A 71,570-nucleotide genomic window follows, 5' to 3' on the forward strand; every position below is an offset into this window, starting at 1 on the left:
ACCTTTACTGCCCTTTTTCAGCTCCAGACACCTTTGTGGTCAAGACTCTGGTGGTCCTAGCTGAAGCTGACCCTGCATCTCTTCTGACTCGTTCCCCCTCTCCCCATTTTTATGTTGTGGGAATGGGCTGGGGCGAACGGTCACGCAATTTCATATGCCTATGTTTCTTCTTGCTGCAGTTTTATTCCCCCGGACACATAAAGCAGGCAAAGCAGCTCCCATCTTGAGATGGTATATTCTCTCTCACAGGGAATGGTGCAGGGCACTTGAGATTCCCTGCACCTATTTATATTTTTTAAAATACATATGTTATATTAACTGAAAGCAGAGAGGAAATCGCGAGGAAGTCATTTTTACAGTAACTTAAATGGACTTGCCAATGTCTCTGAGATGCTGGTAGGAGCCCAGCTTTGAGTGTGTGCTCTGTATTCAATGGGGAATGGGGAAAATCTCGGGGGCAGGGCAAAAAAAAAAAAAAAAACATCAAGGAAAAGAGCCCCAGATTTTTTTTTTCCTTCTTTTAAAGTCCTGTGCACAAAAAAGCAACTCTGGAATGGAAAAGAGCCAAGCCTATTGTTGTTAGTGCTGTGGTGAATCCTGTACAATAAAAATTGTTGTAATTTATCCTGGCTGAGGTGCTATTTGCATGCACTTGGGGAGGAGGGAGGTGCACCTGGATGCATGAATGTATTTGATTATCGGGCTACGTGCAGCGCTTGTGGGTACTGTAGGGTCATGTCCAAAAAGGGGGGGACAGCTAAGACCCCATAGCTCAGAAGACCCACAAGGAGGAGATGGTGACAGGGCCTTCAAAAGATACACCTAACATCAGTCTTGAAGAGTTGACAGTGCTGGCAGAAGAGTTGACATTGCTGGCTGAAGCATCCTCCTATGTTGTACGTCCTTTTATGGTGGTTTGTTAACATTTACAAACGCTCGTCCCATTGTGCTTGCTTACTTTCCTTATAGTCACGTGGTTCTTATCCTCAAATCATTCTTTTTTCTCTTTAACAGCAGGGTGGTAGAAAGCTCCATTTTATAGTTCTGAAATCGTAACAGTGCTAGCATCCAAGTAGATGGGAAGAAGGTAGCCGAGGGCTTTATGACCAAGCTATTAGGAATCCTTGGTGCTCTCTGAGCTTACTTGTTTTCTTGCAGACGTTTCATTACCCAAACTAGGTAACATCATCAGTGCTAGGAGGAGGAGGAGGAGGAGGAGGAGGAGGATGGGGACGAGGAGGACGGGGAGGAGGACAACTGTGGGGATCCTTGGTGCTCTCTGAGCTTGCTTGTTTTCTTGCAGACGTTTCATTACCCAAACTAGGTAACATCATCAGCGCTAGAAGGTGGTGGAGGAGGAGGTGGTGGTGGAGGAGGTGGTGATGGAGGAGGAAGAGGAGGAGGACTGTGGGGGTCCTTAGTGCTCTCCAAGCTTGCTTGTTTTCTTGCAGACATTTCATTACCCAAACTAGGTAACATCATCAGTGCTAGAAGGTAGAGGACTTGGAGGAGGAGGAAGAGGAGGAGGAAGAGGGGGAGGAGGGGAGGAGGACTGTGGGGGTCCTTAGTGCTCTCCAAGTTTGCTTGTTTCCTTACCCAAACTAGGTAACATCATCAGTACTAATGATAACATCAGATAACATCATCAGGCTAGCACCGATGATGGTAGCTAGTTAGGGTAATGAAACACCTGCAAGAAAACAACCAAGCTGCAAGAGCACCAAGAACCCCTCATTCCAACTCTGGGCTACAAATATGCTCCTTTGTTGGTACAAAGCTATTAGGAAAGTAAGCAGGAAAGAGATGAAGACACACTTCTCCATCAGACCCTGTGCTGTCCTACACACAGCAAAGGGGTCAACACCATCTGAGCCCAAAACGTGGTAACGTCCCCCTGTAGTCTTAATCTGACTTTAACTGTAAGACCAGTAGAGCAACCTCTGCAAACAATTTAGACTCTTCACGTGAAGACGGAGTTTAATTTGATTTCAATGTTTAGGCAGAGAGTTTCAATCTGTGCTCTAAACAACAGAGACCTTTCATTAGTCATTATGAATGTAGCTCATTCAAAGCCCCTTCCATCAGCCTTCCAGTTTTCCCGTTGGCCCCTCTCGTCTCCCCCACCACGTTTCCTTCCCACCCCTCCACCCAAGGCATCTCACTTTTCAACACTTTCATGCCATCCTGCTCCAAAATGCTCCGAATTAAACTTGTTATCCCACTACCCACCTCGGTGCTATTTCTGTTCCAGTAGAATTGGGTAGAAGAAAAAAAAAACTTCTGGAGAAATTGAGGATTGGTTGATGGGCAGCTTCTGTAATCAGGATGGAGCATGCAATTGATCTCCCAAGTTACTTTTTTGGGTGGTTTCTTCCCAGTTTTATTAGCAGACATCCCAGAGACCCCCATCTTTAGACCCCACAAGACAATGTTCAAGTCACATTTGACAATACAAAAGGTAAGGAAGCAATTGGTCCATTAACGGACTTTCGCTTGTTCTGCGAAAAAAAGTGACACAACAACATGGCTCAGTGAGATGTGTTAATCCAGGCCCATATTTGCCTGCCCTTATAGTAAGCTGAACATCAGATTGTAAAATGATTCTTTGTTTTCTCCTCAAACCGGTCTAACTCTAAATTAGAGGAGGTTTATGTGTATGGCTGTACAAAGATAGAAACCTTGATTCAGACATTACTCCAAGCCATCGTTTAACTATGGTTTACTGAATGGTTGAGGTTGCACAACTATCGACGCCAACCCCAAACAAAATACAAGACAGCACAGCCTATTGTGCTAACTCCGTCCAGCCATTCCACTTTCTTGTCACTTTATAAAAAGATGAGAGGAGGGGATGAATTCGTGACATAACAGGCGCTGCTCAATATGGATCTAGGTCCATTTCATCATTTATCGGAAGGAATCACATTTTCCACAGTTCATACTGACGTCCTGAAGAACTGGAGAAAAGATATCGAGAAACAGCCTCTTCTGCATCCATTTTTGTCCGGAGATTCTTGCCAACCAGCCAGAAGACAAACGGATCTTATTTCTGATCCTTCAAGGCCTTTTAAGTAATAATGTAGTCACTTATCGTACAGTGTCCTGAGCTGTTAAAATGGCCACTTCGGTTTAAAAGTTGTAAATACTGGACCACTTGAGATCATATGCTCCTAAGAGTTGGGAATGTTGCACTGGAGCAGGAATTCCTTTCTCAAGAGAGTTGAGAGCTGCCTAACTGGTACTTCACATGGCTTCCTAATCTGACTGACAGCTGTTGTCAGGAGCCCATTGCAAAAGACATCATAAAAAGATGAACCTCTTCTCACTCGCACGTGCCCCGTCCCTAAGCTCAGGTTTTCCCACCACATGATTAAATGGGCAATGAAACTGGAAATTCCTCCAATCAGCACCAAGGCAGCTCAATTTCCATCTCACAGCTTGTACAGCATTTTTGGTTTCATTACAAAAGAAAACAGAAACTTGAAAACATACAGTTAAAACAGACCCCCTCCCCCAGAGACTGGCCCTTTAAATAATAAACTCTAGTGGTGATAAAAAGGACGCTGTCCACGGATGAAGGAAGCTTTTCCTTAGCTCATCTTGTAACAGTAGACTCCAAATTTCCCAGTTTGGGGAAAGCCAAAACTTCGGACGCCTGGTTCTGGTGGACCACAGTTGGGTCGGGGAGAAGCGATGGGATAGCGCACACTGCCATCTGCCAGCCAGCCAAAATCACAGCGATCCAAGCCCAGGAATTTCCAGGCTGAATAGACCTGACCCACCTTGGCAATTTCGGCTTGGTCATCTTGGCACGCCTGCTTGGCTTCTTCTAAGGTGAATTTCTTCTTGTGCCCAAGATAGTAGACAGTCCCTATTTGGGTGGTCAAAGAATATTTTACTGATATTCATGTATTTTTTTAAATATATATATATATAATAAAAAGTCAGAATTGCTAAATAGAAAAGAGAATGAATGTATGGCAGCTGCTTAGGTTTGCATCTACCAGTTGAGCTTATTATAATCAAACAAGCCAATTGTTGGCTAACATAGTTTATGCTAAACGTTATTTGTTAAACAAGTCAGAGGGGTAAAGATGACACAATACTAAGGCATAAACAGTGGTTTGCGAGACTCGTTGGATGAGTTTCTGCACTGCGCTAACCTAAAGTTTAAAGTGATAAGCAAGTGATATGTGAGTTGAACCACTGTAAAAAAAAAAAGGTGTCCTCTTATTTGTACACAATGACAGCTGTTAACAGAACATTGGCTAATGGTGTTGGGAATTGCAGTTCAATAAATATCAAGGGCACTCACTAGGTGATGGGAGATTAATGAGCCACCAAAACAGCAAAATTGTAGTTGAGGTTGATTTCAACTCAAGCTGAAAGCCAAACAAAATAAGTAAAATGATGCAACATTTAAAGTTTTCAAGACAGCAAGTGTCTCAAGGAGACACTTTCACAGCCTAGCTCCTGTGTTAGAGAAGAAGACTGTCTTATATATGTATCCAAAAGTGAAGTTCTATTATGTTGAGCTACAAAATACAACAAAATGCAAGAACGCTTTTTTTCCCATGAAAATGTTATTCCATCCTTGACCTCTTTAAGCTAAGAGGTCCAACAATGAATCCATAGTCTATCTTTGAAGATAGCTCCCTATGTTCCCATCAACTGGTCCAGTCCATAGTCTAGTCATTTGGTCCTTTTCATTTGATTAATTTCTGTTTCCAAAGCTCCTTCAAAGCAGACATGTGTACAGGACATGCTATCACTGGATCACAAATGATATCAGAACATGGACATCACCAAAAAGATGAAAGATCTCCAGCCTATCACTTCTTTCTCAATACATCTGCTTCTAAAAATAGTCGCTGTCCCTAAGATAACTGCACTCACCTTTCAGAGCAGAAGAGAAACAAAAGACATCAAAGAGATGGAGGTTCTTGTGACGTTCTCCATAGCTTCGGATACCTGGTTGTAAGTGAGGCCCACCACAAGGTTCCCGTGGTACCGTGATAGGGTACTGGACTGTGCCATCAATCAGCCAACCAGCATTGCACCAGTCTAAGCCGTCTAACCAGGATTTGAAGAGCTGGTCAAAGGAAGCTATTACTGCATCCTGATCTTCACAGATCTTCTTGGCTTCGTGGAAGTTAAGCTTATAGCGTCCATGGGGAGGCTGGTAAGGAAAGACCACTCCTGAATTGGGAAAAGTGAATGAATACACAGTAAATGAAAAGATTACTGAATCTATACATTTCATAACGGGATAATGCAACATTCAGAACAAAGTACACAATCACATTGATGTCCAGAATTTGGAGGAGTGAATCAAACCCAACTTAAATGATTTTAACTTGGGGGAAAAAAATGTGTAAAGCAGAGGTGGGCAACTTGTGGCAATCTAGACGTTCTTCCACTGGAACACACATAGCCTCCCTCACCGCTAGCCCTACTGATAGTAACAGCTGGAATTTTTAGTCAGCAAGAAATGGTTTTTAAATGGTTTTTAAAATATATCTCCAGATTGCAGAGGGCATATCTTTGCTTTAGATCTGGATTATGTCAAAGCAATCACACCATAGGCTGCTTACATCAAAATGATACCAATAAAGAAATGACAGGTTGCTAGTGACATCTGGTGGCCAAAAAGAAGAAACTCTAATGTTATCTGGTCACTTACCAAAATAAATATGATTGATTGAGCCATCCATCCATCCATCCATCTAGCTACCTAGCTATCATCTTTGTTGACCTTACTAAGTTTCTAAATAAAACAGCAAAATACCTTCTTGCTACTCAGAAGCTAATGCATCAAATTAAACGTCTTGTTTTTTGCATTTTGTATTCATATCTTCACTCCATACACATACTTTTAAAAGCCTCACACACATTTTTGTATCTCTTTCTCCAATACACATTTCTCCTTACTCTTTTGTCTAGGGTACATAGCTGTCCCATAAGTTATACCCTTTAATTTGTTTTTCAAGAATATATTCATCGTTATGCAACGTTCTCTTAATATAATTACGATTTGGAGACATTTCATTCTGTGGCTTGGTTGTACATTTTTAATATACTGTGTTTTTGCATCTGTCTGAAAGCTACCTGAAAACTCAAGAGAGCATATATGGAAATTGCCCTCTATTTTATTACTACAATAACCTAGTGAGGGAAATGTATCTTTAGAAGAGCAGGCAGAACCTGGGGGTGGGGTCAAGAGAGTAATCAGTCTAGAATCATTACGTTGTCCTAAGCATCCAAGTCCAGCCCCCTTGAATTCTTTTGATTCTTATCTAGTGCCATTTTAGTGCTGACCATTAGTTGCCTTGATTCTTGTGAAAAAGCTTGACCATCTTAACTGGATGATCAACAGAATCGTCTTAGATGGAACTTAATGTGCAGTCCTGATTCTTCCTGCCTGACAGCATCTGTCTCTCTCAACATCATCCTGAAGCTCTGAGGTCAACTGGGTCTCCCCAGTTCAAGGCCAACTTCTTCATCACATCATAAATACCTCAGGCTATTGGTCACATCAACCCCATCCTACCCACCTTGCAGTTCTAGATCCACGGTCCCACTTTCATCTTCTAGACCATCAATGACTTCACAGCGGTACTTCCCGGCATCGTCCAAGCGCAAGTCGTTGATCACCAGGGAAACTTCGTCAGGAGAATCTTGCTGCAGATGAGTCCGTCCACGGAACTCGCCAAAGCTGCGGTGATTTCGCCCAGATGCGACCAACACGTCTCGGTCTTTGGAGTTGTCTTCCCGAAGCTTGGACCATTTGATACGGATCCTACGAGGGGCATCCAGCTTAGGTGCGTAGTGATAATGGCAGGGCAGTGTAATGTTAGCACCACGCTGGGTAAAGATGGCATCTTCAGAGGTCTCCACCATCAATCGAACACCATTGAGCAGAGCTGAGGAAGGAAGAAGCCAAGGTCAGATGTCAGGCAAGACATTCAAAATGTCAGGTTAGGTCAGTGTTTCTCAACCGTGACAATTTTAAGGCATGTGGACTTCAACTCCCAGAATTCCACAGCCAGCAATGATGGCTGTGGAATTCTGGGAGTTGAAGTCCACATGCCTTAAAATTGTCAAGGTTGAGAAACACTGGGTTAGGTGAACAACAGTGGGAGAAGGTGTGTGTCAGGTGAACTACAGTGGGAGGTGTGTCCCAAGTGAGCAACAGTGAGAGAAGGTGCATCTCAGGTGAGCTACAGTGGGAGAAGGTGTGTCTCAGGTGAACTACAGTGGGAGAAGGTGCATCTCAGGTGAACTACAGTGGGAGAAGGTGTGTTTCCAGCTCCTGTTTGCAGACACCCTAAAGCAGGGCCAGGCAATAAATTTTCCCAAGGGGCCACATCAGAAACTGGACTATTGTGGAGGGAAGTGAAGGTACATGGCATGCACACACTCACATAGATAAATTGAAAAATAATAGCAGTTGCCTTCAAAATATAAGCAAACCCTGTGGGCCAGACAGGGACAACCAAAGGACCAGATGTGGCCCAAAGGCCATAAACTGCCCTGAAGGCAAACAAAAGGCTGGACTAAGATGGACCTGGGACTAACTCAGTAGAGCTATTTTTGCCACTTAATGTAATTTGCAACTAACTGCAGTGCTATAAAATGTGCACATTTCTTGTTAGGTCAAATAGTTCTCTGACCCAGTTGTCCATAAACCATATCAAAGTTAAATGGAAAATTGTGAAGGCCCAACTAACAGTTTTTATTCTTCTCCCGTACGCTCTAATATTCTCATTTTGGAGCCCTGATTTTTCTATACATTTTCAGTGAATCAACTGTTTTTCTCTGTCCGCCAAGCCAGGTATTCATTTTCCTGTCCAAACGCTACCCTCTCCATCTCCTTTATCATCACCTTTATCATTCATGTCTCGGTCATAGTAGAAGCCATTGTAGAAAGGGAGGCCGCCATGAGTTCTTCCAATCTGTAGCAGCATCACCACCAGGGGGAAGAGCATCGCTTCTGGGAGACTCTGGAACTGGAAGGAAAACCTGTCAAGCGAAGGTAGAAACCATCCAGGTTAGACCATACGGTAGGACTACCAGATTCTGTAATAACTTTGTTCCTCAGGCCTCGCAAGATTCATTTTACTTGCCACGTATATGTATACATCCGAACTAGACTGTGTTGTTTCTCTGGACCACATATGTGTGTGCATGTGGGTATATGCATAATTTATTTTATTTATTTTTGTTATGTTTATGCAGTGTATTACCCTTTGAGAGCTGTATGCAATGAAATCTCATGTTAATGTATGCTGATTAGTGTACATTTAAAGTGACAATAAAGTTATTATTCTATTCTATTCTATTCTAGTCTAGTCTAGTCTAGTCTAGTCTACTCTACTCTACTCTACTCTACTCTATTCCGAATTCTATTCTATTCTGAATTCTATTCTGTTCTGTTCTATTCTATTCTATTCTATTCTATTCTATTCTATTCTATTCTATTCTATTCTATTCTATTCTATTCCGAATTCTATTCTACTCTACTCTATTCCGAATTCTATTCTATTCTATATCCTATTGCTTATTCTATTCTATTCTATTCTATTCTATTCTACTCTATTCTACAATCTGTCCATTCCATTCCATTCCATGGAAAATAAATGTCTCGGTACAAATAGGATGTTTAAACGGTCTTCTTAAGGATCCAAGTTCACCTATGCTTTTTCTTCCCACCTTTGCATTTCTCCCTGGCTTCCAAACTTCAAATGATGCTTGGATCTTTTTTTTTTTTATAGTCTATTAGAAACTCATATTCTGTTTGGGAAGATGGTTTTGTTTGGCTTGGTTTCTTTGCATTCAGAATCTGACTTTTATCTGCATCTCCTGAAAAAAAATGTTCAAGTGTCATGACTTCATGAAACCATCCTTTTATTTCACCCTGTGAGATGGGTGGTCTCTACATTTGATACCTAAAATGAACATATTTAGAAGGTTGTTCCTCTTCCCTCAGAATTCATGGATTTCTCCATAAACCACTTTTTGTAGTTTTTCTCTGCTGTGTTTCATCTTTTTTTTTTTTAATTTAAATGGTGCAAGTATCCTTGAGCGCATAACAGCACAGAAGCCTACACTTAAAAGGATAAAGATTCCTTTAACTTGAGTTCTATTTCCGGTGACAGCACAAAGATGGCCAGTTCCTTGGCAGCAGTCCTGAAGCGGCTTGTAATTTCCTCCTTCAAGGAACTTTTACTAACTTTTCCTCTAGCCTATAATTCTGGAATTTCCTACGGATGTCTCCTCCAAGTGATCCTGCTTAGACTTTTTTATGATCAGCCAAGGTCAGCTAAGTACTGTTACCTATCTGGGCAAAACTATTTCGGAATGCTTTTATGGCTCTCCAAGTGCCATAAAACATTTTAATTCCAAAGTTTCCAAAACCTGTTTTTTTTAGAAAGAAAGAAAGAAAGAAAGAAAGAAAGAAAGAAAGAAAGAAAGAAAGAAAGAAAGAAAGAAAGAAAGAAAACTATTGGGAAAACCACTTCTCAGTACATCTTTGTTCTTTTCTATTCTTTGAATCTAAAACATTTTATGATGCTGCATTTTTGTACTCACGGTGTGTGCCGTTGTGCCCACAGTAAAAAAAAAATTACAATAAAGGTTATCTTATCTTATCTCTAATGCAAGAATGGATCTCTTTTTCTCTTTTTTGCAGGGCAAAATTACTGCAAATTGCCTCCCGCAGTAGATGGAATCTCAAAATGCTCTTTCTTTGTGCCGACAGAGGGCGCTTTGCACCCATCACTCATTTTTTTCCCTGTAGCTCATCTGCTCAGACTTTTTGAGTTTTGACATTTTGGCCTCTGGGCTAGGCAAAGATTGACAGAATGGGACAACTCGCCATAGCCAACTCACTGCAGTCAATTAGCCACGGTTAACTCACTGAACCTCCTTTCAAAATTGCCATCTTTCTGTCTACACCTTTATAAAGAAGATTTCCCCACACACACACACACCCATCTTCTTATCAAAGTCCTTAAATGGCCTTCCTCATCACAGTCACATATTGCAGAAATTCACACTCTTGGCTTCTTGCTCAGGGAACCCAATAATGAGTGCCTTTCTCAGCCTTGTGAACCCTGGAAAGATGTAAAAGGCAGTCATTACGGTAAGTGCAAGCTGATGTGCCAAATCACAGCAAAATATAGCCAACATCTCAGAAAAGGCTTACTGCGGGGAGTGGGTGGCAGAAACCCAAGAAGATGGAAAAGCAGGTATCAGGAAACAGCATAACTAGCCAGCTGATAGGAGCATTCCAAATGTGCTATCCTCTAATTTGCTTACATTTCTTGAACAAGCCACATTTAAGCACCAGAGGGCAGGAAAAGAAGCGATGGGTGGGAGCTTGTTAAAAAGAGACCCAAGGAGAAATTTCCATTAACCAATGGAACAGCATGCCTCCTGGAGCTGAGGATGCTCCATCGCTGAAGGTTTTCAAAAATAGAGTGGACCACCTTTTGAGCAGGATGGCATAAGGCCTCCTGCTTGGGTGTTGGATCAGAAGACCTCTGAGGCTCTAAGATTCTATGTTCTATTTCTTGAATAAGCCAATTCAGGTTCTTGAATTCAGGTCCTTGATCCTGGTTTAACAACCCACAGTGACTGAATCTGCATATGAAGTCCAAACCAAGCCAATCACATCATGGTTTTGTGCAAGCCACATTTGTTTAAAAGCAAAATGCCTGGCGTTAAGTCCAAGTGTGCCTAAACTAAGGGTAATTGTCCTTTTTTACTATCGAGATGTGCTGGAGACACATTTCACTTTTACAGCCAAAGTATTTCTTTGCTTGTTTGCGCATTCATCTGTCTGCTCATGTTTCTAAGCTAACAGCTCAATCCTATGCAAGTTAAGTACCGCTGATTCCAATAGCTGTCATGGAACTGAGCCCTAGGCTGTGGCCTAACTGAGCATCTGTACACATCTTTATATTGTTGTTGTTAGTTGAGAAGTCGTGTCCGACCCATGGCGACCCCATGGACAACGTTCCTCCAGGCCTTCCTGTCCTCTACCATCTTCTGGAGTCCATTTAAGCTCACGCCTCCTGCTTCAGTGACTCCATCCAGGCACCTCCTTCTCTGTCGTCCCCTTCTTCTCTTGCCCTCCATCTTTCCCAGCATCAGGCTCTTCTCCAGTGAGTCCTTCCTTCTCATTACATGGCCAAAGGAGTTGAACACATCTTTATATAGACACATCCTATTAAGCATATCAGGATTTAGGATTTCAGCCAAATCTCTGTTTATTTAGTCCCTTGAATGCAAGATGCAAAGTAAGGTGTGGAAGCAAAGGATCCTGCCAACGATGCTGTAAAAGCAAAGATCCAACTTATGGCCAACTTATCATTTTTAAATTCAGAACTTCGCATGCAGCAGCCTCATCTACGACATTAGTGAATGCGATCAAAATTGGCTTTGTTTTGACATTTAAATCATGCCAGTCTTCTGTTGCATTGACAGGTAGTCCTCAACTTACAACAGTTCAAAGTTACGACGTCACTGAAAATAGTGACCTATCTCCTTTTTTTCACATTATGACCGTCGCTGCATCCCCAAGGTCACGTGATCAAAATCCAGACGCTCGGCAACTGACTCATATTTATGACGGTCGCAGGGTCCCGGGGTCACGTGATCCCCTTTTGCGACCTTCTGACAAGCGAAGTCAATGGGGAAGCCAGATTCACGCAACAGCCTTGTTACTAATTTAACAACTGCAGGGATTCACTTAACAACTGCGGCAAGAAAGGTCGTAAAAGGAGGCAGACCTCATCAAGTTTCTCACTTAGCAAGATAAATTTTGGGCTTAATTGGGCTCATAAGTTGAGGGCTACCCAGTGGTGGGATTCAAACATGTGAACAACTGGTTCTCGGTGTGGATGCCACTTCCGGAAGTCCATTCTGGGCCTGGTCAACAAAAAATTAGCTACCAGTTCTGCCGAAGTGGTGCAAACTGGCTGAATCCCACCAAAGGAAGGAAGGAAGGAAGGAAGGAAGGAAGGAAGGAAGGAAGGAAGGAAGGAAGGAAGGAAGGAAGGAAGGAAGGAAGGAAGGAAAAAGGAAGGAAGGAAAGAAGGAAGGAGGGAGGGAGGAAGGAAGGAAGGAAGGAAGGAAGGAAGGAAGGAAGGAAGGAAGGAAGGAAGGAAGGAAGGAAAAAGGAAGGAAGGAAAGAAGGGAGGGAGGGAGGGAGGAAGGAAGGAAGGAAGGAAGGAAGGAAGGAAGGAAGGAAGGAAGGAAGGAAGGAAGGAAGGAGTGGCAGGATTTAAATATGTGAACAACCGGTTCTCTGTTTGGATGCCACTTCCGGAAGTCCATTCTGGGCCTGGGCAACAAAATATTAGCTACCGGTTCTGCCGAACTGGTGCAAAGTGGTGCAAACCATTGGGGCTACCTGTATTTATTACATTTGCAGCCCAATTTTTCTTCCAGAAATTCACGGTTGTGGGTGTGCCCTCTCCACTCCTGTAACACTTTATCCTCACAACTACTAGGAGAGATCAATTCGTTTCAAAGTCCAGCTGACCCAAGGTTAGCCTAAGACTATACATATGCATTATATTACGCATCGCTCCTGAACCTGGCTTATTAACGCTTTGAATCTGTACCACCTCATTCCTAAACCCAACTCTTGAAAAGGAACAATCAACTAAAGAGGCAAAATGCAAACTGATATATCTGGGAGAAATTTTCAAGCTACATGTGCTATGAGTGACAAACTGATCTGGTCCAAGAACCAGCATCCATGTTCTTAAAGCAGACCTAAGCTGAAAGTGGAATCCTCGTATTAAGCAATTTTGTACTGTATCGTAGATTTGCTCACGCTAAGGAGCATAATAAAAAAGGACAGATTTATCTGCCTTTTTTTTTTTCAATCAAGCAAGCAAACGGCATGCTTTCATGTTTGCCTAATTTCAATGAGAGCTAGTGTGGTATAGTGGTAAAGGCATCACATTGCAAACCAGGAGACTGAGCATTCTAGTCCCACCTTACTTACAAAGCCAGCTCGGTGACCTTAGGCCAGTCACTCTCAGCCCTAGGAAGGAGACAATGACAAACCACATTTGAAAAACCTGGCTACGAAAACTGCAAGGATTTTTCCAGGAATGGAATGGAAGGTGGAAAAAAAATAGAACAGGAGCTGTGCTTAAATTTCTTGTCCCAAACTGCATATTCCTTTGCAAATTTGACATAGATAGACGTAAGTGGGTGCCATCGGGCTGAAAATAAATATATTTAATATTACAAATTGTCCATGTCTTAGTTGGAGCTGTTATCACAGGAATTAGATATGTCTAGTCTGATAAAAAGAAAGCCTAGGGGAGACCTGATAGCAATGTTCCAATATTTGAGGGGCTCCTACAAAGAAAAGGGGGTCAAACTATTTTCCAAAGCACCTGAAGGCAGGACAAGAAGCAACGGGTGGAAACTAATCAAGGAGAGAAGCAACCTAGAACTAAGGAGAAACTTCCTGACAGTGAGAACAATTAACCAGTGGAACAATCTTCCTCCAGAGGCTGTGAATGCTCCAACACTGGGAGTTTTCAAGAAGAGATTGGACAACCATTTGTCTGAAATGGTATAGGGTTTCCTGCCTGAGCAGGGGGTTGGACTAGAAGACCTTCAAGGTCCCTTCCAACTCTATTATTCTGTGTTCTACGTTCATCTTTTGTGCAGCTAACCATATCTTCCCTTCCCCCAAACACTTTATTTCTCTCAAAATTGTCCAGTATAAATTGTGATTACGGTCTTTGGAAGGACTTTTATTTTAAAAACACCAACACAATGCCTCTTCAAAGTCCCACCATTATTTATCATGTAATAATAGCATTGACAAGGGTAAATTACACGTTGCCATTCTTTTTAGATTTCCCACAGAGAAGGGGGGAAAAAAATCAAAGACATCCTTGTACATTCTACATTTTTTAAAAAAAAAAAAAAGTTAACTTATAGGAATGATGAAATAAAACAGAAGTGGGTAGGGATCACTAATCTATCAAATTTGGACTTAACAACATAGGAAGAAGTGTAGATACTACATACAATCCAAACAAGATAATCCTTTTTTTATCTGGCAGATGGGAAGTAAAACAATTAACTTGACCTTTTTTGCTATCAGTTTTTGCCAATTCAGAGGTGCCTAGAAGATTCATTCAGATTTTTAACAGCCAAGTGTAAACTAACATAGAGGCAAGTCCCATAAATTTCAAGGAGCTTCTTCAGGGCCGTAGTTAATCTTCCTTGATCTACAAAATCTAAGCAGAACCAGGGGTTGCACTGGAATTCACCAAGGAATCCAAAGGATGTACGTTAAAACAACCATATCCACAGAGTTGCCAGAAATGCAGCTTGACTCTAGTGAGACCACACCTGGAATTCTGCAGCCAGTTTTGGTCACCATATCACAAAAAAGATGTTGAGAGTCTGGAAAAAATTCAGAAAAGAGCAACTAAGATGATCCAAGGCCTGGAGACTAAAACGTATGAAGAACAGCTGCAGGACTTGGGTTTGGCTAGTCTGAAGAAAAGAAGAAATAGGGGAGACATGATAGCAGTGTTCCAGTATTTGAGCAGCTGCCACAAGGCAGAGGTGGCCAGGTTGTTCACCAGAGAAGCAGAGGGAAGGACGAGAAACAATGGTTGGAAGCTGATCAAAGAGAGAAGCAACCAGGAATTAAGGAGAAATTTCCTAACAGTGAGGACAATTAACCAGTGGAACAGCAAAGCTCACTTAGCAAGTGTCTCACTTAACGTAACTTTTGGTCTCAGTCGTGGTCCTAAGTTGAGGATTACCTGTATCCCAAAGTCAGTTTCTGTTCTGAAGAAGCAAAGGGGTAAAAGTAATCAGCTACAGAATTAGATAAAAAGTCAGGATTCATTGGCCAACACAAAAGAGCTAGAAGAATTCCTTCGTCCTTCTTCAGTTGGGATCCGTTTACTAGCCTGATAGTAAAAGGATCGCCAAAGTAGCAGAAATACATGGCCAACATTAAGACTTGGGTTCCAAAGGCATACTTGAGTCAAAGATGAGTCGTGAATTTCCAAAGGTTGGATGAATGCAGAATAGTTTCCCTGGCATCATTAATAGGAAGGGGCCAAGTCAGAAGGGAATTTTGGAAAAAAAAAAAAATGAGACACGTCTCTCAGCTGATGATGACTTAATTAGTTTGCAACATATCTGTCTACTGCCTTTCTTTATCAGGAAGAGGCTGGAAGCAACTCTTCCAACTCACAACTTTATTAAAAAGCACAAGTTTTCATGGCTTGCGCCCACTTCGTCAGAGCCATAGAGTTCCTCTGAAAAGATGCTAACAGGGTGTTCATTCAAGGTAAAAATCTCCTCCCCGTCTCTCTCCTGATACAGCTGACAAAGTGAGGAGAGCCTGTGGCTTAGAGGTTATAACAACTGCCTAACATGCAGATAGCCCAGGTTCGAATCTCAGAAAGAGTAAGTTTGGCTGAAGAGAGTTAAAGGAACTCGAAATAGCTATACCATTCTCTCTTTATTCTTTGTTAGCAACCTAAAAAATATACATATACATATATATATATATATATATATATATATATATACATATATATAGAGAGAGATAGATAGATAGATAGATAGATAGATAGATAGATACATACATACATACATACATACATACACACACAAAAAGACTTTGGCATCTCCCCAAAAGAAAAAAAAACGGACACTTGATGTAAAGCAGGTTTAAGACATCAGCATTTCAGTATTATCAACAGATCCCCAAACTCATTGTGAAGAAACCGGTGCTGCAGTCCGACACATGGTTACACTGGGGGGGGGGTTAGAAAATTTGCAAGCTCAGTGGGACAGGTTTCCAAGCATATGTAGAAATGCAGAGCTGCTCTCATAGATTCCAAGAGACAAGCTGTGCAAAACATCCAGCTATGCATTTGCTTAGTTCGTCCCAACCCATAAGCCAGATGGAAAGAGTTCATCACATCAGTGTAGTCATACAATGCATAGAATTCCCCAGCCTGAAGTGAAGTCATGGCGTATTGCAAATACTTAATCAGCAGTAGGTAAAAATTAATGGGTCAAATAATCATGCAATTTCACAATTCTTGGGTGGCAATCCGACAGTTCATCTCATTCTGCTAGAACATAACAGTTCACAGGTTATTCCTTTCAGTTGTCCTTTTTCTAGGAAAATGATTTTTATTTACATTGGCCTGGTTACCAGTTTTTCAGTTTGGTCTAGTGGTTAAGGCACCAGACTATAAACCAGGAGACTGTGAGTTCTAGTGAAAGCTGGCTGGTGACTTTGGGCCAATCACCAGGACCCGTTGATTTTAGTCCTGCCTTAAGCATGAAAGCCAGTTGGGTGGCTTTGGGCCAATCACCAGGAGTCAGTAAGTTCTAGTCTTGCCTTAGGCATGAAAGCCAGTTGGGTGGCTTTGGGCCAATCACCAGGACCTGTTGAGTTTAGTCCCGCCTGAGGCATGAAAGCCAGTTGGGTGGCTTTGGGCCAATCACCAGAAGCCGGTGAGTTCTACTCCCGCCTTAGGCATGGGTGAATTTGGGGCAGTCCCTCTCACAGCCCAACCCACATCACAGATTGTTGTTGTACAGAAGACAGGAGGAAGAAGAAGCATATTAGCTGCCTTGAGTTATTTATATATAAAAAATAAGGTGGGATACAATAAAATAAAATTACTTTGGGCAAGTTTTCCCCACTTCCTTTCCTTATTCACTTCAACTTTATCCTGGCTCCATCCAAGGATGTTGTAATTGGATATCCATTTTATGCCGGCTAAAACTTTCTTTCATATCAGCAGTTCTCTGCCGGCTGGGCTGAGAATGGATGCCCATCCTCCTGTTTCTTCCCTGATTTCAGATAGTGGCCAGGTAAATTTCATACTTACACAGGTTGGCTCACCCTTCAATATTCTTTTTTAAGATGTCACCGGCCACTAAGTGCAAAGGGACATTTCCCAACCATGCAACATGATCAGACCATACATTTCCGTTCTCTTCGGCAGCAAAGCCCACCTTGACAATAGGAGAGGCATCTCCACGCTTGCAGACATCGGTTCTGTCGGTTCCTTCTCAAGATCAAGGCGCCGTTGGGAGGAACTTCAAAACTCCGCTGCTCTCCAACACAAATGGGAAAAAGACCAAATAAAACCAACTTGTACTGCTTTGTGCAACCTGACAATACGCCAATAAGATGCAGGGATGTTCCGAAGTGTCTTTTCCCCCTCTTAATGATCGGGAATCTTCTCCTTGGTAGATTTAACAGGATAACAGAGTTGGAAGGGACCTTGGAGGTCTTCCAGTCCAACCCCCTGCTCAAGCAGGAGACCCTGTATACCATTTCGGGACAAGTGTTCCCGCAAGGTGCAGAATTACCAAATTAACACATGTTCTGGGTTGCACAGTACACGTAATTACTCCTGGACCAAAACAGCTGAGTTCACACAACCACCTGAGCCAAGGATGGGTGGGGAAACAAACCTTAAATTGAAATAAACCCTAAGTCAAGGCTCTGTCCACGCTAGGTCTATCACCGACCTGATTCTAGGTGTGTGGCATCCTCAGTAACCCCAGCAAACTTCCTCCCTTCTTCTCCCATTCCGCAAATTTCTCCTTAACTTCTATCAGGTTGTCTAGCAGCTGGACCGCAAAGGGGCTTAAAATTGTGGAGGGCACATTGGTGCCTCCGGTCCTGCCTCCTCCGGGTTCGGCCCCCAGGGGATGAAAGTCAGAGCCTCTCCCTCTTCCTCTCTCTCCCTCTCCCTCTTTCTCTCCCTCTCTCCTTCTCTCTCTTTCTCCCTTCCTCTCTCCCTCTTTCTCTCTCTCCCTTTCTCTCTCTCTCTCCCTGTCCCTCTCTCTTTCTCCCTCTCCCTCTCTTTCTCCCTCCCTCTCTCCCTCTCTCTCTCTCTCTCTCTCTCTCTCTCCCTTTCTCTCTCTCTCTCCCTTTCTCTCTCTCTCCCTGTTCCTCTCTCTTTCTCTCTCCCTCTCTCCCTTGCTCTCTCTCTTTCTCCCTTCCTCTCTCCCTTTCTCTCTCCCTCTCTCCTTTTCTCTCTCTCCCTGTCCCTCTCTCTTTCTCTCTCCCTCTCCCTTTCTCCCTCCCTATCTCCCTTTCTCTCTCTCTCTCTCCCTCCCTTCCTCTCTCTCTCTCTCTCTCTCTCTCTCCCTGTCCCTCTCTCTTTCTCTCTCCCTCTCCCGCTGTCCCCCCCCCCCTCTCTCTCCTACTTACGGAGCAAGAGGGCACAACCAGCCCACAGCGTCCTGAATCGACTCTACCAGCAGCAGCAGCAACAGCAGCCGCCGAAAAAGTTGAAACTTCCCTCCGCGGCGGGCAAAAACCAACTGAGCCTCCTGCAACTTTGGCGAAGTGGGTTGTAGATCCGCAGGGCGGGGCGGCGGCGACCCAAAAGGAAACCGCGGCAGGACCAGCCCCCTTAAAGGAACACGCGAGCCCTCTCCCCCCCCCCAGCAGCCCCCGCTCCCTCCCTCCCTCCCCCAAAGCCGGGGACCCCGGGAAGGTCTCCTTCTCTCCGTTTTTTCCTCGCGCTGAGATTTTTCGTCTGAAAGTGGGGAAAAGTTCCCCCGAGGCAGGGGCAGAGTTAGCCTTCCCCTAATTCGTATTCACGCCTTTTTGCTCCAGAAGCAGCCTTTCTTATTCACGGCTTGGCTTCGGCTTGGCTTTAAATATTTGTGCGCTGCTTCCCGTTAGAAACGTGCCAAAGGATTTTTTTTATTATTTTTATTTTTGTAACAGCTACTGCAAGAGTTTGCAATAATTCCTGCAAAAATATAACAGGTCTTGTGCCGGGATTGTCCTTTTGTTATTTATTTATCAATGTGCTACAGCAGGAGGAGGAGGAGGAGGAGGAGGAGGAGGAGGAAATATCTTGAATGAAAAAGAAAGGCACAATATTTATTATTATTGTTGTTGTTAAGTTGGAAGGGACCTTGGAGGTCATCTAGTCCAACCCCCTGCTCAGGCAGGAAACCCTATACCATTTCAGACAAATGGCTGTCCAGTCTCTGCTTAAAAACTTCCAGTGTTGGCGCATTCACCGCTTCTGGAGGCAGGTTGTTCCACTGGTTAATTGTTCTCACTGTCAGGAAGTTTCTCCTTAGTTCTAGGTTGATTCTCTCCTTGATTAGTTTCCATCCGCTGCTTCTTGTCCTGCCTTCAGGCGCTTTGAAAAATAGCTTGACTCCCTGTTCTTTGGGGCAGCCCCTGAGATACTGGAAGACTGCCATCATATCCCCCCTCATCCTTCTCTTTGTTAAACTAGACATAGCCAATTCCAGCAGCCTTTTCTTAAATGCTTTAGCCTCCAGTCCTCTAATTATCTTTGTTGCTCTTCTCTGTACCCTTTCTAGAGTCTCAACATCTTTTTTACATCGTGGTGACCAAAACTGGATGCAGTTTTTTGATCCTTTAAGCATGTGTGTGTGTCAGGTTATTACGTAACCCTGATCCATAACAAGATCTGATCTGAGCTGTTCATAATCATAAGGGAATCGCGCTAGACTGAAGAGGAAAATGGGTGAGCAAAGGCTTATTCTAAAAAACAAAAAACAAAAAAAAACATGATCAGCTTCCCCTTATGTTGAAAACATCACTTTAGTTCTGACCATTCACCTTTCTGTCATTAAACGTGAAATATGCATTCCTAAAAAACAGATAGATGGCATCCAATTTTCTACCAGGGAAAAACATGCTTTGTTTTCTCAAATCAATTTACACCAAAATGTAGTATTGAGCAATGGCCAAGAAATATAGCTTGGGTTTTACATTCAACTGATTCTTGGGTTCTAGCCATGGTTAAAAGCCACATGTGTTGGGCCACAGTTCCTGTTACCCCAGCCAACCTGGTTATGCCAGCTGGGAATAATAAAAATTGCAGTCTGCTCCTTTGGGGTTGCCTAAGGTTATCTTGAAGCCATTTCCACAATTTTCTTACTCTCCATTTGCGTATAGTATCAGTATAGGCATGTAGTAGATGTCCGCAGATCTTCAAAGAAGCATGCTTTGTTGAGTTATGGCTCTTAAGACCTCAGGGAATGGATGATGGATAAAACTCTGGGAAAGCAAATTCCTTTGAGTGTGGCTGATTCTGGGCAGATAGATTGAAAGTTGCACTGCCCCCCCCCAAAAAAAACCCTTTCTTTAGATGTTCTTCAACTTCTGAGATCATTGGTAGCAAGTAGAAAAATAAGGAACCAAGAGTGCGCCCATTTCAGCCTTCCATTTCCGAAAGCGGTTTCCTGCTTAGATTTTGAATGTTAATCTTATGTTAACAGCATGAGAAAAGAGTCTGTGGAAATGAAACATTCAGGAGGGATGACCTATTGTCTGGGTTATCTTCTGCCTCATCAGTCATCTCTTTAGATGCCTTGATCTGATGATGGCCCCAGTAGCTTTCCACTCATGCCCAAGGCTTCCCCCCCCCCCAGGTCTTGTCACATCACTCTGAGCCATAATTCCATTGTCATTTGGTCTGGCTTAGCACATTTATTTCATATCAATGCTGTGCCTTCCATTTTACCACAACTTGCATGGAATCTGAATGTAACCTATTCTTTCCTCAAGTGCTTCAGTCAATAAAGCCACCCACTGATCAAAGAACATGTCAATCCATTAACAGCCCAAATCACCCATATGATCTAAACCAGTGGTTCTAAACCTTTTTAATGCCGCGACCCCCCAACCGGTCGTAAGTCAAGGACTACTCAACCGATCGTAAGTTGAGGACTACTCAACTGGTGCAGCACCGTTTGCAGAATGGGACTTTTGGCGGGCTCAGCAGGGCAGAGACAGCCTGGACAATTCCTATCGGCTTTTGAAAGCCAATAGAATTAGACTCTATTCAAGAGAGTCTATTCTATTGGCTTTCAAAAGCCAATAGAATAAAAGGAAGTAGCACAGCTAAGGAAAAGGGGGGGAAAAATGGTGGACTGCGTTGTTTGGCGACCCCCGTGAAATGGTCGTTCGACCCCAAATGGGGTCCCAACCCACAGGTTGAGAACCACTGATCTAAACTAGCTTCAATTCAGTGTTCTTTAACCTTAAGATGTGTGGACCACCTCCCCCAGTATGTTGATTGGGCAATTCTGGGAGTTGAAGTCAGTCTGTCCATCCCCCCCACACACACCATCCTGTCAGAATCTATCATCTCCCCCTCCCACCAACTAATCTCAACTGTCAATAACTGTCTTTTCATCTCCCACGCCTTCTTCTTCCTCCTTAAAAAATCAGTCCAGTTGCCTTTTCAAAACAAAAGCCACTTTTGATACGACTATGACCTGGATGACTGAGAATCTTCACAGACACCCATCTTAAAGTTGCCAAGTTTGATGAACACTGCTCTGATGCAATCGTTGGTGATGTTATTTGTCATCCTGACAAGCAATTATGGGAAGACGGAAAGAAAATTGATGCAAGTGAAAGATATTCAAATCTGCAGCAACAAGATTCCTTATGCCCGGATATTATCAAGGGCAATTTTTTGTGATTTCACTTCTGTTAGTTAGAATGCTAACTTTATCAGGGAGATAAAGTTCCAAAAAAGTTTAATTCAGTCTGCTAAATTGGGACTCTTGAAGAAAGAAGATAACCAATATCCAATCTCAGGTTAGTTAAGATGAGTTAAGCTTGGATGGTCGGAATTTCAGCCGAACACATCGGTAAGGACCCTGACTGGGGGGAGATGACTGCTTTTTTTTTTTTTTTTTTGCCTTCCAGGCACAAATTCCTCACTTCTGCCTGTCATTGCTAGCTGCTGGACTGTTGCACTGAAAGGAATTGGAAAACTGTGTGCTCTGTGACCCGTTGGCCTCTGAGCCCCCTGGGCTGTGGCTTAGAAGGGCAACTTTGTTATTCAAGGATGAGGAAATGGGGTTTGGATCCAGGCAAAACCCCGGAATCAGGAACTGCTCCAAAGTAGAACGAAAACAGCCTTTGATTTAAAAATAATAATAATAATACAACATCTGCCTGGCTTGGAGCACCACGTATGGATGGCATCCTAAATCTGGGGATCTTTGCAAGCAAAGACTGTGGTCTAGTGTTCAGCTATGGAGCATCTCTTGACCAGACAGCTGTTTCTGCTTACTTAATTAACATGGACATGTTAGCAAGTCCCTGGTGTCTCTGCACGGGGGCAGCCCTAGCCATCTAGCTATCTCTCACCCAGATGCTGCTCCTTCCCAGACTCCTTCTTTGATCTTGGGGGCCCAAGTATCCTGGCTAAAGGCTGGAGTGACACTGTTTTCTTTCTGTCTCTCTGATAAACAGCGAGTGGCTTTATCAGGCAAAACCAGTCTGTCTCCTGGTCCCAAACAAGGAAGCCTTGTCTAGAAAGGATGAGGGTAAAAGTTATTTGCCTCTGGAGTTACCTTTTCAAGGTACCCTGTGCTGGATAGGCAAAGTCTGATGTCTGCATGCTTCTTATTTCAGCAGGCTTCTCTCTTGCACCCGAGCTATTTGTAGCCTGGCCTCACTGAACAATATTTATGTTCAAGAAGAAGTAGCTGCCATCGTTTGTAAAATGTTTCTTTGTATTTACAGACTGAGCACGTGGGGAATTCAGATTTATTAAAAGTAAAAGCGAGAAACAACGCGTGGAAAGTAATCAAGGAGAGAACCAACCTAGAACTAAGGAGAAATTTCCTGACAGTGAGAACAATTCACCAGTGGAACAACCTGCCTCCAGAAGTTGTGGATGCTCCACCACTGGAGGCTTTTAAGAAGAGACTGGATAGTCACTTGTCTGGAATGGTCTAGGGTCTCCTGGTTGAACAGGGGGTTGGATTTGAAGACCTCCAAGGTTCCTTCCAATTCTGTTATTCTGTTAAACGTCTTCTCCTGCCTTCCTTCTAGGATTCTAGGTAGCTTCTGCAAGGATCTGTCTTTATTCAGCAAAGAAATCCAGAAAAAAAATCAGTAGCAAACAACTTCCATATCTTTGTCAAAGAAAGAACATGAACATATCTACCAACAATCATCTATCAACAGAGATCTATCGACAGCTATCCACAGATCCTGAGAATGCAGAGAAGGGAGAAAGGTCATCATAGGAGCTGTTACAGAAAACATTCCTGAGTCTAAAGGAGAGTAACAAAAAGACTCAGGTCAACTCCATCTTAATTCGGCTTGGTATAAATTGAGCTGCTAGAGAATTGCTTTCAAGATATTGTTGCATTACACTACCAGCCAGGAAGATCTAGCAAGGAAATCCAAGTGTGTCTTCTTTTCTGAGTTTGTCTGCTTAACACATCTAACTCCCAGGAGCTAAGCTCAACACAAAGGAGTTTTTTTTTACTTTTTATCCAGCCCAGACACTACTTTTTGGAATGCAGGCTTGGCTCATCAAGTCAAAGGTCAAACTCTGACCTGGAAAAAATTGCACACATTTACTTTAAACTACACCTTAGGGCTTCACTCCATAAGGGTTAGGGGTCGCATTAGGCTTTGTTACTTATATACATTAACTATGTTATGTATTTTATATGCAGCCCAAGACAATTCCGCTGACACTGATGGAAGGACCACTATAGCAATACTTATCTGCATGTTGACTTACCCCTGACATAAATTGATCTCAAGTCCATCCAGCCCCGTTTCTGCATACCTGTCGGGGAAAAATATAGGATCTCCGTTTAATCAAATGCAATAATACAGATGTGATTTCCCAGTGTTGTGTTTGGTGATAGTTCTAGTCTAACCAACCACTCTGGAATCTCTCTGTGAAATCCCTCAGCCCAGAGTTTATTCAATCCTGCTTAACTTATGTGCTGAAATACTTCCCTACCACCCTTGAGGCTGAGTTTTCCCATTGAGGAAAACACATTTATTTGCTTCAGATTTGGATTAGGTTTTTATCTCTGCACAGTTATGTCTATCATTATTTCCATATGCTCTGGAGTCCTTGTGGATTATTCTCCGTCATGTATAAACATTATCAGTTTTGGTTGCTGTGTGGCAGCCATAGACCTTGTCGTATCTAAATCTGCTGAGGAGAACAGTATGCTATCAGAAGCATAATAAAAACATATCGTTCTTAAAATAAAATGGAAAGCTCTAAAAACTTAGGCATTTCCTAGCATGAGACTTCTCGGTATACTGCAAAATATGTTGTACATACAAGAACTGTTCCATAGACTCTTCCTCTCTTTCTTGTTCCCACGTGGCTTAATAAAAATAGCTTGGCATCAGATGAGTACAAAAAAATGCTGAAACATTTAATAGAGGTTAAAAATCCGATTGAAGTGCGGGAGGGGGAACCTGGCTCCACAAAAGGAAAAGGAGATTGAAGGTTTCATGTGTCACATAGCGCTGTTGATTTTGGATTGGAATTTTTCTAATCAGGCGCCAGAATGTGAGCATCTAGATGGTGCCGGGAAAAGAACATGGGTTCAGATGAAGCCCCAGTTGAGCAGGTTACCCCCAACTTCCACGAAGCGTCTTTGTGGTTTCTTGGAATGAACTCCCTCATTCAATGCCTTGGTAAGGCCACGCTTGGAATACCGCATCCAGTTTTGGTCACCATGATGTAAAAAAGATGCTGAGACTCTAGAAAGAGTTCAGAGAAGAGCCACAAAGAGGATTAGGAGACTGGAGGCTAAAGCATATAAGGAATGGTTGTCGGAATTGGGTATGTCTAGTTTAACAAAGAGAAGAACAAGGGGTGACATGATAGCAGTGTTCCAATATCTCAGGGGCTGCCCCAAAGAAGAGGGAGTCAAGCTATTTTCCAAAGTGTCTGAAGGCAGGACAAGAAGCAACAGATGGAAACGAATCAAGGAGAGAAGCAACCTAGAACTAAGGACAAACTTCCTGACGGTTAGAACAATTAACCAGTGGAACAACCTGTCTCCAGAAGCGGTGAATGCTCCGACACTGGAGGTTTTTAAGGAGAAACTGGACAGCCATTTGTCCGAAGAGCCCCAAGAGCCTCAAAACCAGCATGGCCAGTAGTTTAGAGTGATGGGATCTGGAATACAGGAGCAACTGGAAGGCCAATGGGCTATGCAGAATCCCTTGTTTCTCATGTCATGTCTGATCTGGTCCCAGATGTTTGAAGGTGACTCATTATCCTTCCATATTGGATTAGATGCTGATGAATACATCCCAAAGGTTCTGTTAACTAAAAAATGGGTAAGCAGCAGGAGCTGCCCGTTGCATGTTTGTGAGCACCAACTCGAATAGAATAGAATAGAATAGAATAGAATAGAATAGAATAGAATAGAACAGAACAGAACAGAACAGAACAGAATAGAATAGAATAAACTTTATTGCCACTTTGAGTGTACACTAATCGGCATACATTAAAATGAAATTTCATTGCATTCAGCTCTCAAAGGGTCACCACCTCCGATATACACTACATAAATATGACAAAAATAAATAAATATAGAATTATGCATATGCCCACATAGACTATATGACGCAGAGAAACAACAGTCTAGTTTGGGTTATGTATACATGTGCATGGCGAGAAAAATGAATCTTGCGAGTTTACCAGACGGATGGCACAGGGAATAAAGCTGTTACAGAATTGGGTAGTCCTGTTATAAATATTTCGAAACCTCCTCCCCAAGGGGAGCAACAGAAACAGACTGTAAAGTGGGTGTGTGGGGTCCCTAACAATGCTTTGAGCTCTAAGCACACAGCGCTTATGAGCAGCATCCTGAATACCAGGGAGCGAGCTTTCTATGATCTTCTCAGCTCTTAAAAAGGTAAAAGGTCTCTTATGCACAGTTGGCATAAACATTGGGTTAAACATCTAAAAAACACGAGTTTGCTTTTTTTTTTTTTTTTAGAGTGTTTGTTCTTGTTCCTCTGCTGTTTTCGGAAGTGTTGCCCTCTCTAACACCTCCACAATCATGGGATACACAATTTCCAATGCCAAAGAGACTGAGTCACCTACTCCATTGTGTCAGGTAAAGGAACACGCCGCCTGCTGTCTTGCGTGTGGCAACGGAGCACAAATGGCTCCCAGGAGGTTTCAGGAATGTACGGAGGTGTGCACAGACTGTTCCTTTTCTTCCTGGAAACGGAGCCAATTGAAGATTTGAGGTCTTCATAGCAATTCCTTGCCAAGCATTACAAATCTCTACAGAGGTACTGGGATGAAGTTCTTCAGTGTTACAGAAAATAGCTTGGGCTTCCATTGACCGAATTGGTGTAACTCAAAGGAACAAGATAGCTCAACACTCTGGCGCCATGGTTTTCTGGCCTCCCCTTACATCACAGAAGGGGGAAATGGCCATTGATTGCTACCACATGAATTATGGTTAGCCCAAAGCAGGGGTTTTCAAACGTGGCCCTTTTATGACTTGAGGACTTTAACTCCCAGAAGCACATTGTTTAATGACCCAGGTGCCTTTCTTTTCTTTTCCTTTAAAAGCACATCTTAGAAAATTATGTCCTTTCTGAGAGACTAGAAAGTGCCAGCCAAGGTGACCCATGAGCAGACCAGCGGGTGTGGGTACAACATTGCTTACTCCTTCAGAAGGGGTGCATCCCTGGGTGGTAAATTGTTCCTAGAAGTAACTCCAGGGTAATCATTCAGCTGTCACAGATTGGCAAAAGCCTCTGGGTCACCATGACCCCACACATCATATTCAAAGCTGGAGGTAGATGCCTACAGGAGGAAAAGTAGAGCTTAGTTCTCTTTGGAGGCAACCATGGCCCAAATCTGCAAGGACTTCCCTTATTCATATCCAGCAATAATTCAACAAGATCAAGCAGCTTTACTTCTTGATTCTGTATGATCAACCATTCTTACTTTGTTTATTGGGCACAGTCACATGACCTCTTCTCCTACTAATCGTGGGTGCTCCATCGCTGGAAGTTTTTAAAAAGAGACTGGACAATCACCTGTCTGAGATGGTATAGGTCCTCCTGCTTGAGCAGGGGGCTGGACTAGAAGACCTCCAAGGTCCCTTCCAGATTCTCTCCTCTCCTCTCCTCTCCTCTCCTCTCCTCTCCTCTCTTCTACAATCCATTCTATTCTGTTCTACAATCCATTCTATTCCATTCTATTCTATTCTATTCTATTCTATTCTATTCTATTCTATTCTATTCTATTCTATTCTATTCTATTCCATTCCATTCCACTCCACTCCATTCTATTCTATTCTACAATCCATTCTATTCTATTCTACAATCCATTCCATTCTATTCCATTCCACTCCACTCTCCATTCCACTCCACTCCACTCCACTCCACTCCACTCCACTCCACTCCACTCCACTCCATTCCATTCCATTCCATTCCATTCCATTCTATTCTATTCTATTCTATTCTATTCTATTCTATTCTATTCCATTCCATTCCATTCCATTCTATTCTATTCTACTCTACTCTACTCTACTACAGCATACCCAGCCAAGTTTTTGTGAGGATAAATTGGAAATTGTGGTTTGCACTGCTTTCAGGAAGCGCCTTTCATGATGGACTTCAGACAGAGTCTTCCCAGGGCATCCTTCTCTGGCTCAGCCTCTTATCTCTGGCCAGGAATTTCCTTGTTTCAAGGCAGGATGGCCAGAGCCTTGTGTTTCCGGTGCAGCTGTCTTCCAGACACCTGGCAGAACCAGCAGATTGATATGCAAGAGTGAGAGACCCAGCACAGCCTATGGAGAGACAGGATCCCCATCTATTTCCTGCCTTGATATTCTGGAGACTTTTATCAGTTTCTGCTCCACGGGGGAAAAAATGTCAGAAGGATGCTGGTGGCAAAAGACAGAGGTTACCAGGAAAAGCTTGTTACAGGCCATTCCCTGTTAGGTCCATGGTCTGGAAAATATCAAAGTGTCAGTGTATTATGAGCCAGCTATCTGTGCACACACACACACACAGAGAGAGAGAGAGAGAGAGAGACAGAGACAGAGACAGAGAGACAGAGACAGAGAGACAGAGACAGAGACAGACAGACAGAGACAGACACAGAGACAGAGAGACCTTTAAACTCAGCCACTATTAAGTCAAAATCCTTTCAGAACGAATAAAACAAAAAAATTGTAAATATTCCTGGTTCAATGCACAAAGCAAACTTAAGAGTACACCAGAGTCACCTTACAGGAGAGATGGGCAGCATAAAAATGTAATAAATAGATAAAATAAAGAAACTGGAGGGAATTTATATAGCACCTTGTCTGTCTATAATCAGAGAATGCTGCATTCATGCTGGCTGGGTTCACCATCACCATAAGCCGTAATTTATTTTAAACCAACATAGCTAGGTTCACACTCATGCTCAGCCAAAACCAAACAAAACGCATCATGGCTTAGTGCAATGGGACACACACAGAGAGGCACACCAATGTGTGCGTGCATGCACTCACAAACATACACAAACACCACACACACATATACCTCCTTACAATCGGTAAGATTTGCAACAGGCCTGGAAAATAGGTTCCCAAACTGCAATTAACAGAATCAAACTGTATCCAGTAAATTCAAGCTAAGGGGGAGAATTTCTAATCATCCGTCATGAGGACTTGCCTGCTTTATATGGCGGATTAAGGATCTTGAAAAGGAGCACTAAGCTCAGCAAAGTGCACCAAAGTTGATCAAAGAATGCCTCCGTTGAAAGCCAAACGGTTACAATACTTTAAAAAAAAAAGTAGCAAAACTAAATAAATTCTCCCAGTATCATTTGGGATCCATAGGTGAGAAAAAGGTATAGAAAGAGCGTGAGACTATCTTGAAGCATCGAATTAGATGTGCAAGTGTATGAAATGTTAATCAGTTAATTGATCTGCCCAATGCCAGATCCTCGGTTTTGTTTAACGAGCTGACAGTTGTATTTATAACTGTGAAACAGAGGTGAGAGGGAGGGACTGATTGAATGGAAGCATGGGTAAGGAGAATGGAAGGAATAGGAGAGTGAAACCAGCTGGTAGAACAATTCTCCCACCTTGGCACCGACTTTTATGAGAGCTGTGCCTGTCTCGGACAGCATCCAAGGCCCCAGCCTTTATAAGTAGCTGCTGAGCAATTAAGAATGTCCCATTTTCCCTCCGAGGCCAGCACCTCAAAACCTTTGGTTCTGGAAGAGCTGCAATTGAATCATTTCTCTGAGTCTGGGGTCCTCCCAATTTCCCAGGGAGAGAAGCAATTCCTTACCGGATGGGCTATAAGCCATACCCCAATGAGAGCATCCATGAAACATGGCCGGATGACAAAACCTTGAAGTAAAGTACAATTAAAAATAATAATACAGCGAAAGACGCCCTTTTTCTAACGGCTCACAAACCGTGAGAACAAGATGGATTTTATTCAGCCACCTTTGAAATGCACCCAGCTTCTCCCAGCTCGGTGAGTGTATTCACACGACACACTTCTATGTCATTAATCGTGGTTTCTCAAGCCAATTTTTGCACAACCCGCTGAACTATAAATGGATTTCACAGCTTGGGTGGTGCTCCACTGCAATTGGCATTTGGCAGTGTTTGCACAACACAATTGAGCTGTGGCATTAGGGTCCTGCGAAAATTTCCCACCAAGTGATGAGGAATCTTAAAAGAGTATTCTGAGGAGCTGCAATGTCCTTGCTTTCAGAAATTGAAGTCTTTCTCTCTTGGCGGTGCAAACGACTGAAATGAGGAAGAAAGCACAGCTTAGTAGCCCAGCAAGCCCTTGTAGAGTGAAGGGTGCTAGGTTTCACCTCGTTTAAGAGTTTAGGTACCAGTCAATGCAAGAATCGGTGTCTACTTCACAGATCACCCAAACCATGGTTTGCTTGGCATTCACACAACTTAAGTCAACCATTAGCCATGGTTTACAACATCACAAAGGCTCGATTCAGATAACATGTCGAGTCACAATATGGTCCCTTGGATTTGGCGGAAGGACACTGTGTAGACTCAGCTAGGAGATGCTTTGGTTTCTGGGGATTTTTCAGGTCCAGATCAAAGCACTCTGCAATTTTTAAGCCCTGAATTGTCTTCAGAGAAGGGTTTAATCCTCTGGAGATCTTCAGGCCATCTGGCAGAGATGCTAGAAAAGGATTTTTCAGAGATGTTATTAGGTTACATTTGGAAAGAAGACAGGCCCTTGCTTATGAAAAGGAATACTTAAAGATAAACAGAAGGGGGAATTGGGGAAATTCAATATTTTGACCCCTGGGAAAGTAAAAGGGATTAATAGAGATAGCTGGGTGGAGCTTATTGGTTCCCATAGCATTCTCCTAAAGTCCTCTCAACCGTGATTTTGTTTGGATTGTTCTTGAAATAAACAATTTGCTATTACCTCTGAGTATCTATCAGTGCTTACCTTGCTACAAAGTTCCTCCACTGCATAAATATCTATCCTCAGCATCTTTCAGCACAGCAGAACTGCCTCACTTCCACCCTGCACCACCCAAAAACCTCTGGAAATAATTCTGAAGAAGATGCTTCTACTGTACTCTTGTTGTTGTTAGTTGCAAAGTCATGTCCGACCCATCGCGATCCCATGGACGACGTTCCTCTTGGCCTTCCTGTCCTCTACCATCTTCTGGAGTCATTTAAGCTCACGCCTCCTGCTTCCGGGACTCCATCCAGCCACCTCATTCTCTGTCGTCCCCTTCTTCTATTGCCCTCAATCTTTCCCAGCATTAGGCTATTCTCCAGTGAGTCCTTCCTTCTCATTAGGTGGCCAAAGTACTTGAGTTTCAGCTTCAGGATCTGGCCTTCTAAAGAGCAGTCAGGGTTGATCTCCTCTAGGACAGACCGGTTTGATCGCCTTGCAGTCCAGGGGACTCGTGGGAGTCTTCTCCAGCACCAGAGTTCAAAGGCCTCAATTCTTACACATTCTATATTCCCCAGACAAGGACAATTCAATCCCTCAATTCTTACTTTTGAACTACATCTGCCCCACTCTTTGCTACTTCTTGTACATTTTTGTGTTGTGTACTGTCTTGGTTGCTTTGAAGACTCAAGGGTTCGATTGTCCTAGTTTAAAAAATGAATATAGAAAAAAGAGAATTGCCCTACAATAAATTGTCAGAATTTATTGTGTGGGAAGAGGACAAGGTCTGCTGCCTTTTGCTGCCATACTCAGGGAAATTATTGAATTTGGAGCACTGTAGTTCACACAAACTTCTTCTGCTCAACAGAAGAATCTTAGCTACATGGGATCAGTGACCAATGGCTGGTCAAGTCCTGCTTAAATGCCTCCATCAAAGGGAAGACCACTCCCTTTTGATGCTTTTATTCTCATAACACGTTGCACACCAACATATTGACCATATTGTGGTTTAATTTAATACAGCCCTGGTGGTGCAGTGGTTAGAACCCAGTATTGCAGGCGAATTCTGCCGACTGCCAGCAGTTCGATCCCGACTGGCTCAAGGTTGACTCAGCCTTCCATCTTTCCAAGGTTGGTAAAACGAGGACCCAGATTGTGGAGGGCAAGATGCTGACTCTGTAAATCACTCACAGAGGGTTGTGAAGTGTTATATAAGCTGAAGTGCTATTGCTATTAATTTGATAGCTTAGTCCACACAGGGATAGAAGAGTGAGTAGTCATACTGGAGACACCTTCAGTATAAACGTGGGTCGTGATAATGGCTGGGTTATTCCAGTGTTATGGCATTTTTATCGACAGCGTCTGATGTGGTTTTATTGATTTGGTTGTCATGAAATGATTCAACATTGCTTAAAGTGTACATTGCTTAAAGTGTACAATGGACGCAGTTTAAAAGCTCTGGGTGGATGGAAGGTCAAGGTGGGCTCAGAAAGCAACCAGATCAGAACGTGTAGACATGTGACACAACTGCACCTCAACAACAGGAAAGACGCCCAAGGATTCAATTTGTCCTCCAATTTGACAATTTTATCGTGGTTGTTAAGCAAATTGCCACGGTTCATAAGTGAACCACATGGTTGTTCAGCAAATTCGGCTTCCCTATTGAGCTTGTCAGAAACTGGATAGGAAAGTCACAAATAGCTATCACATGATGCCAGGATGCTGCAGCCATCATAAATACATGCGCGTTGCCAAGAGCCCAATGGTCTCCAGCCTCATCTCTTCTCTACCTTACTCCCCTGAAGTCTCTTCCTTTCAATAAATTGAAACAGTCCTCAGAAAATAAGAGTTCACGTTCTTACACAAGTGGCATAGCCCTAAACTCGAAGTATCAACTTCATCCAGCAGCCCATCAAAATTGGGACTTGCAGTCTGATCCTGGCATTCTAAGATCCATGTTTGAGAACCTAATGAAAACTCACAATTCCTTTTCCTTGTTCGCTGCTTAGCCAAAGTTCAGCAAAGGCAAAAAAAGAGACAGAGAGAGATCAACAGCGAAATCCACTTTGAGCCAATTTCAGTCTTCGGAATCAGCTCCCTATGGCAAATCAAGAAACTTTTAGCTATTTTCCACTGTCAAAATTTCAGGAGAATCCTTGCTTTAAGCGACCAATGGCAGGAAACCTTCTGATGACAAAGAAACACCCATCACAGTTTTTTTGGAAAAATCAAAAGCCATCAAGAGAGGCTGCGCCACACCTATGGCCAGGGCTGAATTAGGGGAAAGTTTGAGTTTTATTGTTGTTCGCACAGGTTTGTACGTTGGCGGTTGATTGCATGGTCCACCAGATGTTCAGACTGGATTTGGCACTTTTTATTCACCTATCGAGTCCTTCCCAAGGATCTGGGATAGGCAGGTGTTGTTTGATGGCGCTAAAGGTATGACTGAAGGATTAAATTGAATGCCATACCATGTAAGGTGATAAGAGCATAGACTCATAGAAATACTGCAAGATCAGAAGATGTGGCAAGACCTGGCCCACAGAGTCGTCAAGAGTCGGATGTGATTGAATGGGTAACATCATCATCATCATCACTATATGCCACCCAACTTTCAACAAAGCTGAGCTTTCAAAACATGGATGTGCCAAACTGGTGAAGTAGCCATTTCCATCTGCTTCTTGCCTCGATATGGGGAGAAACTAGGCGGTCAGTTTTCTCCAGGTTGAGCCTGACAGAACACCGAAAGGGACTGGGGCTGTCCATCATTTAGTTTGGACTTCTAGAGATACCCATTTGGACAAAAGTTTCAAAGGCTTTCTCTGAGTCTCCCCAAAGCATCTAGGAAAGATGCCTTTTCATTTGTTCCACCCCAGCTCCTTCACCCTCCCATCCACTGGTTCTCTTTTTTTAAAGCTCTTTTTAAGTTCTTTCTGAGTTCCATACATGGAAAAAGACATTAGAAAGCGGAGTTCTTGTTTTAATATTGCCCGTCCTTCTTTAACACTGCATCCCGTCGGGAAGTCACAGCCGTCATCAGAATTGCTTACAACTTTGGATTCCTTCGCTCTGGGTTAATTACTTCCAGAATGCACATCCTCAGTTCTCCCCACTCTACCTCAAAGCCAGACACCGACGACAGAAAGACATATGTCCCAACCCACCCCTCCCTCAGCCCTGCCAAAAGAACGGTCCACATTTATTTGCATTTTTTTTTCTTAGAAAAATAATGTTTTTCTTCCCCTCCAGAAAATTCTATTTCTTTTTAGCGTCTCTGCCAAGCATGAAGTTGACATGACGGTGTAGAATTCTTGATGGGAACTGTGGCAAGGGTAGAGGGGAGGAAGAAAAACACTTCGGTTCTTTCCGTCTGCAAAATGCGTGAGTACTTGGGAAAAGGAAGAAGTCAAGTGGCTTCAGGGAGGCTAAAGAAGACAAAACAGCAGGATCCGTGTGAGTGAAAAATTTCATTCTCGTGGCTAAAAAGAAAAAAAAAGAAATAAAAGCTTCCAGTCCCCATGGTGGCAAAGTTAAATATAAACACAGGTGGGAATTGGCTGGAGCTGAGAAAATGGTGCTGTATGTTCTTCAGAAGGATTGGCAAAGATGACTTATTCTCCTAGAGTAGGGAAAAAAATACTGAATATATAAAACTGGGTGCATCTATTTAATTTTGAAAAGCGAGGTGGCAAAACTACCTGTTCCATAAAATGCCCATCAGCTGTCTAAAAACAGAACCCTGGGAACTGTAATTTCTAGTGGAAGGGAGGACCTCTGCTAGAGAGCTCAAAGTTGCCCCAAATTATAGTTCTGAGGGTGCCTTAGAGAGGAGAAATGACTGCTAAACCCACTTAAATCTACAAGGGATGATCGTGCTCCAGGAGACCCCAAAACTTGGCAGGACCTGAAAAACAGAAAGTCTTGCCACAGAAAAAAGATCCTTAAAGTGCAGTGTTGGGAACTCACTGTGGAAGCCTCACCATGATCATACAGACCAGGCAGCTATGCTTCAAAGAGCCAGCCCCATAATTTGAGAAAGCAAGAAGGGGGCAGAAAAAGACCAGGTAGGACATACTGAAGTTCCTTCTTTCTGATCTCTCCTGATAAACCATCTCTAAAAGTTTGGCAATGCCCAACCTGTGAAAGATGAGGCATTCTTACAAACGGTGCAAAAATAAAAGATGGAGGAGATGATGCTGGAACTGTAAGCCTCACCAGGATCTCGGGGGGGGGGGGGGAAGAGGGGGAAAGCATCCTTGGGGAGATGTGGAGCAGTCTGATTCTTGACACTATCCCTCCTTCGGTCAATCGCCTACTCATCGCACCCCAGAAGTTCCACTCGCAATGTGATGCGGTTGTGCCAAGCCTCAGGTAAGATGCGGACAAAGCGGGCGTGAAATGGCACATCAAACATGTTCTTCTTGTGAGAATTGTTGTCGTGGTTGCCTTGGAATAGCTACGTGGAGAAGGGAAGGAGGAGAAAAGAAGAGGTTAATTTTGAAGAAGTTAGCAAAGATCTGAAATTCTCACCACCCTTGTTCACTCAACAACATTGGCAAGAAAAAAAAAAAGCAAAACTTGCTTAATGTAACTGTCCTGCTTAGCAACAGAAATTGGGGGAGAGAGACCTTGCGGACCAATTTAAGAAGTAAAACAATAAGTAATTATTGTGGTCACAAGTTGAGGACCTGTATAGGCGGATTGAGACAACTAACTTAAATTCGTCTGGGAAAAATTTTTTTTAAAAAAAACCAAGTTCGAAACACATTTCTGCTGCATTTTACTTGTTATTTTGATGCCTCATATATATTCATAGACAGACTCCAGATATTTTTAGCAAGGGAAACCACAGGCAAATAAGAGGCTGACACCAGTTAAAAAAAAAAAAAGGAAATGTTAATAAAAGTCAAGTCTCTTCAAATTATATTTAACTCCAAATGACTCTGTTGCTTTCTTGGGAACACTGTAGAAATAATTCGTTATTAGCTTCTTTCAGAATGTTTTTAAAACTCCCCCATCCAGTCTACAGCCCTTGGATTTCCTGATAGTCTACTTTCCTAATACTAAGCAGATCTGACCCTGTTTAGCTATTTTGAGATGAAGTGCTGCCACCTGGTGTGACCATAAAAACACTGGCACTTTGATGCTAGAAGGGAAGAACACAGCCTTGGAGATAACTATGCGGATGCTCAGTCATCCAGGTCGTGGTTGTCCCAAAGGTGCTTTTTCAAAAAGCAACTGGGCTTTCTTTGTTTTTCCTTGAAGATGTTTCGCTTCTCATCCAGGAAGCTTCTTCAGTTCTGAACTGTCAGAACTGAAGAAGCTTCTTGGATGAGAAGCGAAATGTCTTCAAGGAAAAACAACAAAAAAGTCCAGTTGCCTTTTGAAATAACATCTTTGGGACATCCTTGGAGAATTACGTTTTGTCATTTATTTTTATTTTTATTTTCCACAAGGAAAACGTACAAGTTAACCAAGCCTAGACAGAAGAAAAATTCCAAAATCACGTAGTACGCCATAATTGAGAAGTCATAAAAACTTTTCATCAAACAAGACAGGAAAAAAGAAAAGAAAAATGATATAAAAGAAGGGACTTGATAGCATATCTAAGAGGGAGTGGGGAATTAGAAGATTGCACTTCTCTGTTGAGAAGAAGGCTGGAAGTCATATTTCCTAACTGTAGTTCCCTGCCTTCCTTCCTCCCTCCCTTCCTCTCTCCCTTTCACAGGGGAATAAAATTTTGGAGAAACTAGAAGATACATTTCAGCACAGCATTGACAGAACAGTCTTAGAAGTACTCCATGACATATAGGAAATGTGCTATGGGAAAAAAATTGGAATAGGGATGGATGAATAATATGCTTGTGTTGCTGTAGCTTTGACTAGACATTAGTTGTTTTCATTTCTTTATATATGCTAGGACGGATGGATGGATGGATGGATGTTAAAACCTGGGCACTACTGTTGAGAATCACTTGAGGTGGACTACAAATCTTCTAAATTAATAAAACTGAAGGAAAGCTGGGGGAAACATTACACTAACAAAGAGATAGTCTGCAACCGCATAACATTACCCCACAATTATTCTGGAAAGGCCCAACGGCATGATGCTAATGTTTTTCAGTCCAAGACAGACCCTGCATTGACTCTCAATCGCACAAAACTTTTTTGCCCAATTCTACCTTGATGCTGTTTGAGTTATCGTCGTGGTAGACAGTCCAGGATTTCCCATCATTGCTGTAGGCCACTTTGTAGGCTGCTACGTACTGAATGTGCCCAAAATCTCGTGCTCCCTGTGTTATGATCCCAGACACTTTTTTCACTTTCAGAAGATCAATCTGTAGAAAGAAAACACAATCTTTGCACTGGTGGAAGTAAAAGCTCCCCTCTGGGAGGAGGTTTTAAATACTTATAGCACAACTACTAGATTCTGTAACAGCTTTGTTCCTTATGCCATCTGTCTTATAAATTCACAGGATTCTTTTTTTTGCCATATACCGTAAATGCCGGCGTATAAGGCGACTTCCGCAAGCGTTAAAATCGGCGCCAAAGACGGGGGTCGTCTTATACGCCGAGTCGTCTTATACGCCGGAAATACTGGTAGTTTCCGGCGTATAAGACGACGTTCTAGGAATGCGACTCGGCGACAAAGACGGGAGTCGTCTTATACGCCGGGTCGCCTTGTACGCCGGTATATACGGTATATGAATACGTTCGAACTAGACAGTGATGTTTCTCTGTATCGTATATGTGTGTGTGTGATGTGTGGCTTTATGCATAACGGTATTTCTTTTGAGAGCTGACTGCAACAAAATTTCATTTTAATGTATGCTGATTAGCGTACATTTAAAGGGACAATAAAAGTTTTTATTCCATTCTATTCTCTTGATCCAATCAAATCAGTCTTCTTTACAGCCGTAGATAAATATCATTGGATGGAGTAGACCAAGCTTGCATCGTTTGCTTCTTTTCCTTTTGTGCTAAGGTTTTAAGGCTTTGCAAACTCAATATTCTTTGAAATGAAAAGAAGTCCTGAAAAAAACTTCAGAATGATAATTGGAAACCCGCTGAGAAGGACGCGCTTTTATTCAACAATTCTGTGAATGAATAGAATCGATTTGGACCAAGATTTGAGGTTGGAAGGACAAGGGAAGTGTTTTAAATCTATCATGGAACTGCCAAATGTAAACGGCGCTGTTCATCCTCCAAGATCAAAAATCGTTATTTTAAGTCTCAGTTAAAACATACCAGTTGAAGCAAACTGGCATGTCCTTATCCTGTTTTTCTCACTACATTTGCAATCCTCTCCTTCCTAAGATATTAGATTTGCTTCATTGCCTCTGCACACAAGGTAGGAATCCAGCATATTCATTTTTTTTAAAGCAATACTAGCCAGTAGGATGAGAGACAAGCTACTCACAAATAGAGAAACACACCATTGAATTTTTTTTGAGGAAGACTGAAGAAATGTTTTTGTTTAGCAAGAGCTGTACACATATTGAAAAATGGGCCAGATCCCAAACTGACCGAGTAAAACATTCTGGTTTCTAGCAAGCTAATTTTTTTTTTCTAAGTGGAAAAATAACCTCACTGTTATTTTTTTAAATAGTACAGGTAGTCCAGTACTTACAGCTAGCTGCCTAGCAAGTTTTAAGTTAGTAAGACAGTTGTTACTAAGTTGTTAAGTGAATCTGACTTCCCCGTTGACTTTGCTTGTTAGAAACTCACAAAAGGGGATCACGTGACCCCGGGACACTGCAACCGTCATAAATACAAGTCAATTTCCCAGCGTCTGTATTTTGATCACGTGACCACGGCGATGCTACACAGTCACGTGAAAAATGATCATAACTCACTTTTTTTCAGTGCTGTTGTAACAGAATGGTTACTAAATGAATGGTGGTGAGTCAAGTACATTCTTTTTTCTATTATAAATTAGGCAAGGAAGCTGGACGATTACAGTTAAGGACCACCTTATTCAGCCCTACCCCACAGATTCCAATTAAAACCATTTCTTCTTCTTCTTCCACTAGCTTTGATCCTCTCTGGCAAGGACATACCTGAAGCCACTCGCCTGGCTTATTCCTGAGGGCAGTCCAGGCATTGGATTTCCCAGTGTTATCAAGGCGGGCATAGTAAGGGTGCCAAGTCATGCTACTTAAGCCCCAGGTCTTGTACACGCTGGAGGCTGTGATCTGCCGGTCAGAGATGTGATGGGACTTCACGCCCAGAGGATCGGAGCAACCTGCCGTGTTGAAATACACTGTAACACAACGATTTATAGACGTAGTGAAAGGCAAGAGTTCATAAGCAAGAAGACTCTCCCAAAGAGGGTGCTTTCAAGAAGAACCTTCTCCCAAAAGTCCCCCAAGAGGAAGATCAATTTTTAAAGCAACAGAAGACATCCAGATAGCAAGCACCACCAGACGGTATCCTGGTGATCGCTGATGCAGATAAGAGCGTTTAGACTTATATACCGCTTCACAGTGCTTTACATCCCTCTCTAAGCGGTTTACAGAGTCAACGTCTTGCCCCCAACAACCTGGGTCCTCATTTTATGGACCTGGGAAGGATGGAAGGCTGAGTCAACCTTGAGCCGGTGAGACTCGAACTGTCGAACTGCAGGCAGCTGACATTCAGCAGAAGTAGCCTGCAGTACTGCCATCTAACCACTGCCCCAGCACGGCTCTTGATTAGCATTTATACAGTAACAACCTGCCAGAATTCTACACTCCAGATTAAGGATATACATTTAGCTAGTTTTGCATCAACAGTCACTGACACTGAAATGGAAAAGTATTTAATTTTTGCATTTTTCAAGCCCATCTCCAAACTATAAGATTAGTTAGTATTTGAAAGGCACAATCCACTGAATGTGGCCACACACCTCGTCAGTTTAAAAAAGATGGGAACTGGGAAAATGCTGGCACAAAAAGTCACACTTCCACGAATATATAGAAATGCAGAGTATTTTTACAAAAATAGTATTAAGCAAAACTGCAAGGAATAGTGACTAGATTTGCACCACAGAGGACTGTATTTTGGTGCAAATTTTAAAAAATGAAATCAGCTTGACAGATTTACAATACTCGGCCATTTGTAGAACAGACGTTTTGCCTTCCATTTGTCATTCTTCTGTATTTTCCTGCCAGTTTCATTTTTTTTCCTTTCTATTAAGGGCATGCAAATGTTTCATTTCAAGCCATTTTATTTATTGGTATTTAAAACAATTCATATAACCACCCATCTTATAACCAACTCTGGCCCGCTTCCAATCAAAACAGCAGAAAAGTCTCACGTGTAAAATGACCTGTCTTGGGCACTTGGGAATGGACTTGAGGCAGGATATATTAAAAAAAATAAGGTTTGAAATGAAGTCTTCTGAACATCTCTACTTTCTACCTAGAAATCTATTAAGGACAAAGAGATGGGACCAAGACAACTTCATGATGCTTTAAGATGCTTAGAGATTGTCCATCTGAAAGCAGTTAATGAGAAAGAGGTCCAGGCCCCCATAAGTTGGAATATGGAGACCTCACAGTTAGCAAGAAAGATTCCCAGCACTATAAGTCAAGTTCACTGAAGCCTAGTGTAAGTCAGTCATGCTGGCAAGTCTCATCCTTCAGCTGAAGGTACCTATTTTAAATGATGAGCAATGCCAAATACAGACCTGCCCCCTAAAGAAAATACTTAGATGGTCCAGCAGCATCCCTCTTTGCATCAGCATGTCACCATCTACTTAAAAGAGTCAAGACTGTCCATCATTCTAGCCTTCCTCATTTTTTGCAGCAGAGCCCTAGAATTATGCAAAAAGGCTGACCAAGCTCATCTATATCATTCATACAGCTTGCAAAATTCCGGCTTTCCTGAAGGATAATTTAAACCACCCAGGCACCGTTTTAATTTTTTTGCAATACACCATGCTGGCAAATTGTTCCAAGTGCTCAGAATGACAGGCCTAATTTTCAAGGGCTATTGGAAAATAGAGGACCTCCAAAATGAAGTTTTGGATTCCAGAGAATCTCTTTAGGGTTTTACATGATCTTCTGTCAGCACTTTTGCTTTCCTTTACTCAATCCCCAGTTAAGAAAAAGGATGTTGTATATGAAGGCACCAGAGATCTGTTGTCCAATTATCCATGCAAGAGCATGCACCTCCACCCAAATTCATTAGACCAATGGGAAGCATTTACCATTCATTTCACAGCCAATCAGTTCAAACCGCAGAGTGTAGCCACCCTCGTACGTTACTGGGTGGATTCGGAAATACTGGGCAATGACTGGAGAATTAAACATGTTGGTCACTGCAGTATATTTGTCTGTATTGCCTGAGAAAATCTGCAGGAAGGAAAATATAAAATGAAGAGCATCTTAAGAGTAGGAATGTGAACCCCTTTCCAGTGCTACACAGTCCTGGAGACACTGCTTTTCCATACATACTTGTACAATAGCATAACAGCTAGATTATGGGGCTTTGGTCACAGATATGAGAATGCAAATCCCTTTTTGGATACATGGATAATTTGTCCTGAACCACTTCTACTTTTAAGTCAACTTTCATGAGTAAATATGACAGGAACACAGGTTGACCTACATAGATGCATTCTGTGGTGGGATTCAAACATGTGAACAACCAGTTCTCTGTGTGGATGTCGCTTCCGGAAGTCCATTCTGGCCCTGGGCAACAAAAAATTAGCTACCGGTTCTGCCGAAGTGGTGCGAACCAGCTGAATCCCACCACTGGATGCAGATTAATCTAAGTTCCCAAAGCCCAGTTGGACTCAAATAAGCCATGGAAGCTATTATCTATAATTAATTCACTGTTAATTATAATATATCAAAAAAAATTTGAGGGAGTGGGGTAAGAAAAGAGCTAAACCAAGAACCTGTATCATACAGACTAACAAGATTGAGCAGATCCATATTTTGAAACATCTACGAGTGCTTTTTGATAACAAGGATTCTTGGAAGGACATCATAGTGACATTTTCTAGACAGCACTATGATCTCTGCTGGAATCAAGCTTTTTTTTTCTCACCAAAGGGGAGAGCTAGTTCCTCCTACTCCATCTAGCTTTTCAAAGCTAAAACAAACTCAGAAGTGGGCATCTATGCCATAAAAACACAATATAAATGCTGCAACCAAAGTTCTTGGGAGCAATTTTGACCATTCCAAAGATGTGTATGGAATCCATTACTATCTTCAGTCTTGAGGTAGGATGCCCCAAACTGACATATTGGTTTGGTGCCTGATGACTATCTAATGCAGGGCTTTTCAAACTTGGCCCTTTTATGACTTGTGGACTTCAACTTCCAGAATTCCTCAACCAGCGTGCCTGGCTGAGGAATTCTGGGAGTTGAACTCCACAAGTCATAAAAGGGCCAAGTTTGAAGAGCCCTGATCTAATAGTTCAACATCTCATTTTTCCCAACCAGACTCTTATTACACCTTGTATTGATAGAGAAAAGTTAAATCAAGTTGGAGTGATCTTACAGAATCCGAGCTAGCTTTCTATGGTCTTTCAGTTGAGTACTCTTTACTTTGGATTACAGTATCACACACCTATTCCTTCAGAGCATGAAGGATATAAATTGCAGATCAGTTGGATCCCACAGAATGGCAAAACCTGGATTCCAAGATGACCTGTGTACTCACCAAATATCTAACATCTCTCCCTTTCCTTGTATTGAAAAGGATTTGTTTGGACACACTATAACATCTTGCTGCCCATTTTCTTGGACAACTTATAATTAATATCTTCTTTATTTAAACAAATTTGTCCATCCAGTTCAAGAGAAATCAAAACCATCATTCCCCTACTGTTGTGCTAGATAACATTTACAGGAATATAAGGCACCCATTCATTTTGCATGTCTTGCAACAACATTCTAGATGGACAAATCTTTGGTGTACAAAGTATTTGCCTTCTAATACTAATGACAACCCTGTAGGCAAATTTCCTGTGGCAGAAGTTAAGACACATCAAGTACTAATATCCCCGATTGTTCTATATTTATTTGTTTTTATAAGCTTTTATATCTTATTGTGCACGGATCACTGAGCAAAATAAAGATTGCATTGTACTAAGGTAAGCTACATGCGTAGGATAATACAATCCAACAATGAACAGTATTATATATTATTGCTAAAATAAATAAAAATAATCCTTATAATTGATGAACTAAAGAACATAAAGTTTTTCAACTGATTAATGTAGAGAAACAAAAGACTGTAACTGACAAGTAATCTTTCTTTTAATGACCCTGTAATCCCTTGCATCGGGGCGGCTGAATGGAGTTGAGTGTTTACTGGCTGGATGCCCTTCCTGATGCCTACAAGGAGTTCACAGCAGATATTTCCTCTTTGTTCCTGGAGAGAAATATCTGCTGCTACCTAGGATCAAACTCACAGCCTCCTGATTGTGAGGCAAAAAATCCACCTCTAAGCCCACTGCACGGCGCCTATAACTGGCAGATTAATCAAGGCCAAACAATATTCGTTAGATTCCACATTAAAAGATACAACATATCATTTTATATACATTCAATTCATATATATAGCAGAAGTTTCTCATCCCATCCTACTTTTGTCCCTTTTGTCAAAATTAATGTATTTTGTGAAATTTTGGGGAAAAGCAAGTCGAATTGTATGAAGCTAAGCAAAACCATTCATGCTCTTGGTTTTTACTCTTCATTAAATTCTTGTTTTTTATATTTATACTTTTATTGCATCATAAGCTGTCTAGTGGGACAGTGAGATGGGCGGCCTATAAATTTAATAAATAAAATAAACTAGTTAAACCCAGTTACAGCATGTGGGATTTTATCATTTTAGTATTTAGCATTCAGCTCAAGAAAAAAAAAAGTTTGTAATATTGAATAAGAGAGCAAGGATGCAAACCGCTTGGTTAATTTAACTAGATCCACAATTTTGATTGATTGAGTAAAGTTTAGCCCTGAGTAAACATGATGCTGAAAAAATTCCTACGGCAGCTTTTACTAACAGTTTCCCCAGTTCTGACTGCTCATTAATGCAGAGGCTTGGAGAATAACTCACATAATCATATATATTTTTTTAAGAATGAGGTCAATTCAGCATTCAGCTCTTAGAGGCTACACCCCACATGCCTCAAGTTAATACTGGAACTAACTCACTCAAAGGTGCTTTGTGCCTTTTTTCCCCCCACAAGGTGAGAAGAACTTAAATTGATGTGTGTTGGGGGGAGGGGGGGACAGAGAGAAAGAAAAAGGAAGCCCAAGAGAAACTGACAAAGTCAATGATGCTTGAAGAGAAATGTGCTTCTGATTATCTTACTTGTCAGGGCTTGCAAAAAAAAAAATCCGAACTGCTGGATTTCCAAATATTTAACACCAAGGGAAGCTCTTTAAACACCCTCAAGCTATAAAACTGAATGCTACTACCGATCCATCTGGAGCCAGGAGAAAATTAAATATAATTAGCATTAAGTATAGGGGAGGGCAAGGTGCTAAAAAGTCAGTCTATAGGAATGGAATTCTAGCAATGCAGATACTAAGTCATTCCTCCCCCTCAAAAAAGCTTTTTTTAAAAAAAAAAAAGTCATGGAAAACTTTTGTCCCCGTTTATGTTTACAATATCTCATAACATACATAATTTTCTATAAAGAACCAGTTTGGTGTAGTGATTAAGGTGTCAGGCTAGAAACTAGGAGACTGTGAGTTCTAGATCCTTAAACCCCAAGCCAGCTGGGTGACTTTGGGCCTTGTCTCTCAGCCTGAGGATGCAGGCAAGGGCGATCCACTTCCGAAATCTTGAAATCAAGAAAACTGTATCCAGGCAGTTGCCAGGAATTAACACAGACTCAAAGGCGTGCACGCACACACACACACATATACAAAAAAAAAAAAAAAAACACCCTTTCCAGGGGTTTGGGAAAAAAAAATTGCAGAACATTTTCTCCCCGTGTATGTTTATAATATTTCATAATATAGAAATAATTTCTATACATCTTACACCAATTTACACAATGGCTCAGATAAATTGCCAAAGCCTTTTAAATGCAAATCATATTACTTTACACATGTAACTCATACACGTTCCTGATGGGAAGCTTTTTTAGTATGTGTGAGACAGAAAAGGAGGGAAGGAAAGAAGGAAGGAAGGAAGAAAACAGGAAGGTGGAGGGAGGAAAGAAGGAAGGAAGGAAGGAAGGAAGGAAGGAAGGAAGGAAGGAAGGAAGGAAGGAAGGAAGGAAGGAAACAGCAAGAGAAGAGGGGAGGAGAAACAGAGGGAAGGAGGGAGGAAACAGGAAAAGGAGAAGGGGAGAGGGGGAAACACAGGGAAGGAGAGAGGAAGGAAGGAAACAGGAAGAGGGAGGGAGGAAATAAGGAAGGAACAAAACAGGAAGAGAAGGGAAGGAGAGGAGAGGAGAAAAAATAAGAGATATTTCTCTTCGTGTGCGAAGCCTGTAGGCCTCTACTTCACTGGATAGAAGAATTAAGAAAAGAATTAACAAAGAGTTAAAGGAAGCCAAAGATCTCCACTCTGTAGCACATCTGATAATGCTTTCGTGGTCCAGCGTCACGCTCTTGAAAGGATAACATGTAAATAAAGCAAATCTGATCGTTCCAAAATGTTTACGCATCCTAAGCATAGTTTAAAATAATTCCTTTGTTTTTCTTTCCTTCTTTCGCCTTCAGCCACTCTCTCTTACCCACCTTTTCATGGTTTTCATTCTCATCTTTGTAGAATTCAAATACTCGTCCATCTAGACTATAGGACACTTTGTAAGTCCGAACAAACTCTGATGCTCCTAGACGGCCTGCCCCTTGAGTAACAACCCCAGAGAGGAACATTTTTTTCAACAGATTGATCTGCATGGAATTAAAAAAAAGAAGTGGGGGAAAGAAGGACTTTAAAGAGGCAGAGTGGATCAAATTGGCTGGAGAAAGCCAAATGAAAACAGCAAATGCAAACAGCAAAACCAAGTATTTGATCCTGTGTCAAAAGTTAGACTGTATTGAAGTGGCATTATTCTTTGAGTCTGTTCTGCATATGTGCATCCTGTTTGGTTAATTAGCTCAACATAGTAATTTTCATTAGACAAGGTTAAATTGTAATCTCCCCAGGGCGTGGATCTGTTTGTTTTTTTAAAAGAAAGCCAATGCCATCTAGAAATATAAAGTAACATGAACTATCAACAGGAAAGGAAAAGTTGTGTGAGAATCTCCATGCCAAACTCTATCTAGCCAAAGACCAACTCAAGCTTTTTTGTTGTTATTGTTTTTAAAAATGTAACAGAGTTTTGTTTCCCATCTCACTGTGAATAAAATGTAGGATTGTTAAACTGGCATACTTTTTATATTATCATTGTGTATTTATTATTTTTTGCTTCAGTGTAGATGAAGAGGTTATTTTATTATATATTTGGATCTATACTGAAGAAAGTTGGAAATCGCTCTTCTTATATTTCTTTTTTCCATTTTTTTCCTTGTCCTTTCTAACGTCTTATTCTCTTCTGATTCCCTTCCTCCTTTTCCTGTCATTTTGTATTTTATCTTTTCCTGAAACTGATTAAATTGGCTAAAATAAAAAGAGGCAGGATTATAAGAAAGCTTAGCAAGAGAGAAGTTGACCTTTGCTTTCTGAGTTCTATCACATCACCACCAGCAAATTCTGACACTGTGTTTATGTTTTAAAGAGAGCTTTTGTGATATCAAAGGAAGCATAAAAAGAACTTTAATCTTGGCAGGCATGTTGGCAGATGTTCTTTCACTTCATGGGTCTTAGCAGGCTTGTCAAACTAAAAAGATAAAGGTGCTGCAATCTAATCACACCTAGAGCACGGGTGCCAAATTCGCCACGTCACGTGACATATCCCGACATACCACATCTTTTTCCCCATTGTCAGGGGTGGGCATGGTTTCCGGCATGACACATGCGGCCTGTGGGCTGGCAAGTTTGACACCCCTGGCCTAGAGCCCCAGCTACTCTCTGCTAATTGTTGCATGTCCCAGAGTGGCTGCAGGTTGGGTATCATGCCATAATCATCAACAGACACTCAGCCAGTTCATACAGAGATAACAGCAATAGCAATAGCATTTAGACTTATATACCGCTTCATAATGCTTTTCAGCCCTCTCCAAGCAGTTTACAAGGTCAGCATATTGCCCTCAACAATCTGGGTCCTCATTTTGCCGATTTCGGAAGGATGGAAGGCTGAGTCAACCTTGAGCCGGTCAGGATCGAACTCCAGACTGTGGGCAGAGTTAGCCTGCAATACTACATTCTAACCACTGTGACACCACTGATAATGTTTCCATTCCCCTTTTTGGCTCTTTGAACAGAGGCTTCCTCTTGCACCAATACCTGAATCCAAGGTTTTTTGTCCTCGTTGCTGGCTCTCCAGGCATTCACAAATCCGCTGTTGTGGAGGCGAGCAAGTTCAGGGGCCCAGCGTTGCATACCCATAAGGCCATAATATATCGATGATGCTGTAAGCTGAGCATCTGCAATAGCTCTCGTCTGCATGCCCAACTCATCTTTACAGCCTGGATAGGTGAATTTTGGAGAGGGAGAAAGAAGAAAAAGCTGGAATGAAAGGGTCAAGGAGGAACGTAAGAACCAGAATTTAAAAACAAAACAAAACAGCGGAGTCTTCTATAAAATTAGGACCAAATCATCCAATGTACTCTTGGGGGGATTCAGGCTCCAAACATGGTTCTGGTTGTAACGAAAGAAGCACCATTCACACATCAGGCAGTTCAAGAAATGACTCAAGAGAGAATCTGAACTCTGCAGAGGTGTTAAATAAATTTTGGGTGGGGGAAGGTCTCACCTTTGGTGAGAGGGATAGCATGCAAGCTAGGGAGGGAGGGAGGAAATTGAAGGGAGAGAGGGAGGGAGGAGGAAGCAAGGAAAAGAGAGAAAGAAAGAAAAAGAGAGAAAGAGAAAGGAAAAAAGATGAAGGGAGGGAGGGAGGAAGGGAGGAAGGGAAAGAAAGAAAGAAAGAAAGAAAGAAAGAAAGGAAGGAAGGAAGGAAGGAAGGAAGGAAGGAAGGAAGGAAGGAAGGAAGGAAGGAAGGAAGGAAGGAAGGAGAAGGGAATAAGGGAAAGAAAAAAGAAAAAAGAAAGAAAGAAAGAAAGAAAGAAAGAAAGAAAGAAAGAAGAGGGAGAGAGGGAGGGAGGGAGAAAGCAAGGAAAAGAGAAAAAGAAAGAAAAAGAGAGAAAGAGAAAGGAAAAAAGATGGAGGGAGGGAGGGAGGAAGGGAAAGAAAGAAAGAAAGAAAGAAAGAAAGAAAGAAAGAAAGAAAGAAAGGAAGGAAGGAAGGAAGGAAGGAAGGAAGGAAGAAGAAGGGAATAAGGAAGGGAAAGAAAAAAGAAAGATAGATAGAAAGAAAGAAAGAAGAGGGAGAGAGGGAGGGAGGGAGAAAGCAAGGAAAAGAGAGAAAGAAAGAAAAAGAGAGAAAGAGAAAGGAAAAAAGATGGAGGGAGGGAGGAAGGGAAAGAAAGAAAGAAAGGAAGGAAGGAAGGAAGGAAGGAAGGAAGGAAGGAAGGAAGGAAGGAAGGAAGGAAGGAAGGAAGGAAGGGAGGGAGGGAGGGAGGAAGATGGCTCTCTACATTTGATATAATTCCATGGTGCCTGCAATGCATCTGATGACCATAGTGTTTTGAAACAGGCCAGGCTTCCTGCCCTTGCAGGAAAGGCATCCCAGATCCTCACACCTGTCTCCAGATCTGTCCCTGGTTTGGGTCTCTCTTACAAAAAGGGTTTCCATTTTCCAACTTCATCCTCAAATTGCTGAAGGATTTCTTTTAAATTTCTCTTGGGGCTTTTCTTGAGGGCAGTGCTACCTCTAGTCAGGTTTGCTGAAATCTCCCTAACGGCCCTTATTTCTCATCTGAAAAGACCGCCAACGGTTGGAGAGCAACTTCCTAATGGATTTCTTTGGGATTTAATGGAATAAGCAGTTTCTCTTGGCCCAGCTCCTTTCCCCTTGAGTATCTCCTCTCCTTTGCCCATAAATAAATATCTGAATAAATACACCTCCATCTGCTAGAGCCGAGCTATTAAGACTATCCTTCAGTAATGAGAAACATTACTGTCAAATGTCAACAGAGAATTCCAGTTACCCTCTGAATTAAAAGCAATAACCACCAAAGAATCAAAGCAGTGAGGGGGGGGAAAGGTCATTCAACATTCTAACCCAGATTTCACGCAGGTTGGACAGCCTCAAGTAAGCCATTAACGGAGGCAACACAGCCTACCTCACTGGGCGGTTGTGGGATTGAACAAAAGCAAAAAGACAAAAGCTCTTTTTATGCTTTTTTTTTTTTTAAAGCGTTTCGGAAAGAAAGAAAAAAAGTAAAGCACAATGCCCTTTTGTGCAGCTTGTTTTGTTTTGCGCCACGCTAGATTGCTGATGAAAGCCAGCTTTTTGCATTTGTTCAGAAAAGCAGAAAATGTTTATGACTGAGCCGTAGGTTCAAATGGGGGGGGGGGGTTTCCAATCAGTCTGCTTTTGGATACAAAGGTTCACTAAGAGGAACAGGCAGATCTTAACCAAAGACCTACCTAATCCATTGTTGTTGTTGTTTTAAAATTCATCATGATGATATCTACGAAGAGCTACCCTGATTGGGAAGAGAATTTTTTTGTCCTCAAAATTGCCAGCCAGGGCATAGCCAGATGCACGTGGAATTACTTTCTTCCTCATACAAATTCTCAAATGATTCCATTTCCTCCATCCCGGGAGTCCTACAAGATTTCCCCACCGCAATTGCTTGCAGACTGTTGATTTTCCAAGGTGAGAAACAAGTGACATTTAGAAAGGGGGGGCTGGAGAGGGGGGGAACAGCCAGATTTGTCTCAAGTTCTCTGTTAATGACAGCAGGAAACAAGCAACCTTGAATGGCTGGGGGAGGGAGGGAGGGAGAGAGAGAGGGAAGAAGGAAGGAAGGAAGGAAGGAGGGAGGGAGGGAGGGAGGGAGGGAGGAGGGAGGAAGAAGGAGGAAGGAAGGAAGGAAGGAAGGAAGGAAGGAAGGAAAGGAAGGAAGAAGGAAGGAGGGAGGGAGGGAGGGAGGAGGGAGGGAGGGAAGAAAGGAAGGAAGGAAGGAAGGAAGGAAGGAAGGAAGGAAGGAAGGAAGGAGGGAGGGAGGGAGGGAGGGAGAGAGAGAGGGAAGAAGGAAGGAAGGGAGGGAGGGAGGGAGGGAGGGAGGGAGGGAGGGAGGAAGGAGGGAAGGAAGGAAGGAAGGAAGGAAGGAAGGAAAATATCCTCTTCAGTCCCCAGCTATTACATCTGTCCATCTATAGATTTCCACTGTAATATTTTTGTTCTACTTTCAAAATCTTAAAATCTTCCCAAGCCTGCTGGTATCTCCAGGATGCTTTGAGGTCCATCAGGAGCAACTAGGGTTGCTCTCAACAGAATACAGAGTTCATCAGACAAAATGCTTGCTGTATGCCCACCTCTTCTTCCCAGTAGCCATCATTTGCTTGTCTCTTTCCCCCTCTTTGAAGCTGGGTGGGTAAGGTCCAGAGGGAAAGAACAAGGTGACAGAGACATATGGGTGACCTCACTGCTGTTCAGTAGTTCAGAGAGACAAGCACAGAGGTGGGGAAGGCAAAGAGAAGAGTGTGAAGGTCGGAAATCAAGCTGGGTCAGACCTGCTTGGTACTTGGATATGAGAAAGGACAGCGAGAACTAGCCTGCAAAATCAAAAATCATCCTAGAAGAAGCATCCATTGCAACCTTGAAAAATTGCCTGGACATTTCCACAAAATCCACCAGGAATTAAGATCCAAGGAAACTTTAACTTATGGGTTTAATGTTTTGTGAACTCAGCATTCCTTGGACTGCAGGAATTGTAGCCCTCGGGCCAATGCAGGTGACCTTTGCCTAAAAAAATATGCTGTCTTCCCAGTGCAGACAGATCCAGCAATGGTGCTCTAAGCCTTCTTCATTTCTTAACTCTCTTCCAACTCACTTTCAGCAGAACCAAAGACTTACGCATCTGGCAGGTCTTCCCCACATAGGGCGAGGGGCATTTACAGTCAAAGTGGCCCTTCAGATTGAGGCAGGTCCCCCCGTTCTTGCAGGGCTGAGAGAGGCATTCATTCACGTCTGTGGCAAAAGGAAAGAACAGATGTTAGATTATGATTAATTTTTAGTTTTTAAATTGGAATTGTTTATATTGTTATTTTTGTTTTTTTATTGTTTAATTAATTTGTTTTGTATCTGAGTTAAAGCACATTATCGACTTTGTTATTTGTATAGTTGGATAAGTTTATTTAGAATTTGTTTGTTTATTTGTAACCCTGTAACCAGCTCTGGGAAGTGAGGGGGGAGGGAGGGAGGGGGTTGTTTTAGGGGGGGGGGGATATTGTTAAAAACTTGTATAAAACTTTTCAATAAAAAAAAAGGAAAGAACAGATGCAGCCCCATCACTACCGGGTTTCACCAAATCTAACCTTTCAAGAAAGTCAGATCAAGCCCTGCCTAGTAACAGTTAGGACTACTAATACTTTCCATTATTTTAAAAAAAGGTTAAGGGTCTGTGGCTCAAAACACAGCACCTGTTCATATCTCACACGATAATTCGTTTAGAAGGACGTCATGTTCATTATTTTCTGGAAAATTCAGAAAATGTTTAATTTGGACTTGATGTTCATGCTCTTTTTCCAAACTGATGGTTTGGAAAATCACAAGAGGACAACTAAAATTGCATGTTTTATAATTGCCAAAAAAAGGGGGGGAGCCTTTCAAGGTCATTCTTTGTTAGCTGTATAACTAGCTATTAAGAAGGCAAAGTTCACACAACAATCTCTCTCTCTCTCTCTCTCTCTCTCTCCCCCTCTCCCTTTCTCTTGAGGGTACAACACATTGCGTTGCATTACATTACAGCTTTGTTAGCCATGTTTCAGTGCACATGGTTTCCGCCATTATGAATGTTTATCAGGCTGAGGGACACTTCTGTCCCTAAATGAACAGATGTGGACCTGACCTTGGGAATGGAGAAGGATTAAAGAGAGGGGGAAATGGCTTTCAGAAAAGATGACTCAGTCCTAAAAAGAAGAAAACATGAGAAAAGCCTAGCACTGATGATGTTATCTAGTTTGGTAATGAAATGTCTGCAAGAAAACCAGAAACTCAGACAGCACCAAGGACCCTACATTCCTCCTCCTCCTCCTCCTCCTCCTCCTCCTCCTCCCCACTGCCTACTAGCACTGATGATGTTTCCTAGTTTGGGTAAGGAAATGTCTGCAAGAAAACAACCAAGCACCAAGGATCCCGCACGAGAACTCAAAAATAACACGGCGTTTATCTTGTTTGGTCGCAGACAGGGAGACAGAGACCTGGATATGCTTTCAAGATTCTACTACAATAAAAGATATTCCTGCAATCCCTGTGGTGCCTGTTTCCTAACTTGGCCTATCTCAAAGGAGGAGCATCCTATCCCAAAATGCCCTTTCTTTCACTGCAAAAAAAGAAACACAAGGAGATAAGATGAAGGAGGAGGGAATCCGAAATAGCAGTTGGTTGTCAGGTTTTGCATATCACTGATGCCACGAGGAGAGAAGAGGCTCTTAGCGAGTCTTGTAGCTGGCAAAAATGGCACACAAATGGTTTGACATTTTCTGGATGCACCTGAGAGGGTTGGGTAGGAATGCCCATAGTTTTATGAACTTCTCGGACACTGGTTCAAAACTAGCACAAATGGCCTGCGTGATTTCTTTCCAGAAGAAAACCATACTCACTGTACTGGCAGTGTTTGCCACTGTACCCAGGATGACAGATGCACAGGTATTCGTTGAAGGCATCACCCCGGTTGGGAAGCAACCTGCATTCCCCTTTATTCTTGCACGGATTGGGATGGCAGGGACCTAAAAGCAAGAGATGCAGAAGGAGGAATATACGATAAAGAACATTGTACGTTTAACGTTGCATGTATTCACAGCAGCAAGAATTATATTTGCTCAGCACCGGAAAAATGAAGAAACACCACCTAAAGAAGAGATCATCAAGAAAACACCGGACTGTGCAGAAACGGATCGACTTAGGCTGAAGTTTAAAGAAAAAGAAGGTACAGAATATTTTCAAATATGGGACGTATTTTATCAATGGCTGGAGAAATGGGGAAGAGATTAGGAATTTACTGTGCATTATTAAGCAAAACAAATGGACAACACGTTGTTGACCAAACACCTATGAATTGTAAATATAGAAAAACTAATAAAATATTATTTAAAAAAAAGGAGGAGGAAAAGAGAGGAGGAAAATTGGGAAGAAAAGAAACCCAATCAGCCTCTGCAAGATCCGTCTCTCTTAAGTGAGACGTTTGTTAAATGAATTTTGCCCCATTGTACGACCTTTCTTGCCACCGTTGTTAAGGGAATCACTGCAGTTGTTAAGTTAGCAGCATGGCTGTTAAGCGTTTCCGGCTTTCCCCATTGACTTTGCCTATCAGACGGTCGCAAAAGGGGATCACATGATCCCGGGACACGGCAACCGTCGTAAATATGAGTCTGAATCTTGATCACGTAACCATGGGAGGGGGGGCTGGAAAGGTCGTAACTGTGAAAAACGGTTGTAAGTCCTTTTTTCAGGGCCGTTGTAACTTTGAGCGGTCGCTAAAGGAACTGTTGTAAGTTGAGGACTGCCTGTGTTTTAAAAGAACCCCGAGCAGCAACATCGCCCTCTTCTCTTTGCCTGCATCTTAATTCAGAAGACAGAATGAATGACGGTTGAATCCTAAATTTAAGAGCAACGATGCTTCGCATATTCTAAGGGCCTTTAGCATGGCTATCATTTTTAGACAAATGACCTCGGTAAACCTCCATCAGATCTGATTAGAAAACCAAGATGGATACAGGAATAAACCAAAGTTTGTGGCTTGGCCCATTGGGGGGGGGGGAAGGACCCCAGAGAGTGCAGCTTGTATTTAATCCTTAAAGAAACCGTCCTATGAGCTGTTCAGATTTGCTGGGCTGCCCTCTTCTGCCTAGGAAGGGTAGAGGAATTGATCTGCCTTCAATTAAGGCAGCCTTCACAAGAATTCTGGCTTAGGGGGAGATTCAAAAATGGTCTATGCCAGAGATCCCCAACCTTTTGGGCACCGGGGACCGGTGCCACGGAGTAAAGTTTTTCCGCGGACCAGAGGGCGTGTGGTTTTGAATACTGCCTGCATCCCGAGGATGGAGCTTTGCTTTTGTTTGTGCGGCCCGCTTGCTGGCATGCTGCGGATCGGTGACGGTCCACGGACCGGGGTTAAGGACCCCTGGTGTATTCTATAACACAGGGCAATCTATGGCTTCTGGACCCCTCCGTCATAGCCCTAGGAGTCTTCTTTGCTCCGGCCATCAAACTTTAGCAGTGCAGTTGCCAAAAAGTGACTAGTCACGCTACACCTGGAACATTTAGGAAAGGGAGAACATCTGGCTAAGAATATCATACTCACCTTTCTCAGTTTCATTACAGGTAGGCCCAGTAAAGCCTTCTGCACAGAGGCAGAAGAAAGGAGATTCATCCAGACTCTTCAGACAAGTCCCCCCATTCTGGCACAGATTTACATCACAGAAATCACCTATTAAAAAAAAATAAAGAAACATTTCAGCGCAATGAAGAAGGAAGGGGTTGCTCTCTTCCCAACTGCACTTTTGAGCATTTATCTAATCCTCTATATCTCATTTTCAGTATTGTGCAGATATAGGAGCCGGGCTCTTGTAGATAGCAAATGGGGGAAGAGGCTACAGTTGAACAAAAGAACACACACTTCCAAACAAGGGCATGAAAAACCATTTTGGGTCAAGGGTTGCACTAATGTTTTGGTGACACGTGGGGCCAAGGCAAGGCAAGACCAAGATTGCATGTCAAAGCAATTAAACTTTCAACATCATTACCACTAAGCTAATTATTTATTTGTTCCTTTGTCCGTGGGTCAAAAATTACCATGTGGCTCTGACGTGGGTCACACCCAATTCATCAAAATCTAGAGTCACAAGAGTCAAATTTAAAAAAAAAAAGCTACTGGGTCAGATCAAAAGCTGATCATGTTTGACGCTTCTGTTCATCCAGGAAGAAGGAAATGCCTCTGGGAAATTCACAAGCCAACGATTCTTTTTTTTTTTTAAAGAACCTCTGGATATATAATTTTTCTTTTCAATCGAACCATTGATAAATATTTGTGGACGTTCTCAGTCGTCCAGGTCAGAGTTGTGTCAAAAGATGCTTTTTCAAAAGGCAACTGGGCTGTTTTTTTTCCCTTGAAGAAAACATTTTGCTTCTCAATCCAAGAAGCTTCATCAGTTCTGATAGCGGGGAGATGGAAGGATAGGTACGGAAAGTTGAGACCACCCTCAGTTCTTTGATGAAGCTTCCTGGATGAGAAAAAAAAGCACCTTTGAGACTAATCGTTGGTAAGTCAAATCAATGTTTATTACAAAGACAGAGACCTGAGCAAGTTCAACTCAATTTATTATTACTACAGCCAAAGACCAACACATAAATTAAACATTCAAAACTAAACAGAACCAACACAAGGAGACATAGCAATATATTACAATAATGACATAATCAATGGGTGACCAAGGTCTACCTAGTTTTACAGACAGTATTAACAAAAACTAGCTACCTTCAGAAAAACTGAATCATACTGACCTGACAATAAAAATACATTGAGTATAGTCTAATGTTTAGAAGGCCAGATCCTGAAGTTGAAACTCAAGTACTTTGGCCACCTAATGAGAAGGAAGGACTCACTGGAGAAGAGCTTAATGCTGGGAAAGATTGAGGGCAATAGAAGAAGGGGACGACGGAGAATGAGGTGGCTGAATGGAGTCACTGAAGCAGTAGGCGTGAACTTAAATGGACTCCAGAAGATGGTAGAGGACAGGAAGACCTGAAGGAACGTTGTCCATGGGGTCGCGATGGGTCGGACACGACTTCGCAACAACAACAACAACAACATAATCTAATGTTGGATAAAAACACATAATAAAATTAATTATAAAAGGTGATTAAAAAGATCTAAAATGTGTATTTATGTTTCTTGTGAATCCCCAATGCTGCTGTGCAGAATCTAGCCACCTGCGCCGTGATCCCTGCCTGCTCGTCCTTAAGCAGCCACTGAGATAAATACTTTCCAAACGACCACGATACCTATCAATTATGGGAAGGATATGGTTTTTCCGAATAGCTCTACAGAAGGAACATCAAAGGAGTATGTGTCCAATGGTCTCCACCTCTCCTGAGCCACAGGAGCAGAATCTTTCAGCCAATGGTGTCTTTTTATACTTGCCGTACAGGACGGCTGATGGAAATGCATGGCACCGTGCAAGCAAGAATGCTTTCCAGTGGTTTACTGACTCCAACTGACTAAGATACCTGGCAGGTGTAATCCCATATCTAATACCTGAGCAAGTTGAACACACTCAAGGAGTATCCAGTTAAAAATTCTAGAATAACATCATAAATGACAGATAAAACCTATGTTAAAATCACAGTAGGGCAGGGAGGGTCTTCAAACTTGGCCCTTTTATGACTTGTGGACTTCAACTCCCAGAATTGAAGTCCACAAGTCATAAAAGGGCCAAGTTTGAAGACCCCTGCAATAGGGCATCCAATCTGTCAGTTGCACGTGAGCGAAACACAGCATGCCCTAACTATAATACAATATCAATCCTTCAACTGTGAGGCCCGTAATCATTAAAAACTAAATTACTCTTGGTAAAGAGCCACCTTGTCCATACCAAACACTCATGCTTGCTTAACTGCAGGGTCTCCAAAAAAGAAAAGAGAAAAGGCGACAGGAGCCACCATCCCAAACCCAAACTCTCTGAGAACAGACAGATGGAGTGGCCTCCCACACTGGCTCATAAAATGCAGCTTTCTTTGGCTTAAGCTACTCCCGAGATCTTTTTATAGCACCGGTTCCTTGGGGTTAATCTCCACTTCCTGCCGTTCCGCAGACTTTCATGCAGGCTTCACCAGAAACTTGGCTCCATACGGGGAGTTCAAAGGTGCTTGGTGTGACTCCTACAGCCAATCCTGTGGGAAAAAAGCAGCAGCGCTGGGCAGGAGTTCAAGTCCTTGCTTGTACTGGCTGGTTCTGGAGGACTTCACCCTCTCTCTATGTATTGCCATGAGAAGAAGGAGAACTTGCCACTTGGAAGGAAGCAAAGCTATTATTCTCCATCCAACTCAGACCACCAAAGGCTGGGAAGAGAAGTCTCACTCTTGAACCTCTGTCAGCCAAGGATTCCTAAGGTGCCTGCCAAGCTACTGTAAGAAATGTGAGACCTCTTGGGAAAACAGGCCACGTTTGAATAACCATGTGCCATTATTTGTTTGGATTCTTCTCTTCTATTCCTTCAGGTTCGTTCACTCGCTCCCAATAAGTGGGAAATCTCATGTGCAATGTTACTAAAGCTCTTTTTAAAAGAAGATTAAAAACTAAGATGATCAGAGGCCCGGAGACTAAAACATACGAAGAACGGCTGCGGGCCTTGGGTTTGGCTAGTCTAAAGAAAAGAAGAAATGGGGGAGACATGATAACAGTGTTTCAGTATCTGAGGGGCTGCCACAAGGCAGAGGGGGTCAGGTTGTTCACCAGAGCACCAAAGGGCAGGACGAGAAACAGTGGCTGGAAACTGATCAAAGAGAGAAGCAACCTGGAAATAAGGAGAAAGTTTGATGCTTTGGAAAATAGGTTGACCCCTTCTTCTTTGTGGCAACCTTTCAAATATTGGAATATTGCTATCATGTCCCCCCTAGTCCTTCTTTTCATTGGGCCAAACATAGATAATTCCTGTAACTGTTCTTTGTATGTTTTAGCCACACTATTTGGCTGCTACTGCACACTGTTAGCTGCCAGTGATGAATACAATTATAGATTTGTATCTTATTCTATGGTTACAACTTAACTCACTTCTTTTTATAATCTACTAACTAGACAATGTTTGGTGGTTCATCCTTTGGTAAATATTTACTTACCTAAAGAGATAAACAAAATGACCATGGCTGGGCAAAAAAAAAAAAAAAAGCATTGACTTTGTGGGAAACTAGCAGAGAGTGTCCGATATCCTGATCACGTGACCACAGCTGACCATGGAGCCATTGTAACAGCCACTGATTTATGAATGCAGATAGTCTGAAGATCCTTGAAATTTCAACTCCATGGGATTAATGAGTCCTCAATTTTGTATGCCTTCTTTAAGTTAGCAGATTTGAGGTAGCTTGATTCAAGAACTGTCACACTAGGATGCCTCATTTGTGCTAACTGAAGCTAATTAAATAGCCAGGATGGTCTTAGACAGTGTATAGATTCTGTCTAAACATCGCAACCATAAACCATAAGTTTATTTCTTTCTGTTTCATGCAAAAGATTTATAAGGGCTCTCCAGTCAGCAATAAATATTGATACTGTCTTTGATCAAAGAAGTCAATTTAGCCTTCTCTGCAACTCCCTTCATCTTCACCAACCATTCCACCGTGGTGAGTAATGTTGAGCCTTTCCACTTTTGTGCATATAATAATCTCACTGCCGTTATTGTATATAAAACTAGAGTCACCTTGAACAGTGAGATATTAGCGATCCATCAATCAAAACAAAGTCCTGTGACCTTTTTTCCAGCTTCATGCATCAATTCACCAAAAGAACAAACGGTTGTCCAGCCTCTTCTTAAAAACTTTCCCAGCATCAGGCTCTTCTCCAGTGAGTTCTTCCTTCTCATTAGGTGGCCAAAGTAGTTAGTTTCAACTTCAGGATCTGGCCTTCTAAAGAGCAGTCAGGGTTGATCTCCTCTAGGACTGACCGGTTTGATCGCCTTGCAGTCCAGGGGACTCTCAGGAGTCTTCTCCAGCACCATAGTTTGAAGGCATCCATTCTTTGGCGCTTAGCCTTTCTTATGGTCCAACTTTCACAGCTATACATTGCAACTGGGGAAAAGTTGAGGAGACAGCTGTATGGGATGCAACTAAGTAATTCTCCAGTTCCCATGTTCTTGAACCAGAGAAATGGTCAATAGTTATGGATTATGGAGTGCTGCAATCCAGGAGGAAACAGGCCAGGCTGGAGAAGGCAGAAGAGCATCGCTTTATTTCGGTCCTCTTCTCTTCCTGCTTCAGTAAGCCAAGTATGTTTGTGTCATTTTTTATATTTACTCTCCAAGCACAAGCCCATTCCTGTCCCTTAATCAGGCAACCTTCCTGTCCCTTAAATAAACAGCCAAGGAACAATGGAAACATAAACTTTATCTTGAGGCAAGGATAGCAAGCTAACAAGGGAAGCATTGCCTAAGGGTTGCAGCTTTGTGTCAAGAAAGCTGGATTTGGATGAGCTTCTGGTTATCACTTTACTCCTTATTCACAAATCGGATGATCAGCATTACTGCACATACACACACACTCATATACTGCCTCTATTGTGCAGGAGCTACTCCCCCAAATCTATCCATATTTAAAGAGGTGGGGGGGCAGGAGGTTAAAAACCCAAAGTAGTGAACACAAGAACACAAGGGGAAAATAAGTGAAAACCACCCAGCTTCCAAATTGTATTAAGGCTTCACCATTTCTCCAATATCTCGCTAAAAAATTGCATTTGTTGCTCTGCCACCTCAGAATACAGAATTTCCATATAGGCCTCCTCACCAGATGAACTGTCTGGATTTAAAGCTTCTCGGAACAATGTGGGGCCTTTTACATCACCACTCCCAAAGCTAGAATTCATTTCAAGCGGTCCAAGCGTTTTATATTACATCCTAAGACCTCTGAGGTTTCCAGTCCCTTTGGAGAAAGGTCCAGGAAAGTCACCTACTTTGTTTAGCAATTCTTTGCAAATACAATAATAATAATCTCATTTTCTGACTAACACGCTTACAACCAAATTTCACGCACCTAACAACAACATACTGGGAGTGACAATTAATGCTGGCATAGCTGTATGAGAGAACACTATTGAATGAGATGATAGTAACCAGGGATCTTCACAGCATGCGTCTCTCTCTCTCTCTCCCTCCCTCCCTCTTTGTCATATATTCATTCACTTAATGACCTGGTCATTGGAATGACACTCAGTCACTAAATGGAGAGCAGGTGCAAAGCTAGGATTAGGGAAACTTAAAAACTCCCTTTCATCTAATTACTAAATACCAGGTACTACAGAAACCATTTCTTCCTTCCTCCCCACTCAGAATATATTTCATTCCAGAATTATCAACCTGGGCAAAGATCATTTAATTCATTTAAGGGCCTTGAATTTATCCTCCGATCTGTTCTCGCTTACAGAAGCTGAGCAAGCAACAATTGAGGAAATGACTTCCGTACAGAGCTATGTCACAGGTGAGAAAGTGCTCTGATGTTTTGCTAGCTGGGCAGATCTAAAACCTCTTTCTCCATTCCCTGTGTTCGTGAAGCACAACATGGGCAGCCTGTGGCTAACTTTCCCCTTCGGGATCTTCCCCAAATCTCTTTTACGACTGTTTCAGCAAAACAAAACAAAACAAAAAACAACCCTGCCCATCTTATGTTCTTTAACTGCATCTTCCTTTGACAGTTTTTTTACTTCTGCAATCCATGGAACCTCTAGTTTTTCCCCATATTCTTCCCTGTTTTATTTTCAGAAAGGTATTACTCTGTCCTGCATTTCTTTTGCCCCATGTTTTTCTTATGCTGTCAGTCACACCTGCGATGTCTGGAAGGCTTGCAAATAGCTCTTTGTTTAGATATTGGAGGTTTGCATTGTGAGTCTTATTTGTACAAAAAAACTGATTTGCAGGATCCAATCTGGATCAGTCACCGGGACCATTGGTTTTGTTTTCTGAACTTTTGGACTCGTGCTGTAGCCCAACCGCCGGTCCATGGACCTGTACCCGGCTGTGGCATGCCAGCAACTGGTCTGCACAAACAAGTAAAGCTCCATCCGCGGGATGCAGGCAGCACACAAAACCACGCACCCTCCGGTCTGTGGAAAAACCTCTCTCCAAGGAACTGGTCCCTGGTGCCCAAAAGGTTGGGGACTTCTGCTGTAGCCCATCCTCAGGGAACTTCTCTCTAGCAGAGAGCCCAGGATGAGTTCCAGTATGAGTCCCAGTGATCGATCCAGATTGGATCCTGCAACGTTATCCTGGGACACGTATATGCGCCCTCATTCGTGAATGATACTCTTGTTTTTAAACAGCATGCTGTGACACCCAAAAACCTCACAGTGAGATTTTCAATTCTGTAACTGGCTGTATCCAAACTTCTTCAAAACTAACTGATTTTATTTTCCTTCGTCAAAGGGCTGAATCTGCTCAAGAACATCCCAACTGCCAGGGCAGGTAAATGCTTACTGCTGCAGATTCAGGCCAAACTCCATATGCAGCAACTCCACGGTAGAAATTTAAACAGTTTCTTCCTGCTGTCACCATCATTCAGAAATAAAAGTACATTATGCTTTCTCCTTCAGTGCTTGTTCTGGAAATGAGGCAAATCCTTAGCAGAAATAAAATAAAAAAAAAAGCTCTCACATAGAGTGACACTGCAAGATACGTTTACATAAAGCATGTCACCTTATTCTGCACTGAATTAGGATCACGTCACACAATACGCTAAGCCAAAGTATGATTAGCTTGGTTTTGACTCAGCATGTTGAACAAAGCAAGCCCCTGTGATTCACAAGCCATGATTTATGACTTAATGTTGTGTGAACTCAGCCAATGGGGGCTTAGTCAACAAATCATTATTTAAGAGCAATGCAGGAGCCATCCTTATAGTTTTGTTCTTCATCCAAAGAATTTAAGGTGACCTTTTCTACAATGTAGTTTCTTTCCCAGCATACTGGCTGGCTGAGACTAATCATATAAATTAGGGTTTATTCCAACACAGCTTACTGAATAAGCCATCATAGGCTGGTTTCACACAATCAGCTAAACTATAGATCATGGTTTACAAATTATAATGGCCAGATTTGCAGTGGATGTGAAAAATAGACCTTTTAGGGCTTAAGCTGGGGTTTCTCAAATGATGGCTCATTGCGAATGGTCACTGAGAAGAGAAATGGTTACTAGCCTAAGTATGGCTATGAAAAATAGGTGCTGGCTAGCAACCTTTTGCAGATTCACCTATTAGCCATCTCAAATTAAATCTTGATTTTTTTTAACAGTGGAAAACTTTGATCTAGGATTGTCCCTGTCCAACTACACAATTTATCTTATTTTAAAGCTACCACTTCAGAAAAAAGACACTGCAGTGAAGTTGAACCAGCCAACTACACATTTAAATCAATGAGTTGGCTTCATTTCAGCCAAGTAGGGAGGTACAGGCTGTATTTCCAATAATCCAGCTTCTCTGAATGACAAAAACCATGCATTCATCTAAACATGTACAGAGTTCCTTCACACTCTCAGGAACCACAGCTGGGAAGTGCACATCAAGGCAAAATATCCAGGTTTTCAAGTACAACGAAGCTCAGAGGGATGTGTTGCTTAGCAGTAAAACGTATGTTTTGCTGACCAAAAATCCTGGGTTTCCTCCCAAGTAAGGCTCTGATTTGAAACATCAAAGACTTCTTAGTCAGTGATTTCACACAGCACATTAACCCATGGATAACTGGACAGAATAAATTCAGGATGTGCACACCATACTGGACCACAAATTAGCCAAGCATCTTTCAGCTAATTTGCTGCAAACAGTGCTAAAAATAAACAGTACTGAGACAAATGGATTAACAATCTGGTTTTGGTGTAAATTGCCTTCCCGTCTTCCCACATTTCCTTTTGCAAAAGACCCCTGAACTGATGCATGCTGAGATGGTGTAGGTTCTCCTGCTTGAGCAGGGGGCTGGACTAGAAGACCTCCATGTTTCTATTCTGTTCTGTTCGGTTCTGTTCTGTTCTGTTCTATTCTATTCTATTCTAAGATTGGTTCAGCATCTGTAGCTCAGACTGAGAAGTTCAACCAATTGTCTTAGAATCAGGGTTCAACTTAGAGCACCAACCCAGAAAAAAACAATAACCCTCAAATAATTAAAACATGGGGAGAGGGGACCAAGATAAGAGCTTTCCTAGCAAGATTTTCCTTTTAGTTTGGGATTACCATCACAATATATACCCTAAGGACAGGCGGGGAAGATTTTTTTTTAAAAAAAAAGAGGTGGGGTCCTTTGCCGCTTCTGGCAAAAGCGAGATTTGCACATCACAGTACTTAAGCCAGATCAGGGAAGACTTAACCGCTTGCGTTCACGTGCAAAATGGAAAGCATAAACATTACTCGGCACGCGAAACCAGCGCTAGAATAGAATAGAATAGAATAGAATAGAATAGAATAGAATAGAATAATGGAATGAAGAATAGAATAGAATAGAATAGAATAGAATAGAATAGAATAGAATAGAATAGAATAGAATAGAATAGAATAGAATAGAATAATGGAATGGAATGGAATATAGAATAATATAGAATAGAATAGAATAGAATAGAATAGATAGAATAGAATAGAATAGAATAGAATAGAATAGAGTCTGGAAGGGACCTTGGAGGTCATCTAGTCCAGCCAGCCTGAGCAGCAAAAGGACCAGATTCAACACCACCCCGTGGGAACGCGGCCGAAGAACCGCGGCAGGGTTGAAGCAAAAGAGGATGGGGGTTTAATAGATCTGAAACCCCAACGTGCGCTCCCCCCATCACCCTCACCCGCTTTCTGATCATCGTTGGCCCGGGAGCCCCGAGAGAATCATAAAAAGTTTTTTTAAAAAATAAGAATAAGAAGAATAAGAACCCAGCCCCGGGAATCTCCGCGCTTCCTTGCTTGCTTGCCTTACCTCTGATGCCGCTCAAGGCGGAGCAAGCGACCCAAAGCCCCAGCAGGAGCTGCCGGGCGCCCGGTCTCTCCATGAGGTTCCCCCGCCGGCGCCGGACTCCCGTCCCGTCCTACTCCGCGGCTGTTTGTGCGTGTGTGTGTGTGTTGTTGTGTATGTGTTTTCCGCTCTTCTCGCTGGGATTAAGTCGGTGAGCGAGTGACTCAGTGCCTGCCGCCCTCCGCCCCCTCCTTCCCCCGCGGGCTCAGCCTGCCGGTTACGCCCGGGCTCCACGTGCTCCGGCCGGCCAGCCAATGGAAGCCGGAGGGGAGCGGCAGGCTCGGCTCGCCTCCTCAGCCCGAAGCCGCTCCTTTGGCTCCGCGGAGCTCGGCCGGGGGAACCGGGCTGGGCAGCCAGCCGGGTGCTCGGCCGGCCAGACCCGCCAGTTTTTCCCAACGGGGGAAGAAAGGTCGGTGCGCTCCTTTCTCTGGACTCCCCAGACGCTCTTAGCCACTCGCGTGACTTATGAGCCGGATTCCCACGACGACTCGCTGAGAACCGGACGAATGCTCAGTCGGCGCCAGGGCTGATCCTGAACTGGGCGAATGTAGGTCAGCGTCTGCCAGGCGCAACCCACCGACGGGGTTGCAGGTTAACATCTTGCACAGGGCGCGGCTAGATGACCTCCAAGGTCCCTTCCAACTTTATTATTGTTGCTTTTGTTAATAATAATAATAATAATCATCATCATCATCTGCCTATCCTTGGTCCTTGGTAAGGACTCGATAGGTAGACAAAATGCCAAATCCAGTATGAACATCTGGCTGACTGTGCGATGATCCATAATAATAATAATAATAACAACAACAACATCCACATCTGCCTATCCCAGGTCCTGGGTAAGGACTCGATAGGTAGACAAAATGCCAAATCCAGTCTGAACATCTGGCTGACTGTGCGATGATCGATAATAATAATAATAATCTGCAAGAAATATCATTTGCCTGTAAGCAAGAACTGATGGGACCATAAAATAGAGACAGTTATAGAAAATGATAAAATTAAACTGCTCTGGGACTTCAGAATTCAAACAGACAAGCACCTGCAACATAACACCCCGGACTTAACAATTGTCGATAAGAAAGACAAAAAAGTCTGGATAGTGGACGTGGCAGTGCCTGGAGACAGCAGAATAGACCAGAAAGAACTGGAGAAGATAACAAAATATAAAGACCTACGAATAGAAATAGAAAGACTGTGGCAAAAGCAAGCAAGGGTAGTACCAACAGTAAAAGGCGCCTTGGGTGCAATCCCAAAACAACTGGAGCACCACTTGAACACCATCATTGGCATTGACAAATTTGCTCTTAGTCAATTGCAAAAGGCGGCCTTACTAGGAACTGCTTCCATCCTGCGATGATATCTGCAATACCATCAAACATCCACATCTGCCTATCCTGGGTAAGTCCTGGGTAAGGACTCGATAGGTAGACAAAATGCCAAATCCAGTCTGAACATCTGGCTGACTGTGCGATGATCAACAACAATAAAATAATAATAATAATAATAATAATAATAGTAATAGAGTGAAGCAACCTAGAACTAAGGAGAAATTTCCTGACAGAACAATTAACCAGTGGAACTCCTTGCCTCCAGAAGTTGTGAATGCTCCAACACTGTAAGTTTTTAAGAAGAAACTGGACAGCCATTTGTCTGAAATAGTATAGGGTTTCCTGCCTGAGCAGGGGGTTGGACTAGATGACCTCCAAGGTCCCTTCCCACTTTATTACTGTTTACTATTACTACTGTACAGGTAGTCCTCAAGTTACGACCACAAGCGAGCCCCAAGTTTATGTTGCTCGGTGAAACATTTTGCCAAGAGAGTTTGCCCCGTTTTTACCACCTGTCTTGCCATTGTTGTTAAGGGAGTCGGTCCACTTGAGAAGCTAGTAACCTGGTTGTTAAGTGAATCAGGATTTCCCCGTTGACTTTGCTTGTCGGAAGGCCGCAAAGAGGGATCACGTGATCATATACTGCAAGCGTCGTAAATATGAACCCATTGCCAAGAATCTGAATTTTGATCACGTGACCTGCAACGGTCCTAAGTGTGAAAAACTGTCGTAACTTCAAACGATCGCTAAATGAAGTGTTGTAAGTCAAAGGCCTACCTGTACTTGGCACAGCTGTCTAATTGTTCAAGGGGATGTGCCACAGCTTTATTATTACATTGCAACCCCTGGCCCATCTGTGTCAGAGCTCAAGTTTTAATTTTCTCTGCTGGGGGATGTGTGTAGCACTCCAGAGGTTGTCAAACTAGAACTTCCAACATGGTTACAACATCAAGCGAATGTGAGTGATCCCACAGGGTTGTTTGGTCTGTAAGTAAATGCTCATTATACCAGCCTGCAAGACCAGTTGGGACCTAATCTTCACAAGAGACACTGACCCACATTTTTGGACAGGGTGTGGCCAAAGCCTTCAACCATTCTTTATGCAGGAATGGTGTAGAAATTATTCAGATGCTCTGGTGCATCTCTGTCTGATTCACTGGACTAGCTGGCTAGCTTTCTAACTGGAAGCACTGGCTTATGCAAAAAGGGCAGCGGATGGTTGTTGTTTTGTTTGAAAATAGAAGCTGAAGAAGCTTCTTGGACAAGAAGCGAAAAGTCTTCAAAGAAAAAGAAGAAAGTCCAGTTGCCTCTTGAAAAAGCTCCTGTGGGACGACTGTGATCTGGATGGCTGAGAATCTCCAGAGACATTTGAAAGTGGAACATTCTTAATTTTCAGATAAAACAATCACCCTTGGGGGATCTTTTCAGAGATTATCACCTCAAGCCTTCAGCGATGGCAGAGCTTCCGATTTCCTTAAAAATTATGATCCATTTTATGTCATATCCTGTTTTATAAAACTGGCCAGATCTGAATTCCACAAGGAAACATTTGGAGAATGTAACTGCCTTGAAATTAGTCCATGTCGAACTGCATAGCACGGTCAAACATCAGGAGCTAACTGTAGGAAATGTTTGATGAGATTTGGTACTGAGTTATAAAAAACGCTTTATGATTAATTTTATGTCAGATCATGTTTTATAAAACTTGCCAAATTTGAGTTCCACAGGAGTCGTGGGTTCCACAGTTTTGATGCATTCTCTAAGTTAAGCCCATTTGAGGCCTCTTGGTTCACAAATTTTTGTTCGGTGATGCACCATTTTGCCCATCACAGACATGTGATTTTTAGTAGGAAAGAAAGAATTCCTGAAAGATTGGTCAGGAAGCACTGAAAACTAAGAATGCCTAGCGTAACAAAGAGAGGGGCAAAGAGTGACATGATAGCAGTCTTCCAATATTTGAGGAGCTATCACAGAAAAGAGGAGTCAACCAAAGCATCTGAGGCCAGGATAAGAATAGATGGAAACGTATCAAGGAGAGATCTAATCTAGAACTAAGGAGAAATTTCCTAACAGAACAATTAATCAGTGGAATGGCTTGCCTTCAGAAGTTGTGGATGCTTCATCACTGGAGATCTTCAAGAAGAGATTAGACAGCCATTTATCTGGAAAGGGTTGGACTAGAAGACCTTCAAAGTCCCTTCCAATTCTGTTATTCTGTATTCTGGGTCACAGGGGTATGGAAACTCCCAGGAGTGGAAAAGAGAAGCGACAAAGAAACAAAGGGCAAAAAAAAAAAAGGTAAATCAAAGATGATGTCCAACAGGAAGTGCCTTCAGCTGATGATTCCTGATCTAAAGCCACATTGAAAAACTTGCTTACCAAATTCTTTCATAATCTGTAAATAGGGTAGACTCTTTTACAGAAGTATCTTCACTCTTTTGACCTGAATTCAAAAGAAGTCAAGTTTCTAGTTCCTGATACTCAGTTTGAAACCCAACTTCAATGTTTGCATAGCCTCTACGTTTTAAAAAACAAACATACAAAAAAAATGGAGGTTTCTATAATGCATATTTCTTCACTTTGATTGTGGAAAGCATATTAAAACAAACTACAGTTTTAGGATTTTTTTAAAGTGTTATTGCAAAAATACTTTTAGGAAATGTTTACACATCTACCACTAGATGCTTTAATGATGACAAATGGTCTAAAAGCAATAAATATTGGTTATAACTCCTGTTATTATTAAGCCAACTGACTACCTACAATAAATCGATGTTTCAGTTACACTCTTTTTCTTTAATCTGCCTAAGGTCCGGATTCTATTACTGTAGTTAATTATTAATATATCCTCATCAAATCAAGAGCAAATGTATTGAAAACCAACTATTTACATAAATATCTTATTGGGGGGGAGGCAATTATCTTCTTGAAAGAACCAATCTATTATGATTGATTAAGCTACACATATATTTCATTAAAAGTATTTTGCACTCCTTACTCTATTGAGAAATAGAAAATATACCAGAAAAAAAAACCTCTAGCAAACATCAGATGGGGGAGGTCCTGTTTATAGAGAATGTTGATTTTGAGTGGACAACTCAGATAAGTCTGATAGAGATATCAGTGTGTCCTTGCAGACACTAGCAAAGTTGTCATGACCTAACAACTGCATGTGATTGATTTATTATGTGCCATCAAGACCTCTTTGACTCCTAGAGACCAAAAAAATAATTCTCTGTGACAATCCATCTCTTATATATTCTTTTAAATCTCCCAACAGTGCACTCATCACTTCCATAACTAAGTCTATGAACCTTGCCTCTTGTTCCTTCTACTTTTCCCAGCATGAGACTCTTTTCCAGACAGCTGGGTCTTCACATAATATATCCAAAGTAGGATGCTTCTATTTGCAAGTAGTCAACACTATGCAGAATGTTAGGAAATTAATTGAGGATGAGGGTTTGAGCTTTCGAGAAAGTCCATGAAGTAGTACATCATTAGAGTGATTTATGCCAGTTGTGGAGATAACATCACTACTGTATACCAATTAGGTACAATGATACCATCATGCTCTGACAAATTGGGGTTTCGCTGAACTTGGCAGACCGCAAAATGTTTTCGTTGACATTTGATGCTGGGGTTGAGGATCCCTGCCTCTTTTTTGGCGTGGAACAATTGTGGATCATTCCATAGGTCAGGAATTGTGTTTGTGCTGTAGCATTTAAAGAAATCAAACAAAAAGATGGCAAGGTCTAAGCCCAAAGTACGAAGGCTTTTCCACTCTGGTCCTGTCCTTCCAACGGACAAGAAAATCATTGCATTATGCTTTATACAAGGCTTGGTCTACTTACGCAGGAGTTATTGAATAAACAATATTTTGTGGGAGTCACACAATACTTTACAGACTTCAAGGGCTGGATTTATTTATTCCCCAAAGCTGAAAGTACAGGTAGTCCTTGACTTACAACATTTGGGATCAGGATTTCCATTGCTAAGCAAGGGGGTTCTTAAGTAAATCTTGCCTGATTTTACTATCTTTTTTTTGGGCATGGTTGTTAAGTGAATCACAACGTTGTTAAGCAAATCTGGCTTCCTCCATTGACTTTGCTTGCTGGAAGCCGATGCAAATATGTAAATGATGGCATTGCATGATGAATATTGTCTTGAAAATTTTACCATCGGATTCCACCATTTGTCCTCTTCTCTTGGTTTCCCCGGGGTAAAAGCTGAAGCCAGCTAGTCTGGAAATAAAAAGTGTGAAAGTACACAACGCTCTTATCAAGACACTGCACAGATGTCCACAGTATTCAAGGATGGCAAGCAGACAGCAATAAGTTGATTACTGACATAAAAGGCAGGGGTAGCCTTGGAGCTGTGATATAAACGTAGCAGAGTTTCTGTGAATCTGCAGAAGACCTTCAGCTAATGTTTTTGAGGTTTGGACAGAATTTGTTCTATATTCAGATCAATTGCTGGTAAGCAGCTAGAAGGCTTGTATTTGCAAAATCTCCGTTATATTCTGATGAGGTTGTTTTATTTGAATCTAAATGTTACGGTATATGCTACTTTGGGTAGAATAACCACAGCCTTAACAATAACAACAATAGTAATAATAGGCAAATATAAATTAATAGGCCTAGTTCTAGCAGCCATCATCCCTCTGTTCAGGTTTGACTTAATTTTAGGCATCTGACCCCAGACACACCCTTCAAAGGCCATTATGACCTTTAGCCCAAGAGATAGGACACCCTACTCTAAAATAAGATCTCCTCCTTAAATTCCTGCTTTAAGATCTGAAGTGAAGAAACGTCTATCTCTGTCCCTCTGTTCAGTCCTGCTGAGACACAATAGCTAATTATCAGCCTTGGAAAAGGAATCTGGATTGCAGGATAATGAGATTATAAAGCTTGCCGATGCCTTTAGTCATTAACGGGGTCCAATTTCCTCAAGGATTAATTGCAACCCGCCTTGACATGATCTTCTGGGTGGAAGCTTCGTCATGTGGTGAGAGACACCGGAGGTGCCCGGTCAGGCTGGCGAAAGAGAAAACAACACAGCAGATAAAAGGACCTACTCTAGGAACAGCTGCATAGGTGTCAAGTTGTGAGAAAACATAGATGGGAATCCTCTTAATAGCTCAACATCCTTTCTCCACTGCTCATAAAAAGGAAGGTCAAAAACAAAACAAAAATGCAATAGAATAGAATAGAATAGAATAGAATAGAATAGAATAGAATAGAATAGAATAGAATAGAATAGATTGTAGAATAGAATAGAATAGAATAGAATATGGAATAGAATAGAATAGAATAGAATAGAATAGAATATAGAATAGAATAGAATAGAATAGAATAGAATATGGAATGAATAGAATAGAATAGAATAGAATAGAATAGAATAGAATAGAATAGAATAGAATAGAATAGAATAGAATAGAACAGATTGTAGAATAGAATAGAATAGAATAGAATAGAATAGAATAGAATAGAATAGAATATTAAACAAATGTGAAGGATTTCTAGGCTGGGCTAAGGGGAAATGATAGGCAGCTACCCAATAAACACACTTTTTCCCCTAAAAAGAGTTGCAGTGAAGAAGAAAGACGAATCTAGCTATTTACAGAGATAATAATGTAGGAGATATCTTAAGCAACTAAAACATAATTGGCACGAAGAGGGTATTATCTGGGGCAGAACTCTAGCTTTTTGCAAAGTCTAGATAGACTGTGAGCCAATGGAAGAATTTTCTTCTGCAAATCATCAAGCTGTTTATTCACAAGCTGGTTAAGGCTTCGTGGGGAAAAAGCTATTTATATCACAGCGGAGGAAGTTATATACCATTTCACTTCTGCAGACGAGTGTTGACCTAAGGTTGCTAAGCTCCCATTTCAGTTCCCCCAGCCAAAGTTAGAGAAAGGGAAACATTTGGTTCCGCTTTTCACTCTTATTTAGAACTTCTGAAGAACAGTTGGATAGAGGGGTGGGTTTTCCCCCCCCCCCCCCATGTCCTGTACTTTCCCCCAGAGAATTTCCCTCCTTGGGGAAAAGAACTACTTCACAGCAAGATTTCTCTCCCATAAAAGGCTTCTGCAGGACAAAAATCTCCCTGTAATGCGTTTCCTAGATTTCTGGTTTGAATGACTTTCTTCCAAACATTTCCCAAATCTCAGTCTCTGGCTGTCTCTCCCTATGGTTGTAAGCTACACAGACATTGCAAACACACACACACACACACACACACACACACACACACACACACACCAGGATTCAGCATTCCTAGAGTTGCACACACTTCACGTTGAACTTCCTCCAACGCAATTTGATTGGAATGCCCTTTTGATTTTAGATTCTCTTTGGGTAGAAGGCAATGCCAGAGAAGATGTGTTGAAGTGCAGCAGAAGATATGGAGAAGGTCTTGCCCCAAGGGGCCACAATCCTTGAGGGTTCTTGACTGTGGGCTGCCCAATAGCAACAGATGGGACCAGAATCATCCATGAGGATATAAACTGACTGATTACTTTTAGAAGTAGTTGGTAGAAATAAAACTTCTGCCTTTTTCTACTAATATTGTCTAGTTTGGTGGGAAAGAATTTGCTCTAGAATTTTCAGACAAGTGCTCAGGGATGGAATATAATGCTTGTGCAGGTTATGAGATATTCCAAGGATATGGGTGAAATTGTTCTGCCTTTCATTGTATTAACAATTGTTTCCATTGGCCTTCAGCCGCCTTAGCTTCCCAGATAGCCATTCAACCTCCTTCAGAAGGTTACGTCTCTCTGTTTTATCAGTAGCAATGTTCCTATCACCTCAAATATGTAAGTCCTATCTTTGAGCAATGGTTGAAGAATTCCCCCCCCCCCCCCGTCTGGAGAAGTTATCTCCCTGACTTCTCTGCTGACAAATTTGGAGGAGAATTACAAAAGGCTCTTTGTTGCTGAGAGGAGGATCATCTATGGGGTGGATTGTCATCTGGAACCCACCTCAACGTGACACATCTTTCTTGTGAAGTCCACGAGTCGTAAAAGGGCCAAGGTTCCCCACCCCTGCTCTAGAGTATGTATAGGAATGGATGGAGAACATGTGGAAGAGAAAGAGATGGGACTGACATTGGTCTTTGCTGCTGCTGATTCTGACATTCTACCCAACATCAACTGTACTTTTGCTGTGGTCTTCTTTGTT

The 71,570-nt window shown here is 42.2% G+C and overlaps 2 protein-coding genes across 4 annotated transcripts; both read right to left on the bottom strand.

Moving 5' to 3' along the window:
- Window positions 1–2,355: 2,355 nt before the first annotated feature.
- Window positions 2,356–18,451, bottom strand: HAPLN3 (hyaluronan and proteoglycan link protein 3). Of its 2 annotated transcripts, none has more exons than XM_039359217.1 (6): window positions 18,254–18,451; window positions 17,044–17,140; window positions 7,886–8,022; window positions 6,555–6,923; window positions 4,897–5,199; window positions 2,356–3,871 (listed from the first exon to the last, which is right to left on the bottom strand). In XM_039359217.1, the coding sequence occupies exons 2-6, from the start codon at window positions 17,079–17,081 to the stop codon at window positions 3,591–3,593; spliced, it is 1,128 nt and encodes a 375-aa protein (XP_039215151.1). In that variant the 5' UTR covers window positions 17,082–17,140; window positions 18,254–18,451; the 3' UTR covers window positions 2,356–3,590. The 2 variants fall into 2 exon arrangements, with proteins under 2 accessions (XP_039215151.1, XP_039215152.1); XM_039359218.1 differs by having other exon boundaries at window positions 17,044–17,145.
- A 14,766-nt stretch (window positions 18,452–33,217) lies between these two features.
- On the bottom strand, window positions 33,218–63,237 carry MFGE8 (milk fat globule EGF and factor V/VIII domain containing). Of its 2 annotated transcripts, none has more exons than XM_039359075.1 (10): window positions 63,026–63,237; window positions 53,687–53,812; window positions 51,987–52,112; window positions 50,239–50,352; window positions 46,600–46,781; window positions 44,949–45,104; window positions 40,446–40,590; window positions 38,314–38,516; window positions 36,436–36,591; window positions 33,218–34,709 (listed from the first exon to the last, which is right to left on the bottom strand). In XM_039359075.1, the coding sequence occupies exons 1-10, from the start codon at window positions 63,096–63,098 to the stop codon at window positions 34,566–34,568; spliced, it is 1,425 nt and encodes a 474-aa protein (XP_039215009.1). In that variant the 5' UTR covers window positions 63,099–63,237; the 3' UTR covers window positions 33,218–34,565. The 2 variants fall into 2 exon arrangements, with proteins under 2 accessions (XP_039215009.1, XP_039215010.1); XM_039359076.1 differs by having other exon boundaries at window positions 38,314–38,498; window positions 63,026–63,235.
- Between the last annotated feature and the right edge of the window lie 8,333 nt (window positions 63,238–71,570).

Source organism: Crotalus tigris, unplaced genomic scaffold, assembly GCF_016545835.1.
Source record: "Crotalus tigris isolate CLP2741 ecotype Arizona unplaced genomic scaffold, ASM1654583v1 scf7180000019068.10715455, whole genome shotgun sequence".
Taxonomy (NCBI): domain Eukaryota; kingdom Metazoa; phylum Chordata; class Lepidosauria; order Squamata; family Viperidae; genus Crotalus; species Crotalus tigris.

Bases quoted from the DNA above. Each gene is read 5' to 3' on its own strand.
- HAPLN3 (XM_039359217.1), bottom strand. From the start codon at position 17,081: ATGTCTGCAAGCGTGGAGATGCCTCTCCTATTGTCAAG. The intron at 8,023-17,043 runs GTGGGCTTTGCT...TTCGCTTGACAG, and splicing joins ATGCCTCTCCTATTGTCAAG to GTTTTCCTTCCAGTTCCAGA. The intron at 5,200-6,554 runs GTGGGTAGGATG...TTCCCAATTCAG, and splicing joins CGTGGATCTAGAACTGCAAG to GAGTGGTCTTTCCTTACCAG.
- MFGE8 (XM_039359075.1), bottom strand. From the start codon at position 63,098: ATGGAGAGACCGGGCGCCCGGCAGCTCCTGCTGGGGCTTTGGGTCGCT. The intron at 52,113-53,686 runs GTGAGTATGATA...TCTTGCTTTTAG, and splicing joins CTGTAATGAAACTGAGAAAG to GTCCCTGCCATCCCAATCCG. The intron at 50,353-51,986 runs GTGAGTATGGTT...CTTTTGCCACAG, and splicing joins TGGCAAACACTGCCAGTACA to ACGTGAATGAATGCCTCTCT.